The sequence below is a fragment of the Peromyscus maniculatus genome, chromosome 1, assembly GCF_049852395.1.
Source record: "Peromyscus maniculatus bairdii isolate BWxNUB_F1_BW_parent chromosome 1, HU_Pman_BW_mat_3.1, whole genome shotgun sequence".
NCBI lineage: Eukaryota > Metazoa > Chordata > Mammalia > Rodentia > Cricetidae > Peromyscus > Peromyscus maniculatus.
The window spans coordinates 179,186,241-179,258,329 of NC_134852.1; the positions used below are offsets into that span (position 1 = coordinate 179,186,241).

The following is a 72,089-nucleotide window of genomic DNA, read 5'->3' on the forward strand; positions in this document are numbered from 1 at the left end:
CAGTTCTGACCTGAGCCCATCTAGCCCGTTAGTTAGAAGTAAACATCTTTCTAACCAAGAGAAAGCCTGGAGCTAAGTTCTTGAGCCTCTCCACAACTCAAGCAGCTTGGAGAGTGTGGTTAAGGTTTCCTTGAATGATGCACCTGGGGATGCCACAGGCTAACTGGTTGAGGCCCTGAACCAATCATGTACTTGGAGGAGGAAGTCCCACAGGTGGGTTCAGGAGTGATTCTCAAATCACATTCCTTGACTAACAGCATCAGTACCCCTGGGAAACATGTTCAAGACTGCACATCTTCAGCAGCACCCTGAACCTGTGCAATCACGAGCTCTGGGGGTGGAGCCAGGCACCCTATTGAAAGCGGCCTTTCAAGTGACTCTGATAGAAGTCACATAAAAATGTGAAAAACATTAGTTTAAACCATCAGGCCCTGGCCATGGGGCCCTCAGAGAAGGCGAATCCTGTGGGTTTCACTAGCCTCTCACACAATTAAAAGGGGACAGAAGGGAGGCCTGGATGTAAGCATCTCAATACCTCAGAGAGGGTCAGTTCTTTTCCGACTTGCTGAGGCCTCAGCAATCAGCAGTACAAATTAGCCCACTGGTTGGAAGATGACTTCTGAGACCTGTATGTGTTCATCCTTAGAACAGGCTTTGAAGAAAGGAAGATGCCAGAAGAGCATGGACTCTGGTGTTTTCTGTGGGCCCTGCCCTGATGGAAGCCTCAGAGAAACTGGGCGAATAAATTTACATAGTTTTCACAGAAAAAAAAAAAAACCTGCTTCTCAAATAAAACCACATTGGAGTCATTCTCTAAAAACAGCTTCTTTCATACATTTTTATATTTTAAAGAATTGATTTGGGGGGAATTTTATAGATGTATACATTGAAATATGATCATCTCTGCCTCCCAAATCACAGGAATAGGATTACGCATACAGATTTTTGAGGCGCTGTTAAAGCAGGATGTCTGAGGAAGAGGCCCGGGAGTCTGCACTGAGAATAACAGTTCTTCCTCCCGTTCTTTAGTACACTCCATCACCCAGCATCTCGAGGTTTTCCTCCTCTGATGTTATTCTGCCCTATCTCACGCCACTGTAGAATCATCTTTCGAAAAGAAACTGGATGCCAAGCCCCTGATCACATCTACCTCAAGGCCTCCCTGGGCTTCATAGTAAAGTCCACAGCCCGAGGTGCCTCACCACGCCCTGCTAAAGCAGCCCCTGCCTCTTTCCTCAGCCCTGCTTCCCACCACTAGGCCCTTGGGCCCCAACCTTCGCCATTATGAATTCTCTTCACTACCTGTACTGCTCTTGTGCTCTTGTATACAAACTCTCCATAGATGAAGTCAACATAGATTGTTTCCTCACTCAATGCCAGTGGTTAGCAAGCCCTTTCCCTAACAGGACAAATGAGAAATAGTTTAGGCTTTGTGAGTAACATGGCCTATGATATGTGTGAGTCTATATCTCCAAGCCTTTAAAATGTATTGAAAATCCTTCTCATTTATAGATGTCGTCAAAGATGTGATACTCATGCAGTTGATCAGAAACCTGGGCAAAGCCATCTCTGGAATGCCTCCTGTCGCCAGGAAGACAGAAGGAAAGAGCCTCCCACAGGCAACTAAATGGGCCAGTCTGGAAGTGATGCCCCGTAACTTCCATCCATTAATTTAGTCAAAGTTAGTCTCTTAACCCAACCAACAGTAAAAAGGTGGAGGCAGGATGTGACTTACTGGGTGAAAAATGCTGAATATGTCAGCTCAAGGGCAAGCACCTGAGGAAGCCTTTTCTTATAGCCTCATCCTGCAACCAACCCAGTTAGTTTGTCCCTATCATCCCATTCGTACATCCATTCACTCATTCATTCATTCTTGCGATGCTTCAGATGGAATGTACAACCTTGTACGTGCTAGGCAGGCAATCCACCACTGAGCAATAGCTGCCTCATCTCTGTATTTCACAGCATCCCAAACTCCAGATTACAATGCTGTATGTAACATGCTGGAATTTTCAACATGTCTGTCTTACTTGACTAGCTCCCACGGCCTCTTCAGATAAGCATGTATCTATGGCAGTTGTCTTGTCTGTCATCACCCTCCCAGCACTGCTCAGTGTGTGTTGTTTGGACACACTAGTCCATGTGGTGGACTGTGGGAGTAAAGATGACTACTGGCACAAGGGCTCCTGAATCCCCGTTAATTTGCCCACGCTGTCTCCTCGTGATCAATTTATTCTTTTAGTTATTGGTTACTCTCTCTCTCTCTGAATCACACGCATGCTTCCTTGTAACTTCTGTCTGATAGTAATGGACGCCGAAGAGAGGTCACAGAAAATGTTGATTATCATGTGGCTTGTTGTTGTTTTCAGAACAGGTCAGAAGGCAGGCAGAGAAAAAGGAGTGAGTGGTTTGGGTTCTGTTGTTTGGAGTTGCACAGCCAATCGGAGGCAGAGTAAAAATGACCGAACAAAAAGCTACGGGATTGAGTACCAAGCCATAACTAAGCTTACCAACGGTTTATTTATGCTAGGAAGCATAACACATGTTTGTTGAAGATAAGTCTTATTGTACCATATCAATGTTTCCCTTGTAGTGTACATTTCTCTCTCAAGGAAAACATTAAAAACAAGCATGTGACGACTCATGCTTAATATTGAGCTTTTTAATGTCGACTTCACCTGTGTTCCCACACATTTCACTGACTGTAAAGTGACCATGAGCTTTTCAAGTCCCAGGGATGCTGAAGATTCTGAGGGCCTAAAGTGAGACCATCCCTTTCCACTTGGTCTGTGAGGTAAATAGTAGCTGTGAGCACCTGCACTGTGAATGGCATGAATTCTGTTTCCCATGCAACATGTGTGTGTGGCTGGTACAGTTTTTACCCATCTCCTACCCACCAATTACACAAAACAGCGTTCACATTGAGCTGCTTAGAACGACCCCAGCTGTATGTGGCCTTATCAACCACAGTGAGGATAAATTATAGGGACCAAGATGTCTCCTGGGCCCAGGAAATTCTCAAATATGCATCCCTCCTAGAAGGAAGCCTGCCACTGACCATTGCTCTCGGGAGAACGAAGGCGAGGAGATTATAAATCCGGAAGATAGCTAGCTAGGACGTGAAATCTGAAATCTGTCAACTTCTCTTCACTCAAGTTCCAGCAACTTATGAAGAGAAGAGCACGCACACTATATTAACAGGTGAAATAGCTCAGTGTACCCCTGTGCGCTGCTCAGGCCAGAGCAGAGAAGGCATCTCACCCAGGGGGGGTGTGTTCAAGAAAACTGATGGGCGGGAAGAGCAAGTCTTAGACTCAGGTCCTGTCTGGCAAAAAACCCATCCTTTCTAGGGCGGGTTGACTGCTTCCTTCTTTCCCTCCACAAGGCTTATAATTGAATGTTACAAAGTACACCAAGAATAAATCTACCCGGGCCCCCTTCCCCCAACCAAAAAAGGTTAAGCTTTTAATTACAGGCCCTCAAACTATCATTTTGTGCAATTAGCAATTAACTATAATCGTTGATGAGAGAATGCAGAGCTGGGCTGGCAATTTCCCTCCTCCCCATCCCAGACTCGGTTATTTTAGTCTTGTTCTATTACAGAGGAAAAGCCACAACCAAGGAGCTCTCTTGTTCTCTCTCTCTCTCTCTCTCTCTCTCTCTCTCTCTCTCTCTCTCTCTCTCTCTCTCTCTCTCTCTCTCTCTCTCTCTCTCTCTCTCTCACACACACACACACACACACACACACACACACACACACACACACACACAGAGAGACTCATACTTAAAGAGACATTTAATTTTAACAAAATGGCATCTCAGCTTGCCATTGAGACGGGACCCCAAACCCCACAGCAGAGCAGCGGAGCATTCACACCCCTCCTCTTCATCACTTCCAGGTTGGAAAGAAGAGTCCCCAGGAAGATGCTACCTACCTACCGACCTCACAATACCAGCCCTTCCTAGGGGCTCAGGAGAGGAAGGTAGAGAGTTCCTTGCCGCCCCCAGACCCCTCCACTGTCAGCCCCATCGTCCCGGAGGTGGTGGCAACAGCAGCAATAGTTGCATCAGCGCTCTCGGCCCCGGCGCCAGGAGGGTACAGTAGCGACTGTAGGGAGCTAGGGAGCGCACAGCTGCTGCGGCCGCAGGTTCCCTGGATCAGGAAATTAGGACAGGCACCCGGGATTGGAGGTGAGGACGGTGCGCGAGCCAACCAGAGGCCGCCCCGGGTCCCCCGTGAGCCCCGGGCCGACGCGCGAAGCAGCCGGGCCCCTGGAGCCGTCCGGATGGCGGCTGCAACAGCCCCAGCCACTGTCACTCACGCACGCACGCTGCCACTTGCCCCCGCACCCTCCGCACCGCACGCGGGAGAGCGGCGCGTGCAGGAGCTGCTGGGCTGAGCTCCCCCGCTGGGGTCCCCGCGCGGCAAGACCGCGCTCCTGCCGCCACCCGAGTGGGTGCCCCCGACCGTTCGCCTCGGCTGTTCCTGGCGAACCGGCTCCCCGCCCCCTCCTCCCGCGCCCTCCCCTCCCTTCTCCCTCCCCTCCCTCTGCAACGCCTGCATTATTTTCCGCCCGCAGGGTCCGCGCGCACACCGCGGCCTCGGCGGGGGAGGTGACCGGGTGGGTGGCTGGGTGGGTGGCTGGCTGGCTGGCGGGGAGTACAGCGTGCAAGTTGCAGGGAAGGGGTGCCCGCTCCTTCCGCGCTTTCCGTGCTCCCGGCTCCTCACTCCTTCCCCCCTCCTCCTCGCCTCCTCCCTCCCCGCCCCCACCTCCTTCCTCCTCTCCGAAGGGCTGGTAACTTGTTGTGCGGAGCGGACGGCGACAACGACGGCGGCGGCGGCGGCACCATCCGGGCGGGCAGCATGGGCACGTCCGCGCGCTGGGCGCTGTGGCTGCTGCTCGCGTTGTGCTGGGCGCCCCGGGACAGCGGCGCCTCTGCAAGCGGTGAGTGGGGACGCGCCCCTCCGCACTCGGCCCGTAACAAGCCGGGGCGCCCGCGATCGCTGCGTTTTGGGGGGCCTTGGGGCTCCTCTTGCCCACCCCCTCCTAGGAGGCGCCTCTCCGCGCTCCTCTCCTGCCTCCCCTCCCCGCCCGGGTGGCGCCTCTGAGCTGTCAGAGCCGAGGCTACTGGGAGCTGGGCCCGGGGGACCGTGGGGTTTAGGGTGTCCTAAAGCGTTCCTTGAACTTGTTGTCATTCCCCTGTGTCCCCTTTCTTCCCAGAACCTCTGTTTTACATGGTTTTCATCCCTCTTGACAAGGGCTTGGGGATGTGGGCTTTGGAGCCACTGAACAATGGTTCTGCCTCCTCTGCCAGGCGGGCTGTTAGGACCGTGGCAGAGCACCGGGCCTGGAAGCCCGGGTGCACCGCTCAGACTTGAGCAGGGTTGAGAGCGCACAGTGGGTGAAGGTGGGCGTCTCCGAGGACACCGGGCGCCAGGTGCCGGCCGGACAGGGAGTCCTCGCGCAGCCGTGAGCAGGCGCACGTTCGGTGGGCGGCAGCCTGGAGGCCGAGCCATGACAAGTGCGCAGGCTGCGCACCCGGACTGCGACTCCCCAGGCGCCCGGCCGCCTCTCCGGCCCCAAGTGTGGCTTTCAACCGGACTGTCCTCCGAGTGCTTTTCTCCCTTCCCCCGGGATTCCGCCGCTACTGCGGCGTTCGTATACCTCCGAGTCTCTGAGATAACTGAACGGGGGAGGGGAGTGGGACCCAGACTTAATCAGGTTACTTTGCTGAGCCTCGTTCTGGGTGACACTTCCCCCCAAAGAAACCGATGTAGTGACTGCAACTAGCCCTTTATTTCACACAATAGATCGAAGGTGTAGTGCTAGAGCTGGGGTGTGACTGTAGCTTGGGGAGGGCGGGGTTTACTGTCCTGAGTCCCCTAGGGTCAGCGCCCTGGCTTGGGATCCCTCTTGTGTTTTCAGTTCCCCTTCTTGGGTCGTACAACTTTCCAGAGCAGGCGATAAGACGCCTTCCTAACAAGGTCCGGTTTGATCCTTGGCAGGCCACTGAAGAGGTCTTAGAGGTCTTAAGAGGTGACACCAAAGAGCTTGCTTGCCAACCAGCTCTAGGTAATTAGGGCAGAATGCTGTCCCAGCTCTTAAGAGTCCACAATGCCCATCTCCTGTCGCCGGGTAGCTTAGAAGGCCTGCCTGCGTGCGGTCACGTGTGTCCTGGAGTGAGAGCGAACTTTCAAGTGTGTGGTCAAGCAGTCTGTCGACCTATGCTGGGGTGTTGAAGTCTCCCAGCGCCCCTGAGCCTTTGGTTCCGCTGTCCCGAGCGTGAGAAGCTGGGCAGGGCTTTTCTGCCCCATGCGATTGGCTGGTAACTGGATTGCGTTTAGGTTGGTCACGTGTTTTCGCGGACTTAATTGAGCTGCCCCAGCTGGGTTACCTTTAAGATCAGCCAGGCTCAGAGGGACTGTGCCTTCTGGTGCTTTCTCCTGCTGCACTCTGAAAAGTCCATGTGTAGTGACGCTAGAATACTGTGTGGGGCAAGCCTACGAGCCCAGAGAAGCCCTGCTTCACAGAAATTCTCAGACGCTGACATTAATCATTAATGGATGAGTAATGCTAACTTATTAAACCATCCCTCAGAGTGACTTGACTTGCGTTACATATTTTGTAATAGTTCAAAACACGAATGTGTATAAAATCCATTATTGACTGTGATCCAGGGAGGTGGGAGAAAAGAGTCCTAGCTGCAGGTCCTTTTGTATTCTGGGAATTTTTTTAACGTGCTAACTTTCCATTAGGTGCTGCTTTTTCATGGGGTGCTAAGAAAGCACCCAGACTGCTGCACTGAGCTAGTCCAAAGTCAGAAGCTGTTCAGTTGTGATCCATAAAGTGAGGATATCCTTTGCCCCTCCTTTACTGCAAGTGGAATATGATGGTGCTGGAAAAAGTGGAAGAGAGAACCTGGCACAAACCTAAATCATCAGAGTGGGGGGAGCCGTTCTTTCTGAACTGCCCAAACTTGGAATTGGTTGAAGCAGGTATTGACCCTAAGCCAACCCATTCTGTCCGTGCCTTAAGTTCAAAGTACCAAGACATGTGGACTGATTTTCTGGCCCTGGTCTTCTATACTCAGTCTTTCTGTCTAGCCCTTCCCCTTGTCCCCCAGTACACAGACACACTCGGAGGCTGCTCGGAATTACCTGATCAGAGCAGGCAGGTGTGCACCAACTTCCTGTAAGGAATTTAAGTGAGGCTAACAAGAGGTCTTACAAGGGCTGATGGCAAAATACGTGGGGTCTCTGGGACTCTTTCCTCCACGCCAGGTATAGATTAAGATGTGAGATGCTGTGTAGTCTTCAAAGCCAGAGTTCTGCGAGAGCTCTTCCACCTCTTCCAGTATGACCAATGACTCTTACTTTTCCTGCTCTGGGAGTGAATGATGTGTACCTGCAGGCAGGAATCTGGAAAACCAGGAGAACTGATTTCTGGCTTACTGAAGCACCAAGAGAAGGAAGAGACCAGAGCAATCTCATCTACATCCAAGAAAGGCTGCATAGACCAGACGAGGGCATTCTTTTTTAAAGAGGGTCACAATCCAAGCTTGAAGTCTGGAACAGTTTTTTTTTAATTTTTATTTATTTATTTTTATTCTATTTTATTTTATTGTATTTTCCTAGAATCATCATCTGAAGTCTGGAACAGTTTTTTTTTTAAATTTTTATTTGTTTATTTTTATTCTATTTTATTTTATTGTATTTTCCTAGAATCATCATCTGAAGTCTGGAACAGTTTTTTTTTTATTTTTATTTGTTTATTTTTATTCTATTTTATTTTATTGTATTTTCCTAGAATCATCATCTTACCAGCAAACTCTAGTGCTGGCCCTGTATCATTTCATCTCTTTGTGCTTGAGTCTCCAGAGACCTACAGCGTGCATATAAAGGCCAACTTCAGTAGAGCTGGCACATGTTAAGACTTCAGGTGGACAAACTGCATTAGCAAACTTGTAAAGGTGGCCATCTCTACCTTCCAAACAATTGCCAGCTGATCATTGTGTTTCTGCTTTCTTAAAAAATGAATAGCCATAGACAGGATTTCACTGCAGAACTTTTGTGATGCTTCTGGAGGAGCTAACACACTGTTAGGACCCCCTTCTGTTCCCTGAACAATGTCAAACCCATAACACAAAAGGCTCTAGAGCACAGCCTCAAGGTCAGGAGTGCAGAGAGGACCCCAGGCATGTGGCTTCAGGCTTAGATTCCCAAATCCTTCCACTTACCAAATAGCATAGAAAGAGAAAATGTATAGGAAATATTTCCTCTGCCCTCACAGAATATGAAGTTGTTCTCAGTAGAGGAAACAGGATGGAGATGGAGTAGTTTCCCTTTTTGGCCTCTGCTCTTGACCCTGATTGGCTTCACTTGACCTTGCTTTGGAAAGCCACTGGCATGTGCTAGCCTGTGAGACATATGCACATTACAGAGCCAAAATGGGCCTGAAATGGTGTTTGTCACATATACCTGGTGAGTCTTATGGCAGACTAAGGCAGCTGTCTTTCACATGTGAGGAGATAGATTCTTCTAACTTGAAGTAATCTCAAGAGATCACCCGACCACAGCACAGTAGACAGCTTTCTGGAAAAATAAAAGTCCTTCCTTGGAGGTTATGAGTAAAATGTACTTTTTGAACGGGAGTAATCTAAGGCCATTTTCCTCCTCACTGAGGAGGGGACAGTCTGAGGACTGGTAGCTTGTTCTGAGGTCCCCAAGGCATACTATAACCCAGTTCTTGGAGAACCTGATTTTGTAAGTGGAAACTTGCTCAATTTTACTCTCTGTAATTGTTTTCGCTACAAATCCGTATCTCCCTGCTAAGCTCCAGTGTTGGTTTACAGTCAAGGCCCTGAAACTGGTAAATTTCAACACGTTAGACATGCTAACTGCAGTTTAGCCAAGTGAGAAAGCAGGTGGCACCTTAAACGGGGCCCACTTGGCCTTCTTGTGGAGAACCCTGGATGCTTTGGGCCTGCTAGTCATTTTTAGGCTCTAAATTAAAAACGTAAGAGAGAATCTGCTATGTATAGTGAGAGTAGGCATAGAGATCTCCCAGAAGCATTTCATCGTTTGTGCAGAGGGCCCTTCGCCAGCTTTGTGAGGTAGAGATGCTAAGTTTCATATGGTAGAGCTGCCCTGTGGGGAGGGGAGAGAGTATGCCAGAGCCAGCATTTTAAAAGTACGTTTAGGGCAAGAAACTATACCTTGGAAAGGTCAGGCACTCACTAGAGTGGCCAATCTTGCCACTAACTTGGGGCATCTGGGTTGGCAAGGTGGCCAGTAGTCTTTGTGCGTCCAGAAATAGTATTGGCAGTGGAGGTGAGGGGGTAGGGGAATGTGCAGTTTGCCAGGGTTGATGACTGACATTTGAGAGTTCACACATTTCTAACTTCGCACTGCACAGACTATACTATAGTATAGTATATATATATACTATATATATACTATATATATACTATATATACTATATATATACTATATATATATATATACTATATAGTATATATATATACTATAGTATACTGTGTATACTCGTCTATTCTCTAGACCTGCCCCTGATCTTTACTTTTCCTAGCATGCTTTCCTAAGATCTAAGTTATTCTTTGGCAGGGAGATTAACCAGGCAGGGTATAAATTGAAGCCAGCCCCCCCCCCCCCCCCCCCCCCGTACATCTGCTCAAGACCACTTGATGGACAATACAGAAACCAGAAAGCTGGCCTCTTTGTGCCATTTCTTTGTAGGAAGTCAAACCAGGAAACTCAAGATTCAAAAAGAGCTGAGTATAGAAGCTGTGAATGGAGTGAGCAGAGCTGGTGTTTCTTAATCATGCAAGCCACAGACATCAGCTGAAGATGTCTTGAGAGTTCCCACATGCTGCTTTGATTATAGCTCATAATGCTTCCCTAAAATCACCAGCAACTTAGACTTTAATATGCCAATACCAGAAGGGATCTTATCTCTGCCAATGGTCCTGTGAAGGTGATGATTCAAACCCCAGTGGGCTATTGCCAGCCTTCCCAAAGAGCAATAGAATGTCAAAAGTGAAACTTGGGTCTGACATACCAACCTCCTCACCTTGCCAGATCTTCCATGTGTGTTAGAATCTCTCGCATGTGGAAATGTGGCTGACACACTAATTATGGCAAATAGATGTGCAAGCAAGATATGTTTTTGTTGTTGTTGTTTTGTTTTGTTTTAGTGATAACTTGCCACACAGATGAGATGAAAGTACTCTTATAGGCATAGGAAGCTGGTACCTCTTTATCTTTCAAAGGATTCTACTGGGCAAGACTTCATTTAGCAGGCCACGCTTCCTTTCAAGTTCAGAAAAGCTGGGAAAATATTTTGACAAAAGTCTATAATGCAGAACAGATTTATAGGTTAATTCATTAACCAACGAATACATTCATGACTCGTAGGACTTAGCAAATCTTTGGATGCTAGGTGACAAGGCCTCAGTGTACTGGGGCACGGGGGCAGGTTAGGAAAAGTTTTGGGAAAGAAGCCAGATCATACCTGGCTCTGGGGGCATATTTAAGGGTCCAGCGGGCCGCAGCAAGGAGATGCTATCTGAACCTGCTCCTGTGGGGAAGACACAGGAAGACAACAGGAACCATATGGGCAAGCAGAAACTACGCATTCGTGAGGATGGTCAAAGGCAGGGGAAGTCAGGGAAGCCCCTTAGAGCTGTTAGCTCAGCTGGGGCAGCTTGAGCAGATGGTGGGTGGTGGCTGAAAGGAAGAAGTCAGGGAAAGCTGGTAGGGAATTGAGACTCAATCCTGGAGTCAGTGGGAAGCCAGGAAATGATCCTATCCTTGGCCCTTCTGGATATCCTAAGGGGCTTAAATCACTGTCTTAATTTGGATAGAGACCGAGACAGCCTGGAGGCAAAGGGAAGGGTGACTTAAATTTAGATCAAGTGAGAGATGAGGGGTCAGACATGGCCATCAGGCCCAGTGTCAGGGGAGAAGAAGCTGGGCTCCCTCCCGGGCTACGGATTTAGGGAAGTCAACTGAGGCTGTGTAAGACACAAGAGAGGAGGGCAAGTATGGGCACCAACTGCTTTACTCTGCATGTCTGCTGAGGTATCCCGATGAATGTTACTTATACAATGCGCCCAAAAGCTGTGCTCAGGTTGTCACCAACATATATGTTATAAAACACTTCCACCTCTCTCCTGTCTCCCTACAGTGACAGTTCTGAGGTCTTAGGGGGGTTACCAGTATATTCAGTATTACAGCCTTGAAAACAAAGCCTCTCCCATGATTTGTTGCCTCTGTAACTTCTTGGTCTTCATGCTGGTGCCCCTTGGGCTATTCTCTATCCCCAGGCAGATAAGATAGAGATATGACTTGGTTAATGTACCCTAGTCAAGAAAGTCAGAAAAATTAGAAAAAGCCACTATGGGAATTCTAGCAGCTACGATGAGAACCGGAAATAGGGCCCTATCTCAACTACAAAGCTATGCTGTAGAGTGTCCTCTTGAGACAGGAAACCTCTTTATTCTTGATTGATTTAAGCAGAGTGCACTAGCTAAATTCCGAGTGGAATATTCTAGAGTTATGTAGTCCTGAGTTGGCTACTGTAATTGGTGTGCTTGGTAGTGTAAGATTTAGAGCCAGCAGACCTGGGTTCAAATCTTAGATCAGCCCAGGGCAACCTTGGGCAAATCACTGTATTTTTGCTCTTTTCCTAATCTACAAAGAGGGAAAGGGGAAAGGTCACGTAGAACTAATAAGTTAAGACATGAGAAGTCTTAGAGAAGCAAATAGGCCAACAATACAAAGTGGTTGCATCTATGAATGGAAGATGCTCTCAGTCAGGTGTCAATGGAACAGCCTGTGACAACAGTTCCTTACTGGGCATCTCAGGACCTCCTCCCGGCCACCCTGCTGCACTATTTGCCACTGACAGCCTCTCCTTCCTGTAGGAAAACTTCTTTTGCTGACTCAGAAGTCTGCCTGGCCTAAAAGGAGTTTTAGCCTATGAATAGAAGAATTGGCATTAAATTAGCAAGCAGTAGAGGTGAGGTAGACTAAAAATAAATGCCCTTGGTGGCCCTAGAAGTGCCAAAAGCAATGGACTGAAGATATTCCAGCAGACGATAACACCCTTCCATGTAGGCAAGCGAAGTGAAGGCTGGGCCTGGCAGAGTGTGGCAACACGAGACCCTCAATAGAATCAAGTTCTCCCTGAGCCTGATACTCTGAGCATCTCCTCACTATTCCAGGGTCCAACCAGAGGAATCCTGCCAAAAAGTTACTCAAAGCCTATGGGGAAATTCATGGCCCATCCTTCCTGCCAGCTAGGCTACTCACTGTAGGGCCAACACAGGGCTTTTTGGAAGCTCACATGCTGATGTTCCATGTTAACCCTTACAGAACCAATTAGGTAGTGGCAAACTGACATCCCTGTGCATTCAAACTGCCACGTCTCCTGAAGCCAGTGAACTGCTGATTGTGGGTAGCAATCAGTGTTAACTATTTAGGTGAGCAAAGCTGCTGGGACATGGACGCCTTCCAGTAAGCTTCAAGTCTGATGCCATACATACAAAGGACAATAAGAGCAGGACATTCTTTGACATTTTGGGACATCTATCACTCACTTTAATAGCCACATAAGTGGGTAGATACAAGTGACCTCAAATCTCCTGACCCAAAAGATGAAAAGTATTCTTGCTTAATATTAGAGCTGCAAGGAAACTTAGTTTGATCTCTTCATGGAAGAGGACTCTTTGCATATTCCTAAACTAACAGCAAGAGTCTTTATGGTTTGGCATGGAGGTAGAGCTCCAAGCTCCATACTGCGCTGCTCTATCTCCTTCCCCCAGCCCTTTAGCCCCAAGCTATTTTCTGTGAGCACTGCAGGTTTTAGGAGCCCAGTGAAAACTCCCACCTTTTCAGAGCAGACAGATGCAGGGGTATAGAGTCCCTAGCCTTCCCACTCCCAAGGTTATTTATGCCTTACCCTGGCTTTAGCTCGGCTTAACAATGAAAAGAAACTGGGTTGTGGATGATTTCATACCTGTTCTGTTCCCTCGATGAACTGTAATAGTGAATTTGAGATTTAACATTCATGGATGAAAATAGACTACAGGTCTACAATCCTATAATCCCCAAAGCTTTGAGACCCAAAAGCTTCTTAATTCATGTGGTGCTTTCAGTTCTGGACCTCTGAGCTGCAGTGGTCTCAGTGGAACACCCCGACAGAAAGATGGAGTCTCTTTGGAACCTGCAGGGGAAAACCCACAGTGTTCCAGGAGGGTGGCTGAGGTCTCTGCGCTCAACTTAGTGGCTGAGCTCTTCTGACTGTGCATGAGACAGAGAACTGGACAGAACCGGGGAGCACTTTCTGCCTAGTTGTAGCCTCTCAAAGTGCTTAGGAAGCTAAGAGTCTGAGAGGCATGGCTGGAAAGCTTACTTTGCTTCTCTTTAGAGGATCCTTTACCAATCTGGCTGGCTTCCCACCCATCCTTTTCTCCAGCATCTTTCAGACAAGCAGGGACATTTTGGTACCCACTGTCTTCCTTGTGTAAATTCTTCCTCTTTGTTAGGGGAAGGTCACGTCTGTCATGATGACATAGAACTTTCTGATAAGCAGGCAGAAGCCTGGGTGACATGAACACATGTAAGATATGAAAAGGTAGAAGCTAAACTCCTTTCTGCTTTAGGATATTGAAATGAGCATATGAAAATGCTTATGTCTGTTATAACCCATGTCCTGAGCCAAACCTCCAGGATTTTAACATAACTTATTACTTTTGATAGCTTGTGTATTACAACTAAATCCAGAGTCCAGAGCGACCATGAACTATATATTAGTCTTAGCATGTTATTTGCCAGGCTTTAGTCCCAAGACAGCTTAAATGTCTACAAAATCCATCACACTGGCCTCATTTTTGAGGAAGTTCTCTCCCACAGGCCTAATTCTGGAGTTTGTTTTTTATTTTGTTTATTTGGTTTTTTTTTTTCAATCTTCTTAATCTTTCTCCAAGTCTGATGGCATGCTCATCATCCTCACTATATAGAGTTCAAATGTAATGTTTTTGGCTCATTTTGACTTACCCTTCATAATGAAAGCCCTAAAAATGTCAGTCTTTTAGGCTTTACTGTATTATAACTGCAATGAACGATCCTTTCTAAGTATGTTTCATTCTGTATTCTCTGATTGTGAACTCCTTTTTCTAATAAAGTCCTCAAAGTGGATTCCTGCCATTCCCATCGTCCTCAGAGTCGCAAGGGTATAGAGCGGAAGCCAATGGCCCCTGGAACTTGGAGAATATGGAGAATATTCTGTGATCACAGTGGCAATGGGAGGGAGGGAGGGGGCTGCCAGGTACATCACTCTTGGCTTATTGGTCTTAAAAACAAACAACTGATGCTCACCTCTTATTCTCTTTGTAACTCCCTAGGATTTTTTATTCAATAAAATATTTATAGAATGAATAAGCATTATGAAATATTGGTAGGAAATATCAAGTTATATTGCTCTGTAGCTAAGTTCTAGCTTGCTAAGCGTTTAAGAGCTGAAAGGTTCATAGAGTTTTAAAAGCAATATATGTAGTACCTGAAGGTAACCACAGCTGTGTAGTAATCTTGACTTGAGCTAATTTTTAATCTCTTTGGGAATTAGCCACAAAGTGCAGAATTCTCCCCGACAGCAGGGCGCGGTTGACACTCGGGACCAACTAGAGCATTGTGTGTTTCACACAAGAGTTCCAGTCTGTGCTTGCCTCTGCCCTGTGCTTGCCTCTCCTATGCCAGCATGCCCCAGCTGCAAATGCTGAGAGGTAGCAGGAAATCTGAAGGCTTTCTGCTTGCAACCACCCTCCCCCAGCAAATCTGCATGCACCCCAGGCCTTGTGCTGGGTTTTATAAGTCTATGCAGTGTATTTGAGGGAGGCCTTTAAGGGACAAGAGCTGCACCTTTTATCACAAAGTAATCTGGTCCTGCAGAAGGATAGAAGTACTCATGATAGAAGCACCCAAACTGTCCTGGCTCTGGAGTGCCTCCATGAAAAGTCTTAGTTCACACCTCCGTAAATGGTATGTCCATAATGAGCCAAAGCAACTGAGTTCCAGAAAGCAGAATCAGGTCTGTGGCTCTAGATTGCTCTCCTTTGCCTCATCACTGAGTTAAGATTGGCACCCTGTTGCCTTCCAAGCTTTCATGGTGCTTTTGACCTGTCTTTGGAGATAGTTTGTAATCACGTGTTTTCCGAAGGAAACCTCAATTTTAAGATGAGGAACCATTATCAACACATCATTTCTGCCCCCTTTTTTGCCGCCCTCACAAGTCCTTTGCTCTTTCTTGTTTGTGATAGCAGTGTCACTCCTGAACAAAGCTGTGGATGTGGCCAGGAAATGCTATTAATGGATTAGGGTTGTCTGCATGTTGTTGGCAACACACACAGTTTATGCAAAGAAGAGTCCAGAGGTCTTGCGATGGCCCCTTGTGTTTCTGACCTGGCTAGTTTCATTACTCTTGGACTGATTCCATTGGCCCAAGATCATTATTGTAGCCACCATGTCCAATTTTTTAGACGTATGTAGTTATGTGTGTCTATGTATGCACATATGTGCCATAGCGTGCATAGGAGGTCAGAGGACAGACATAGGAATTAGTTCTTCCTACCCTATAGGTTCTAGGAATAAAACTTATGTCCCAAGGTTGGTAGCAAGTGCCATTTCCCGCTGAGCCATTTCAACTCTGGGTCCTGGAAGTAAAAAGGATGAAAGGGAAGGAGAATGAGTTCCCTATTCTTTTAGAGATATAGCCATGCATCACATGATGAGCGAGAGAAGTCCTAAGGACTTATTCATTGTTCCTTTACTTAAACACACAATGATGTTGTCTTAGTTACTGTCCTGGTACTGTGATGAGATACCATGACCAGACCAACTTATAAAAGACAGTACTTAACTGGGGGGGCTTGCTTAAGTGTGTGTGGGGGCTTGTCTATGACCATCATGGTAGCATGGCATCTGGCAGACAGGTGTGTGCTGTGGAATAATGCTTTTGTACACTGGTTTAATAAAACGCTGATTGGCCAGTAGCCAGGTAGGAAGTATAGGTGGGATAAGCAGACAAGGAGAATTCTGGGAAGAGAAAGGCTGAGCCAAGAAAAGCCAGCCTGCTGTCCAGGGAGCAGCATGTAATGACACACAGGTAAAGCCATGGAATATGTAGTGACATATAGATTAACAGAAATGGGCTGAGTTTAAATGTAAGAGTTAGTCAGTAGTAAGCCTGAGCTAATGGCTGAGCAGTTTTAATTAATAAAAGCCTCTGTGTGTTTACCTGGGTCCAAGTGGCTGTGGACCGAGTGGGACACAGGAAAACTTTCAGCTATAGGCATGGCACTGGGCCAGTAGCTGAGAGCTTCCATCCTGACCCATCTGCAGACATCAGGTAGAGAGAGGGTGGGGAAGACTGGCATTGGGCTTGGTGTGGGATTTTGAAGCTTCCTAATCCTTCCCACACAGTTCCACTAACTGGGGACCAAACGTGAAAATTTATGAGCTGATGGGGTTCATTCTCATTCAAACCACCATAGTGGTTTAGGGAACTTCATTCCTAGACTCTGTGGGCTAGCCTGTTGATTCTAGCCTCCTGTACACAGCATGGTACTTGCACTAAGTACTGTAGGCAGCTGTAGCACAGTGGCAAGTATGTGTGTGTCCAAATACATCTAAACGTGGAAAAGGTACAGAAAATATATCTATAAGATTAAAATGGTGCCTCCGTATAGGATGATTATCACAGATGGACTTGCAGGGCTGGAAGTTGCTCTGAGTGAGCCCGTGAGTGAATAGTAAGTGAAAGTCAAGGCCTAGGACATTGCCATTACTTTAGAAACACCGTATGCTTAGTGGGCCTTCAATTTAGAAAAAGTTTATAAAAATATTTCTGTCTCCAATGATGAATTATCCTTATTATTCTTTTTAAACATTAAAAATTTTTGTGTTCGTTTCCTTCCACCATGGGTTCCAGGGCTTGAACCCAGGTGGTCAGGCTTGGCAGCAAGCACCTTTAACCACTGAGCCAGCTCACTGGCCCATTTTTTAAAAATTTAAACTCTGATAACAGCTTAAAACACATGCTGTGCAGCTACACAAAAATATTTTCTTTATATGCTTACTCTATAAGCTTTTCTCGTGTGTGTGTGTGTGTGTGTGAAAGCTTTTCCTAAGAACTAACACATAAACCCACACCTTCTCCTAGGCCTAGAGAGGGTCGGGCCCGCCAGTATCTTACCCTATGGGCACTAATGTGCATGCAGCTCTTCCCTACAACAGAAAGGCCTTTTGGACTCTCTCCTGAAGGAGGGGACTAGAGCTCTCTCTGGGGCAGGTTCTTCCTTCCTTCACAAGTGACAGAAGTACGCCCATGGTGGCTTGGTTGCTCTGTATCTTCTTTTCAGTCAGACAATTCTCTATGAGCATCCCTGTCTGTCAGTGAGGACATCTTGGGGTTGGGTGTCCATGTTTTCCAATGCATTCCTGAGCTGCTTGAAGTCTGAAGTCTTCTCCTAACCCTTCCGCTGTCAGTTTCCTCAGAGGTGGTTCTTAGTCTTCTGTAGTTTTCTCTTGCTGGTTCTTCAGCTGTATGTTCTCTAGATGCTGGGAATTATTTTGCTCCATTACAATTTCATGGCCACTTTTGGAGAGGAGGTACATGTTGACATACTGACTAAAACATCATTGGCCACTATGTGCCCGGATTTCTTAGAAGCTGTATAATCCTTTTCTGTTTGCATTCCACTAGCTGGAGCCTGGTCTCTCAACTCTGCCTCTCCAGGAGAAAGGCTGGAAATCTAGTGTTCACTTTTAGTTTGTTGACCAGTGAAGGACTCTGCTACTGTTGTTCATGGCCCCCAAACTCATCCAAGGCTGGTCGCTACAATGTTACAGCTTGTTGAGTCTGTGGCTGTCCCCATCCATGGGCTTTGGGGAACGTGTATCTCTAACTTAGCTTCTATGCATGCATTGCTCAGTGTTCCTTCCTCATCCTAGGGAAAAAAGCCAAATGTGATACTTCCCAATTCCAGTGCACAAATGGCCGCTGCATTACTCTGCTGTGGAAATGTGATGGCGATGAAGACTGTGTTGATGGCAGTGATGAGAAGAACTGTGGTAAGTAAAGACTTTGGCATTCTTACTTGTTACCAAGCTTCAATTCTTGAGCGGACTTATGCATTCTATTAAAATGTGCAGATGTTCTTTTAGTTTCTACACATGTATTGAGATTCTGTAAATAAAATCCATTTTAAAGTACTGCTGTCAATCAGAGTCAAATGAATCTATACTGGTCGGGAGGCATATAATTGAATATTTGACATGAGGTAATCAACTTGAATATGGAATGTTGACCACCAAGTGGAATTTCCTTCACATGACAAGACCTGACTTATCTTACCTCAGACAAACATGTGCTATAGAAAGCTTAGAAAGGAAAGAAAAGAACAGATGTAGAAGAAGACAATAGATTGCTTAAAAGTAACTTTATACATTTACAAATGGGGGGATATGTGGAGTGATGTCTTAGTGGTTAAGATTGTGTACAGCTTTTCCAGAGGGCCTGAGTTCCACTTCTACCACCCATACTGGGTAGCTCTCAGCTACCTGTAATTCCAGCTCTAGAGGATCTGACACCCTTACCTGACATCCATGGGTATCCCCTGCGCGCGCGCGCACACACACACACACACACACACACACACACACACACACACACACAACGTACAATTATACAAACACACATGTATACACATAAACGAAATAAATAAATCTTTAAATTCACAAATGGCTCTGATCCAAGAAGATAGCAAGCTATGGACACTACAAAATCCCCTAAAGTTTCAGAAGCTAACTAACTCTGGCATAGAAATAACAAGCCATCTCATGTCCAAGATCAGATAAGGATTCTTCTAATTCTCCACTCACAATACTTGCTTATTCGAAAGCATTGGGCAGGGTAGAAGACATTCTCTTTCCAAATGAATGTGACTGCAACAGCATACCATTGATCAGAAACTATCAAAAGGTCATTGTGAGAAATGCCTGCAGGTATAGGCCCCATAACGTCATGTCACAGAGAATAGCTGAGAACTGCATGTCAAGATCACAAAGACCTGGAATTCTTGCTGACGTTTACTCTTTCATCCCTCTGTTCTGTGTTAGAAAAACCCTAAAGCAGTGGTGAGTGGGGAGATTAGTGTGGCCACTATCATTTGCCTTTTGAAAGATGGTACATGCAATGTGGAGTGCGGAGGTACAAGCATATCCCAGCATGTAGGAAGAGAAGAAAAGTAAAGGCCGTGGAGTTTTATAGACTGCCATGTTCATTATGCCATTACCTGTGTCTTTGTTTATCATCATTTAAATGCTGCAGATATCATCCTAGGGAGCAATACCCAAGGGACTGTGACAGCTCTGGAAGTCCGTTTTGAAAAAGTATACCCCCAGTCTCAAGACCAAGAATAGTCCTCCTGTGCTGTCCTTTTCCATTGTGTGTTTACAGTGGAAAGATTTCAGTCTGCTCCACAAAACACTGAGTTCCCTGCTATTTCTAGGTGGCCCAGAGAATACAGTTTTCTCAATACATATCCTCTAGGAGGACCTCTTTTCAGCTGTTCTCTAGTAGGAAGGGGCAAGGCTACTGAGAATTGGGGAAAAGCCATCCCCCACCAATTTTTATACTTCCTATTATAGACAGTTTTATCATCTAACTCAGCAGAGACACCTGGGACATTGTAGGAGCAGTGACTAGATTTTATTTAAGTCCCTTCTGCATCAATACTGTTTACCAGCCCCATGATAGAAGAATTTGGCCGAGGGAAAGAGGTAGAAGAACAGCATAGTAAATCAAGATCACTTGAGGTGGGATAGATTAAACACATCGATGGGCAGATTTGTTGCTGGATCCCAGGTATGGCAGTAAGCAGAGAAAGTGTGAGCATGCCCAAAGCAGCCTTAAATGTGTGTTTAAAATGGAAAAACTACATATTAAAACTTACAGCCGGGTGGTGGTGGCACATGCCTTTAATCCCAGCACTCGGGAGGCAGAGGCAGGCGGATCTCTATGAGTCTGAGGCCAGCCTGGTCTACAGAGCGAGATCCAGGAAAGGCGCAAAGCTACACAGAGAAACCCTGTCTCGAAAAACCAAAAACAAACAAACAAACAAATAAATAACTTACAAAACCTCCTTCCAACTTCCCCATCTAACCTTTGACCTGTACTTGGTTGTAATTTTTGGGAGTGCTCACTTTCAAGCTTACAGCTAATATAATCAGTTTGACTGTTGATTCCACATCACTTGCTTCTGTGGGTTTCCAAAGTATCTTATGGCTTTCCTCCCCTGTGGAACACTTTCTATCTTTCTGTCAGTGTGTGATTCAAACATCTTTTCTTTGCCCTTATAGTGTACACTCAGAACTGAGAAAGATGAACTCTATGAAGATGTGTCCTTATTTATCTTTGCTCAGACTCTCTGTTGCATTGCTGGTCTTTCATATCATCATGACATTTTCCACTTTGCAAAACCATCTGCTTTCTTTATGGCCATTCCCCTGTTCTCACTTTTGCAAGTTATAGAGGTGATCATGGGTTGAATTCCAGCAACAGGCCCAATAGCCTGGCCTCTGTTTCCATATGGGCCCAGGGGAACACCAGCCTTGGATAGCATTTGCTGTGTTAACACCATATAATGGTGATTTAGAAACAGGGGTGAATTATGAGCTGGCATGGCTTTCCTTGGTTCCTTAGCTATGTAGTTCAAGGATATGCATAATCCCTTAGGATCATAATTCATCAGCCCATGTTGAATGTTACAAACTGACTATCTCCCAAGTTTAAAGGCTGAACAAGAGTAGCCGAAGAGTAAGCCCTTGTCTCCAAGACCTCCACCTAGCTTAAACCCCCGTGCCAAGGGATCTCTGTTAAATTTGCAACATACTTCAGGCTTTTGCTGATTTACAAACACAGAATATTGATTAGACTGATGCTTTAAAATGGAAGTCTAAGCAGAAAGTATAGACATATAGGTATGGAAGAATCCAATCTAAAAAGACTATCACAGGGTGTGGGTGTCTTATCTGGCTGCTTTGGCAAGACTTCCAGATTCTGGGACTCTTTCATGGGTACAGTGACCAAGCTGCTTGATTTGTTTGTCTTTACTTTCCTGGTCTAATTAATGGATGGTATGTTGTATTGTAACTCTAAGTCCTGCCCTAGGAAGAATTAGTAGTAGAATTGATATTTTGCCTTAGGCTATTTGTATGGGAGCTGTGAATTATGGGACTCAGTGCTGGCAGCTTCAGTAACTTTCAGTTGGTTGATGTTAAACCAAACTTTGGCTGGAGGCCTGAAATCTCCTTGAATTCGAAGTTCTACCACTTGTTGTAAATGTTCTAATTGGCATTAAGTTTGTCTAGTGGATGAGTTCCTCTGCCCTGGTCGACCCATTGGAGTGGCAGGATTCAGTTCAGGAGCATCAGCATACCTCTACACTAAGTGCATGCTTTGTGAAGAATGTCCCTGAAATAGTCTTGGTTTACATTGCTTTGACAAAAATACCATAGGTAGGGCAACTTAAATGATGGAAATCTGATGTTAGGGTTCTGGGTATTAGGATGTCCCCAAATTAAGAGGTGGCATATCCGGTGTCTGATAAAAGCCCTCTTTCTGAATTTCGGGTGGCTGTTTTCTTTTCTTTTCTTTTTTTCTTTCTTTTTTTTCATTTTGGTTGTTTTGTTCTGTTTTTGGGTTTTTTTTGGGGGAGGGGGGTTGAGACAGGGTTTCTCTGTGTAACAGTCCTGGCTGTCTGTAGACCAGGCTGACCTCAAACTCACTGAGATCTGCCTGCCTGTGCCTCTGCCTCCCAATTGCTAGAATTAAAGGTGTGTGCCACCACCTCCTGGCAATGGCTATTTTCTTACTGTGTCCTCCCATGGTAGAGGAGAAGGAAGAAAGAGGGAGAGGGAGAGGGAGAGAGGGAGAGAGGGAGAGAGGGAGAGAGGGAGAGAGGGAGAGAGGGAGGGAGAGAGGGAGAGAGGGAGAGAGGGAGAGAGGGAGAGAGGGAGGGAGGGAGGGAGGGAGGGAGGGAGAGAGGGAGAGAGGGAGAGAGGGAGAGAGGGAGAGAGGGAGAGAGGGAGAGAGGGAGAGAGAGAGAGAGAGAGAGAGAGAGAGAGAGAGAGAGAGAGAGAGAGAGAGAGAGAGAGAGAGAAACAAGCACTAAGGTTTCTAACAAGGGCATCAATCCCATTTGTGAAGTCTCCATCCTCCTGACCTAATCGCCTCCCTCAAGTCCTCCCTTGTAGAAAGAACAGTGCTGTAGGGATTTCAGGATATGAAGTTTATGAAGGCACACATATTCACTCCACGGCGAACAGTTATCCTAAGGGCTAGTCAGAGGATGGAGTGTTTGATTGTTAAGACTTTTTCTATGGTTTGTCTCCTCTGGAGCTCATGCTGAAGCTTGATTTTTAATAGTATGGTGTTGAGAGGTGGCAGGGCATTTAAGAAGTGATTAGATCAGTGAGAGGGAATAAATCCTTTCTCCCTAGACCAGATTAATTACTAAGAGAGTGGGCTGAGAAGCAAGGCATGAGGTCCTCACCCAAAGCTAAGCAGGTGTTAGTGGTATGCTCTTAGGATTCCCATTTCAGAAGCTTGAGTTGAAATAAGTTTCTTTCCTTTATAAATTGCCTACTCTCAAGTGTTCCATTTTAGGGACAGAAAATGGACTTGGAGAAAAACACCTCTGAGTTTGTGAGTGAGTTGGAAGAAATCCATAGTGTTAACATTGTAAACAGACCAGTTCGTTTGAAACATCCCTGGGTCATAAGACAATGGACAGCCTTTGTCTTTCCTTCAGTTTATTGTCCTCAAAATCTCTCCAATGAATAACTCCCTCCTCTGAAACCTATGAGAAAAACGATGAGCTTTCTAAAGATGCCAACAGTTGAATATCAGTCAACAGATTCAGCATTACTTTTAAAGAAGACATACCAAAGTATAGTTTTTACCTTAATATGAAAATTGGGGTCTGGGATCATTGACTTCAATTCTAACTCTGAGAATAAACTCTTGTAGTAAAGAAGACATGTGCTGAGTCTGACTTCGTGTGCAAAAATGGCCAGTGTGTTCCTAACAGATGGCAGTGTGATGGGGACCCTGATTGTGAAGACGGTTCTGATGAAAGCCCCGAACAGTGCCGTGAGTGTGCCTTGACTTGCTTTGGACTTGATTTCTTTTGTGCTGTTCTGTCTCCATTCTAAGTGATGCTTTATCGATTGCTTGGCATTCATTTTTCTTTGCCTGCCTTGAACTTGAGGCCAACTGACTTGAAGGTCATTCAAGCTATTAACAGTTATTCCATCTCCTCTAAAGACTGCTCTCCCTAGTCTAACAAGACTGACATTCTCTTGGGTAGCTTCGCCTTTGAATACTTAAGACTGAAGCCAGCAGACTCAATTAAGAACTCCTTGACTAGGTGCATAGATTTCAACTGTTTGACAATAACTGAGTAAATGGTCCCCTGAACCTAGAATTTAAGTCAAGATATGAAGGTTTCCTAAGGGTCACACATAAGCTTTGAAATGCACAGATTTTCGTACTATGAAAACATGCTATTATTAAAACAGCAAGGTGGTTAGTAATAGGGTAGTTTGGGGATTTTAACAAATGTATAATAACCTAATGCAGAGGCCATAGAGTTTGTTATTGAATAAGAAAAACTTCATGAAGGTACAAATATATCTCTCTGCCCATAGGCTGATGTGCAGGGAGAGGTCCACAAACCACAGAGAAAGGTGTGTTGAGCTCAAATAAACTGGGATCATTTGGATGCTAGGATGCAGGAAAGTCTGAAGATTTCATCGCAGTAGAGCCCTGTTGACACAGAAGAAATAGGATTGGCATGAACCAAGTTTAGGTTAAGGATATGATTATGAAAATAACCACGGTGGTTATTTTCTACCAAGAAGTAGACAATTTTGTCAGCGAGTTAGAAACCTGAGGGTCCTAGACAGGATCTACACAGATTCAGCCCCATGTTTCAGGGGTTAATGACATGGTAAAATCAAGAATCAGGGTATATTCCTGCTTTGCATATATAAAGGAAGATGCGAATGGAGGCCTAGGAAGGCCACTATTCCATGGAAGGTCTCATAGGTATTAGCCCATCTGACCTTTAATTGAGTCAGGATTAGGTGACAATATCTGGTGTGCCCACTGATAGCCAAACATAAGTAATGGACTAGGAACAGGCCAACAAATCAACTTAATCGTGCCAAGTAAAACAAAAGCCAGAACTGAGCATGCCGCGGAACCTTGAAGGAGTGACCTGGTCAAGGTTCTCGGGTGTGCTGCCAGGTGGCCTTGCTTGGCACAGCTTCTAAGGACGGAGCTGGCGAAGGAGCTGCCTGGCTTCCACTAGTCAGTGTGCCCCGAGTACCTGACCACTGAGTCCCAGGTGTTGCACTTCCAGGCAGCACAGGAGCAGCGCCTTTGCAATGACCAGTTTGGAGGCTCTTTTGAGACTGTATGTCATCAACAGATATGAGAACATGCCGCATAAATGAAATCAGCTGTGGCGCCCGTTCTACTCAGTGTATCCCAGTGTCCTGGAGATGCGATGGTGAGAGTGATTGTGACAATGGCGAAGATGAAGAAAACTGTGGTAAGAAGACCAGTGTGAAGTGGCATACCCCAAAGACCCTTTTCCTAAAGAAAGGTGGGCGAGGGATGCTAACTTAAGCCCGAAGACACAGTGCCACTGAGTCACTTTTCAGTGGCTTTGCTGTCTGCTCAATGTTGGTCCTTCCTGGCCACCATAAAACTGTGAAAGGCCTATTCCTGGTAATTGGCCACTGCCTGGTGCATCTTCCAGGCAGATAGAAGCAAGCAAAGAAGTCATCTCGATGCTGACATTCAGCATAGTACATTTAGCGTAGCTTAGTAAGGCCGCAGCTATGTGGGCTTTTTTCTTTTATGACAGTAATTCAAGGGTCTTCCTTACATTTGGCTCAATAAAACTAAAAGGTGATGGGGCCAGCAGACACATTCAAAGATTTAGTTAGATCGGCTTCTTGGAACAAGTTACTTGAGTGTGATACAAGCATTTCTGCCAACTAGAATCTATTGGTACATTAGCATAGAAGCATGGCCTAGCATGTTGCCAGCAGATAGCTAAAGTCTACCCAACCTTTGTGTCCTATGATGATTCCTGTCTCTGAATGCTAGCACTATTTCCTATTCTTTCACGCTTATATTCTTGGGGTGTCTATAATGAAGTGTTCCATGTTAAAGGTGAGGCCCTGGAGAAAAACCTGTAGGTTGAAAAACATTGCTTTGAGTGTTGTTGCAACCTACCACTCCTTCATAGTGCTTCTAAACCTGAGTTTGTTGAGCCTAACTCTAGGCTGCTGTAATATCTAAGGGAGTTTAGGGTCCTTGCAAGTGAAAAAACTAGTCTGGAGCTCAGGGTCTTACAGGTGAAACACCACTAGTCTGGAGCTCAGGGTCTTTGCAGGTGAAACACTAGTCTGGAGCTCAGGGTCCTTGCAGGTGAGACACTAGTCTGGAGCTCAGGGTCTTTGCAGGTGAAACACTAGTCTGGAGCTCAGGGTCCTTAGAGGTGAAACACTAGTCTAGAGCTCAGGGTCCTTGCAGGTGAAACACTAGTCTGGAGCTCAGGGTCCTTGCAGGTGAAACACTTGTTTGGCATGTACAAGTCACTCTGTGGGGGCAATCCCACTGCACCTAGTCCAATGAGTTTCATGTTCAGTCATAGACTCGAGCTTCATCCATTGCTATGGCAAGCCCTGGAGCTGCCAAACATTTCCCTTGCAAATCTACACTTTGCTTCCCAAGAGAGTCGTGGTCTCCTTTCACCAATTACCACCAAATTGTGACCTTGGTATGTTTGGCAGGAATTTAAATCAAAACCTAAACTGGCTACTGTGACTACTTTGTCATGACTAGCATGCAGAGTTGCTAGGCTGTGATTCTGGTCCTAGCAGTGGAAAAAAAATCTGAAAATTATTAAGATGGTATTCCTAATGTTTATTTAAAGAACCCAAAAGAAAGGAACCATGTAGAATGTTCTTTGGTTTGTTTCTTTTTGGATAGTGCCTTAATATCCATTTTACATTGCCCATATATAGCTGATACATATTCTCAGCTAGTGATGTGGTTTGGGCTGACATATAATAGGTTGGTCTAGGTATAACTCTGCCTTCCAAAATGAAGTCCCTGAAACCAGCTTAAGATATTGATCACTGTCCCTTTAAGTGTCAGTTGTGGGTCTCATCTCAAATTAGTTTCTAGCCTTCTACTGTTTTCTCGGTCCTTTATTTCTGCTCTTATATATAGTATGGCTGCATCTTATTTTATACTGTGAAACTGTTTTGTTATATTTCAGAAACTTGTTCTCAATATAATAGCACTATAGCTTTTACGTTCGAAAGCTAAAGTTACTCATCAAAGATCAATACATTTGATTTGGTGATGAGAGTCTTGTATTAAAAGCAGATGCTGATGTACTTTCAACGGGACATCTTCCCTCCGACAGGCAACATAACATGTAGTGCTGATGAGTTCACTTGCTCCAGCGGCCGCTGTGTCTCCAGGAACTTTGTGTGTAATGGCCAGGACGACTGTGATGATGGCAGTGATGAGCTGGACTGTGCCCCACCGACCTGCGGGGCTCATGAGTTCCAGTGCAGCACCTCTTCCTGCATCCCCCTCAGCTGGGTGTGTGATGATGACGCAGATTGTTCTGACCAGTCGGACGAGTCTCTTGAACAGTGTGGCCGTCAGCCAGTGATACATACCAAATGTCCCGCCAGCGAGATCCAGTGTGGCTCTGGCGAGTGCATTCACAAAAAATGGCGATGCGATGGAGATCCTGACTGCAAGGATGGCAGTGATGAGGTCAACTGCCGTAAGTAACTTTCCAGTTCTCTTCCATGCATCAGCTGGGGACCCTTTGACTGGCTTCATCCCATTGTGTTACCTCCTTCCACAGCATCTCGAACCTGCAGACCTGACCAGTTTGAGTGTGAAGACGGTAGCTGTATCCATGGCAGCAGGCAGTGCAACGGCATCCGAGACTGTGTTGATGGCTCTGATGAAATCAACTGCAAAAACGGTGAGGTTCACTCCATCGTGTTCGGGGAGACCGTTGGTTGCACTGGTCGGACCAATAACGGGACTTCTCTCCTGTGTTTGGTGTTATAGTCAATCAGTGCTTGGGCCCTGGAAAGTTCAAGTGCAGAAGTGGAGAATGCATAGACATCAGCAAAGTGTGTGACCAGGAGCAGGACTGCAGAGACTGGAGTGATGAGCCCCTGAAGGAATGCAGTAAGTGAGGGGCTTGCTTGAGGCCAGAGCTGGGGGTTTCCCTTCAGTCCGTCGGAGCCAACGCCGTTTGGACCCTGCTTGATGCCCTGTTGAACTCAGAATGAACTAAAATTTAATATAAGCTTGACAATAAAGTCTTATGACATGGGGTTCCACCCAGTGGCAAACTTACCCTGAGTTTAGAAACTCCTTAAAATAACTAAAATTGATAGCAACATGAGTAAATCCTGCGTAACTAACTGGTTGCCTACCATCCAGCCTGAAACGTTTATCTACAGAACAAATAATCAGATCTTAGAAAGGCCAGCAGCAGCAGCCTGAGTCTGAATGTGAATAAGACAACTATCAATTAAGAATAAGATGTCGTACTAATTTGGACTCTGAGTTTTGAAACAGAAAAAAAAAATGAACAGTTGAAGTTGGGAGGGAAATGTGTGTGCAGCATCTTCAGAGAGTTGGATGGGGTATGGAACAGGAGATAAGATCAAAATCCATTGTATCTGTATATGGAAGTCTCAAAGAAGAAATCTAAAATATTATATTAAAAACCAAGACTAAGCTGCCAGCTGACTTTTGCTACCCTTTTATTCCAGATATCAATGAATGCTTGGTCAATAACGGTGGCTGTTCCCACATCTGCAAAGACCTAGTTATAGGCTATGAATGTGACTGCGCAGCTGGGTTTGAACTGATAGATAGGAAAACCTGTGGAGGTGAGTGGAAGCAAAGAGCCTGGCCCCTGGAGGACATGGGAAAGGACAACATGCATCTAGCAAGGCAGAGGAACAGCAAGACTAATTCTAATTTCCCTCCTAGATATTGATGAATGCCAAAATCCGGGGATCTGCAGTCAAATTTGTATCAACTTAAAAGGCGGTTACAAGTGTGAATGTAGTCGTGGCTATCAAATGGATCTTGCCACTGGCGTGTGCAAGGCAGTAGGTAAATGGACTTGGGCTGGTGTTGCTCTGGTACCTTTATGAGTTAGTGATTCTAAAAGGTACAGCTGGTGACTGCAGCAGTCAACCTACACATAAAGTCGTACCCCAGAGCAATGCTACTAAACTAGCGCAGCAGGATAACTTAAGGCAGATCACCTTCCCGTGCATCTGCCTTGGTCTTTCCTTTTGATTGGATACTATGAAGACTCTCCACATTCACTTCCTTTTTGCTTCTGGAACTGAGCACAATGCAAACAAATATCTTGTTTATCAGCCACCCTACTGTTGAATGCTGTAACCCCAGGACTGCCTTCCTAAATAGAGTAGAAGTACTCATGGGCCCAGGGGGCTTGAACTCCAGGCTGGGTACTACTGAGATGTTCAGCAGTATCTGTAGAAATGGTCCTCTGTGGCGAGGCAGTGACTTAGAAGATCTTGCTTTATAGCAAAACCAAATCAACCTGGCTTATGTCTTATAGGCAGAGAGCCAAGTCTGATCTTCACTAATCGAAGAGACATCAGGAAGATTGGCCTAGAGAGGAAGGAATACATCCAACTTGTAGAACAGCTAAGAAACACGGTGGCTCTCGATGCTGACATTGCAGCTCAGAAGCTATTTTGGGCTGATCTAAGCCAAAAGGCCATCTTCAGGTAACTTTCACTTGCATTCCTGACATCCGAACATATAAGTCACTGTCATTGGGCCTGTAGAAAAGATTGGGGTAGGGGATGGGGCTTCTGTTGTTTCTGGCTCCAGTCTACCATCTAGTCAGTTGGGAGTATTAAACCCAACACTGGTTTTCCAGCTAATAAGTTACTGTCAGCTGTTATTTAGGAATGAATCATTGTCCATGAAGGAAAAGGTGACAGTGCCTGCAGATGACACCTGAATTCCTCATATTTTCTCCTTCTATAGCTATGAACTGTCTTCTCCTGCTACAAACAAAAATGATGGTAGTAGCTTCTCCTCAGTGGAAGCTGTAGACCCGATGATGGCTGCTGAGTCAAATGCTTTTCTTGCATCTAGAATACATAACACAACTAGACAAGCTACAATATTGCTAGTTTTCCATCCCTAAGCAACATGGCTGAATAATTTTAGTGGAGAGCTGTGGGGTTCCTAGGGTCCTTTCTGAATAAAGTCCTTGACCATTTTATAAGCAGAAAGTCCATTCTCCGGGGTCCAATGGTGACAACTTTTAAATTTCTTGTGACCTATTCTGTTTCAGTGCCTCAATTGATGACAAGGTTGGTAGACATTTTAAAATGATCGACAATGTCTATAATCCTGCAGCCATTGCTGTTGATTGGGTGTACAAGACCATCTACTGGACTGATGCGGCTTCTAAGACTATTTCAGTAGCTACCCTAGACGGAGCCAAGAGGAAGTTCCTGTTTAATTCTGACTTGCGAGAGCCTGCCTCCATAGCTGTGGACCCGTTGTCTGGGTTTGTATTCTATGTTTTCCTTCACTTAGCCTTTTGAGTGCTAGCCACGTAGGTTGGGAGCTTATCTCATGCATCCTAAGAGTGCCCAGGAACAGAATTATCTGGTTCAAGACATCAATGACACTGTTCATTGTCCAGCTCATCCCACTTTTCCCTGTACACCTCCAGCCAACTCCCTTTCTTGCTTTATCTCATGTCTTCTCTCTCTCTCTCTCTCTCTCTCTCTCTCTCTCTCTCTCTCTCTCTCTCTCTCTCTCTCACACACACACACACACACACACACACACACACACACACACACAATTTATGTATCTTTATGAAATCTAGGAAAGATTTCATAGTAGGAAAAATAGATGTGATATTTGTTCTTGGAGTCTTACTATACCTAATATGATCACCTCCAGATTCCTCCATTTTCCTTAAAATGACATAATTTCCTTCCTCTTTATGGGTAAATGAAACTCCATTATGTACATGATAAACTTGAATGAAAAGATCTTCTTGAGACCAATCATGATGCATAATGAAGGTACACTAGTAAAAAGAAAAATGTTGTGAGTAACAAAATACAGAGCAGTCCTGGGGCAGCCCTTGTGTATGATGTCCCTCCCAATCTCACTCCTGACTGTCCAGGTGCATGACAGCATTAGTGAGGCTTTAAATTTCATGTATGACATACACCAAAAGTGATGTCTGAATCCTTTGTCCACCCAGATTCTATACAAATAATGTGTGTGTGTATGTGTGTGTGTGAGAGAGAGAGAGAGAGAGAGACAGAGACAGAGACACACACAGAGAGAGAGAGAGAGAGAGAGAGAGAGAGAGAGAGAGAGAGAGAGAGAGAGAGAACAATTTGCTGGGTTGGTTAGCTCTGGGTAGTCAAATCCAGGACTCAAAGAAAACACTGGTATTTGTATAACCCTGTCCCCTCAAGGCTTCCATCTAAAAATGCAAATTGTATGAAAGTTCAATTGAAAGGAACAGACTATTGTCAAAATGGTTCACTAAGGCAGGCAGCTTGGAAAAAGTCGACTATAGTCATCACAGTTGGTCCCTGTGAAATATTATCAGAACATAATCCCCAAGCTCCTTCTATAGAGCTTACAGAAAAGGCATCCTTCATAGATCTGAAAGAATATGCCTTCAGAAAGGAAATGCACAACCTTGGGACTTTGGGCTGATACTTACACATCAGACCAACACAGACTAACACAGCTATTACCTGGACATTATATTATTGTCTCCTGTAGTTCTGAGGAGTAGATCCAGAGCCTCATGCATGGCAAGCCAGGTGCTCTACCACCGAGCTGAGCCTCCAACCCCTGTCCATTCTCGCTGTTCAATTTCATGTACACAAAACATAGTTAGAGCCTTAAACATCAGCCTTTATCTTGAGAGCCTCAAGCACAAGAGTTTTCTGTGCCCCCATTAAGCTTTGGATTTAAGTCACAGCTTTCTTTCTTCTTAGCCACTAAGGCACGTTTCTGGTTTAACTCTTCCCAGCTTTGTTTACTGGTCAGACTGGGGCGAGCCAGCTAAAATAGAAAAAGCAGGGATGAATGGATTTGATAGACGTCCACTGGTGACTGAGGATATCCAATGGCCTAATGGAATTACACTTGGTATGTATGTCCTTCTCGCTCCTTCACTGGTAACTCCCTTCATTGTGTTCAAACGTATGCTCATTGTAAATTTGAGATGAGGCTCCTAGTTCCGTCTATAGCCAGAGAGAGGGGCTGAACAAACATGGTGGACTTAACAAATTACAGGTGCCAGGATGGCTGGCTTGTCAGCTAGTTGGTCTAATATACAATGGAAACTCAGTGAATCTTGGATCTCTGGGGTTTTCATATGGAACACCACAGGCATGGGTACCTTAGCCTTTCCTGGGAGGTAACTTGCAACTGTTTCCTTCTGAATTATCTGGGAAGAAGTGAAAAATACAAGCCTTTTAAAAACCACTTTCTATAAAGTAACATATCCCCAGTCAGTGACTTTGAGAGTCTTAGAAATCCCATTGCCACCACCCCACCCCACCCCGCCCCCTGCAGAGAGAATGCAGATACAGGTTCTATCACCGGCTTCACAAGTATTATGGTGTCCCCATTAAGAACTCTTGATAGAGGCCGGGCGTTGGTGGCGCACGCCTTTAATCCCAGCACTCGGGAGGCAGAGGCAGGCGGATCTCTGTGAGTTCGAGGCCAGCCTGGGCTACCAAGTGAGCTCCAGGAAAGGCGCAAAGCTACACAGAGAAACCCTGTCTCGAAAAACCAAAAAAAAAAAAAAAAAGAACTCTTGATAGAAAAGAAACCAGAATAGATTCTTTGGATATTTTTAAATAGAAGCCAGAGCATCCACAGCTCATATTGTGTCGATTATCTTCTTGCCTAGACCTCGTCAAAAGCCGTCTCTACTGGCTTGATTCCAAGTTGCACATGCTGTCTAGTGTGGACTTGGATGGCCAAGATCGCAGGATAGTACTCAAGTCTCTGGAGTTCCTAGCTCATCCACTTGCACTCACAATATTTGAGGTAAGACATGCACCTCACATCTAAGAGGACACTATTAGAACAGGTGCCTGGAAAGAGGAGGGAACAGCAGGCAACTGAAAAACTTTTACCTAAAGACTGGTACACGTTGGACACTAAGTCCTCAAAGAACTTCAAGAAACATGAACTTCGCCGGGCGGTGGTGGCGCACGCCTTTAATCCCAGCACTCGGGAGGCAGAGCCAGGCGGATCTCTGTGAGTTCGAGGCCAGCCTGGACTACCAAGTGAGCTCCAGGAAAGGCGCAAAGCTACGCAGAGAAACCCTGTCTTGAAAAACCAAAAAAAAAAAAAGAAAAAAGAAAAAAAAAAAAGAAACATGAACTTCTCTTATCCGTCATACTCAATGTCCCAGAGAACCATTCAATAACCTTACCCCATTACATGATGAATAAATCATGATATTAGATCTTGATTTGTGATAATCTTGGATGCGCATGCTAATTGTCAGGGTTCTGCTTTAGGATCGTGTCTACTGGATAGATGGAGAAAATGAAGCAGTGTATGGTGCCAATAAGTTCACTGGGTCAGAGCTGGCTACTCTAGTCAATAACCTCAACGATGCCCAAGACATCATTGTCTACCATGAACTCGTTCAGCCACCAGGTAACATGAGAAACCCACTCCTTAATGACCACGCTAAAGGAGTAGTGTGATCTAGCACCTACTACCTACTGGCTCCTTAGCTACTCAACCTCCTTTAAAATGTCTTCTTGCCCTCTTGAACTCTAGGCTAAATTCCACACCTGATGTCTGATATCTTATTCCAGCCATCTTGGAAAAATGACTTCTGAGTCAGCTCTTGGCTCTTTTCAACCCTTAGTGGCATAGTTTTCATCTCAATTCCTTCTAGATTGCCATTGCTAAGCCTACTGTATGAGCTTGCACAGTAGCCTTCAGGCCACAGATTCTCCTTATGATTTGTTTTCTAGGTTAGTTGTAACAAAGTACCACAAATCGGGTGCCTTAACAGAAATTTACTGTCTCACAATTCTGGAAACTGAAAATCCTAAGTCAAGGTGTTAGTAGATCGGTTCCTTTCAGGGACTTGAGGGAAGGTTCTATCCCAGACCTCTCTTTTTGGCTTGAAGATGGCTATTTCTCCCAGTGTGTAGTCACATTTTTTTTAATATATGCTGCTGCCCATATTTCATCTTCTGAGGATACTGAAAACTTGAGGTTAAGACCTACCCCAAAGACCTCATCTTAACATGATTACCTCTGTCAATACCCTATCTGCAAATAAGGTTGCATTCTAAGACATTGGCAGTTAGGACTTCAATGTGTGAATTTTATAGAGACACACAACTTAACCCGTAACACCTATTCTTCCCCATGGCACATCTTATACAGGATTTAACAAATCATCAAACGTATCTAGTCATGTTTTCTCCTGCCCAGCACACCGGCTTGCCTATCAAATGAGACCCTCACATCTCCCTGTGGCTGAGCTCCCTTTTACTTTGTAGGAGTTAATCAATATAATGCCAGGAAAATATGACTTGTCTCCTTCTTCTGACCCTTCACTCTAAGCTTTGAACAAACAATATGAGCCAGGCCTGGTCCCTCACCTCCCTCCACACCAACCCGTGGAAGACATAACTCTTACTCTACTTCCAAGAAACCTCTGACTCTGGTATCTTTAGAGCATGTTTCCAGTACATTGATTGATACCCATTCAACATCAGTGATGGACAGCCTGCAGGGATGTTAGTCTCACCTGAAAGATTGACAGAGTACACAAAGTTAAGCTCCATTGAGACTATAGATAGTTAACATTGCAATGCCTATTTTAAAGGACCTTTTTCTCCTGACTAGGTAAAAATTGGTGTGAAGAAGATATGGAGAATGGAGGATGTGAATACCTCTGCCTGCCAGCACCACAGATTAGTGACCACTCTCCGAAATATACCTGTTCCTGTCCCAATGGGTACAGTCTCGAGGAGAATGGACGAGCGTGTCAAAGTAAGGCTTTCTGCATCTCAGCAATAGGCAAGACACATAACAAGCACTGAAAGACACTGTCTATGACAACTTGCCTGGAGTCTAGAAATTCTGTTGTAGTTTTGAAATTGACTACAGAATATTAGGTGGTGATGTTGCACAACAGGCATTCGTATCAGTACGTTGGAGCTGACATGTGCCCCATTTCAACATCAGATGAGTTTATCAATGACCAAAGTGTCGATGTGTCACACACTGATTTGTACCCATCACTCTGTAACACCCCTGAGCTAGCCAATGTTCAGGTACTTCAAGTCCTCCACAAAAGGCAGAAATAAAAACACTGAAGACATTTGAGGAAGGAGGCCATGGTTGCAGGATACTTACAGACCTCAGTAGATTGACATAAATTGAAGCTCTCAGGTAGTCAGAACTTGAATTTTAATGTTTTGTTCTCAGCTTTTGATTAAGCAGTGGGCTGAACTTGCTTATTGTAAGTGAGGTGCTCACACAGTGATGTCTTAATTAGCATCATTCTACATCAGGATTTCCTGAGAAAATAGGTGCAGGACCACTTGATGTGCATAGCACACCAGAGCATTTTTAGAACATCTGTGGTCCTTCAGGAACCTGGGGTTTTGTTGAGAGGGAATCTGTGTGGCTGTGAATCTTTCTGCATTGTCAAATTCCACATGCTGACTGCCCTGCCCAAAGTTTTGTGTTTCTGGTTTTTGCTTGAAGCTGGCTAGTTCTCTCCATTCAGATACATCCATTTTACAACTTAGTTCTACAATGGGTTGTCACTTTTCCTGGAGTTGAAATGACCCTCCAACATGATTTCTCTGGACTATGCAGCCAGCCACACAGGAACCTTAGCCTTAACCAGGTTCTTGGTTTTTATAATCCAGGTACTTCAACTCCTGTGACTTACAGTGAGACAAAAGATATCAACACAACAGATATTCTACGTACTAGTGGACTGGTTCCTGGAGGTATTGGGTCCAGTACTGCAAACTGTTAATCTCAACTAACTGCCGCTTAAATAATTAATGCAGCCTTTAACTACTGGTTCTGCCCCAACTGGCTACTTGTGTCTGAAGTCCAAAGATTTCAGAACCTGTGTATCCTGGATTTCTCTGACTTATTTAAAACTGTTGGTGAAATGGCCATGTAACTCAAATAATTCTAATCCCAAGTTTTTCTGGTATGGAATTATAGTGGATACTAGAGATTAATATTAGGTACAAAGGTTTGAGGACATCTACCTGATGGGTAGATTTCTAAGTCTTAATTCAAATCATGATAGATGGATTCCTTGTATGTCCTTGTAGGGATCAATGTGACCACAGCAGTATCAGAGGTCAGTGTTCCCCCAAAAGGAACTTCAGCTGCCTGGGCCATCCTTCCTCTCTGTAAGTACATTCGCTTCTCATATAGACAGTTCTAGTTCATCAAAAGCCACCTTTCTGTGGTCTCTTATGCTATCATAACACATGAGACACTGAATTGCATTCACTCCCTCAACTGTCTGGTACCTACTCTTCAGTAGTGTGTTTCACATGACAGTGGACACCAGTGAACATTCACCAATTCCCTAAAAGGTCTTACTGCTTTCTGGGTTGAGCTTGTTAGCCTTGCTTATCTCTACATAGAGGAAGCTAGTTTAGCAAGAATTTTGTTCTAGTGCCATTTGTTGTATATAATGACCACAAAGAGGTCAACAAAGGTTCAAATGCTTTTTTGACAGAATTGTAAAATTCATAAAGAGTAAATTTTTGTGGGGGAAGGTTTTTTTTTTCCTTTTCGGCAAGAAGTTTCTTTGTATAGCCCTGGAACTAGCTCTATAGACCAGGTCTCGAACTCACAGAGACCCACCTGCCTCTGCCTCTGAATGTTGGGATTAAAGGTGTGCACCACCACTGCCTGGCCATAAAGGATAAATTTAAAGTAATTAAAGTTTTTTAAACTCAGGGGGAGGGGTCGTCTAAAGCTGCTTTCAGTCATGTGAAGTCTAAAGCACTTTGATTTAATGGCTCCTTTGACCTAGCTTACTGGTTTCTCTAATACACCAGGACCACTCGATTGGCACTCCAAAGGCTTCTGTGATTTTCATGAAGGTGGCCAGGGTTGTGACTCAGGACTCTGTACTTCACCCAGTGTGTAAAACCCCAGTATAAATATTCACACAACCACTGGGCTGAACTTACTTCAAAATTTTGTGTCATCTGTATTCCACCTTCCCTAAAATGTGGAACTTTCATTAACGTCAATTACCATAAATCCATGCCTATTAAACTTCACTGCTGATGTTTTTCAGTGCTCTTGGTAATGGCAGCAGTAGGTGGCTACTTGATGTGGCGGAACTGGCAACATAAAAACATGAAAAGCATGAACTTCGACAATCCTGTGTACTTAAAGACAACTGAAGAGGACCTCTCAATAGACATTGGTAGACACAGTGCTTCTGTGGGACACACATACCCAGCAGTAAGTCTTCTTTGTCTGTATTTACTGTGGCTTGGCATGAGTCTCTTCAAAGGAGACCAGAACCTCTAGCTATGGGTCCCTGGGCTGGGAAGGATCATGGAGTCCTGGACACTTTATCCACTGGCTGCATGTTAGATGCTAAATGTCTGGCCCAATAAAATAGTCAGCTGATCAGCATCTCACCCACAGAGGAAGGCAGGTAAGTCCTATTCCTCATTATTTTAGATTATAAAAATGACATGTAAATCGCAGTATGAACCAACTGGCTTGTTTTTAAACTTCAGTTCCTGCATCCTGGATAGCTAAAGGTAAATCAGGGTGGCCCTATGAGGAGCGTGTATAGAGGAGTTGGCTGAAAGTCAATAGCTTGAGTAAGATTCAATTAGCCTAAAGGACTAAATGCTTTCCTTCAAGAGGTGCTCCATCCCACCCAGGAGAGCCAGCTTTCCGCAGGAGCAGCAGCTGCAATCATTTGTTCCTCCCCTCAAGACCCAAGTACACATTCAGCCTCCACTTTAGGACCATGCTGAGTGAAACATGCTGAACAGGGGCACTGCCCTTGCCCATTCTCCAGGGGAACATGGAATAGTGTTCAGTCCATGTTAGGTGTCTTTCACATTTGTTTCCAAGATTTACACTTCTTAGAATCAGGCACACTGTTTTTGTTTGATTTTTTACTTCTAGCAAGCAGGTGTAGGTTAACTATCCCTTATTTGAAATACTTGGTGGTAGAAGTGTTCAGGGTTGGGGATTTTTTTTTTTTAAGGGAGTATGGATTTTGGAGTTTTTGCATACACAGAAAGTCTGAACAAAAAAAAAAAAAACCCCATTTGGTTCACGTATTCTTATACACATAGTCTAAGATATTTTACACAACATTTTAATGTGTGTTCATTTTGATCACAACCAATAACATAAGGTGAGGTGTGGAATTTTCTATTTATACTGTCATAGTGGCACTCAGAAAATTTCAGATTTCGGAGCTCTTTTGGGTTTCAGATTTTCAGGTTGGGAACAAATACAATTCATGTATCTGGCCTTCAATTCTTTGCATCTGTGAATGGCCAACCCAAGTCCACTTCATAGAGCTGATAACAGGGATTAACCACCAAGCTCACCTGAACCTTTTTCTTCTCTGCAGATATCAGTTGTAAGCACAGATGATGATCTGGCTTGACCTCTGAATAAGTCTTGACCTCTGAGGTCTAAGCCAACAACACTCCACTCCAGAATGGTAACCGAACCAGCGCTGAAGTCGCCTTTCTTCCTCCCATCTGGAAGAACATCAAGATATCTTTCCATGGATCAAGTTTGTGTACTTGACCATTTTTATATTACTTTTGTAAATATTCTTGGTCACATTCTACTTCAGCTTTGGATGTGGTTACCAAGTATCTGTAACCCTTGGATCTCTAGACAGTATTGCCATCTCTGGCCAAATATGCACTTTCCCTAGAAAGCCATAGTCCAGCAATGAACCTTGTGCTATAGTGAATCCCACCTGTACATACATTGTATAGGCCACCTGTACATATCCCAGAGAACAATCACTATTCTTAAGCACTTTGAAGATATTTCTATGTAAATTATTGTAAACTTTTTCAATGGTTGGGACAATGGCAATAGGATAAAACGGGTTACTAAGATGAAATTGCCAAAAAAAAAATTTGTAAACTAATTTTGTACGTATGAATGAAATCTTTGACCTCTGTGGAGGTTTGCAAAGACTGACTTCAAACTACTGTACATTTTTTTTCAAGTGCTAAAAAATTAAACCACACAGCTTAACCATGTTTTGATTATTCCTCTAAAATGAACACTGGGAACAGCCTGTGTATCACCAAATGTTCTAGACATTTGAGCTATAGCTCTTGGTGTTGTATACCTAGCCTATAATTGGACTAGCATCTTTTACAACCAAGTGCTAACTAAAGAAATAGCTACCATTTAATATTTGTTCCCCTGAATTTATCAACCTTCCTTCCTTCCTTCCTTCCTTCCTTCCTTCCTTCCTTCCTTCCTTCCTTCCTTCCTTCCTTCTTTCTTTCTTTGCTGGCCTCAGGCTTGCCGTGTTCCTGCCTCAGCTTCCTAACTTCAAGGATTACATGTCTCATGTCTGTACCACTACACCCAGCTGACGTATTTCTTATTTTATAAAAGACACTGTCTTCCCAGAATTCCTTTTGCTTGCAGAAGATTCCCATTCCTTCTCTTTTTTTCACAATGATCTAGAATCCATGCTAAGATTTCCACAAGTTCTCATGCTTTGTTGTTCATGTTCTGTCATGAATTGTAGGTCAAAGATAAGTGCCTTCCACGGCATAGGGAAGGGTTTACTCTAACAAGAGCCTGACTTGTCTTACCGTGAAGATGAGTAGGAAGGATACTAGGCAGCATTGTTGTTAAACAGCCTAAGTTGTGGTTCTCAGCATGCACCCAGGAACAGCAGTATCACTGCTAGGAACTTAACAGAAATGAAAATTCTTGGGCCTCACCCCAAACCTACTTAATCAGAAACCCCAGTAATGGGGACCAGGAAACTCTTCATATAGTTCTGATATAACCTAAAGTTTGATAAAAACTATTCTTATATGGCTTCATGGAGATTATAATTGTAATGTGTTCAACACATTGCCAGTCTATAGCATCAGACATGTAGACATGTTCTTTCTATGGAGAATTTGTGGACCTTTGTGTGGAGAACAGCTGGGGAGTTGGAGGTGGAAAAGGGGTATTGTATCAGGGGAGAGTTTTCCATCACATTGGCCATCACATCCTTACTCTGGCATCTCAAGACATCTAAAAGTGGAGAAAGATGGCTTAAAGCACAGACGAGATCCTCCAGTAACTCCACTGTGAGGTGGGCACAGTAGAAAGGGCACTGGTTCCTTGGGGATGAGATGGCTGAGCTAGCATCTAAAACAGACAAGGTCATCTCATTTTTAAGAACCTTGTCTCCTCTGCAGAAACCTAGCATTAGCTAGAACTAACTGTATTTTAAAAGGCACAAAGTCATTTAAAAAAATGAAGTGCTTAAATATTGATAGAGCGTTGATGAGTATTGCTAGAGAGGTTAGTTACCTGATGAGACTGCTAAGTGATTCAGTGGACAACAGTTCACAAGGGATGAGAACCCTGAACTTTATCACCCATACAAGAGCTTGAGGACTGTATGTGAGATGGGTTGACGTAAATTGGCTGTATCTCTAGAGTTTAATGTAGTGGATAACTGATTAAGAGGTAAACCATGAAACATCAAATTCTTAGAAAGGATATTTATAATTAAACCTGTCACATGAGGCCACAGTGAGTGGAACCTCAAGGCACTTGAGGAATACCTGCAAAGGACAGACAAATCAACAGATTTGTGGATCCTGGTAAAGAAATTCAGCCAAGTCTAGGAGTCCAAAATTTTAAGTGTTTGTTGCAAGCTACATGCTCCTTGGCAAGAAGCAGGCCCAGTAGATCACTGGTTCCCTTAGAATATTCTAACAGCTACTTCAAAGATTTGGCATCATTTCTGAGCCTTTGGATCTGGATAAATAGAGGGCAAAAATAATTCTTTGAGGCTTCAACTTGGGCACTTGCCTTGACTCCCTTTATTATTAGAAGGCAGACATCCCCTCTCAAAAATGAGCAGGCAGGTTTTAAATGGCACAGTTGCTGACCAGTTAAAGGAGTGCCGTTTCAGTTGGAAACATTGCAGAAATCTGAGACCCACCTAATGTCTAGCTTTTAACTTCACCCCCATCCAAAGATGCTGGTGGACTTCCCATGTATCGTGTAGTTAAACAAAATTGATTTCCTAGCATTCTTACCTAGTAAAATCTTGCCTACTGGAACAGTATGTTCCCTTAAATCCAAATAAATGGTCACACTTCTTTCTTTTACTTCTGGCAAAATAAATAAATAAATAAAGCAACCACAGACCCTTTTGCTTACTTAGGTTCAAGAACAAAACAAAATGCTACTCCTGATCCAGAACTTTGAGCCCTTCATTTCTGAAGCCAATGTTTTGCCCTCTTTGGAAAGACTGAGAATTTCGTCCCTATTGTAGCCATAGTCTAGACCCTAACACTGGGCTAATTCTAGAAATGTAAAAAAGTCCAAGAAGGTGTCTTGTTTTCAAGGAGAAAGAGGAAGATGAGACAGTCATGGTTCAGGTTTTGTTGTTTGTTTGTTTTTCTCACATCCAGCACAGAGGTTTCCAGCTCACAAGAACTTCATGGAAAGGACAATATCCACCATTTTTGTATGAATCTCATTCTCACCTACCTTCACCAATGAAAAGCTGAATGTTAGTTAATAGAGAGTCCGAAATTGAGGTTTGCGATCACATGTCCCATCTCTTTACAGCATCACTTCAATCTGTTTAGTGTTTCTGAACCTGGTTCTTCCAAGAAACAGGAATGAAGTGGGACCACAGACCCAGAGTCCATTTAAGTCCTCCTGTATGTGTCTGTGTGGACCCTGAGACAAGTGTGAGACAGGGAGTATGTGGGCGGGGTGGGCTCAGCAGGAACTCGGGGATATCTCAAGAATGGCTGCTTCTTGGCTGTGCTTGGTGGCCGAGTTAGATGGGCGGCTTGGTGGGTGTGTTTAGAGGTCTACACATTATGTCAATAGCATGTATTTCTCTGTCCTGGGTGTGCTAGCTCGGTCAAGTCACCAAGCATCTCTGTGGTATGGAGATGATAGGGATACACTGGGACAATGGGATGGAGGAGTCCAAGAGCTCAGCCCAGTGCCTGGCATTTGGTGTGTATGGGCAAACGTACTGACTATCACTGTCAGTATGTGTTCTCACACAGCCTGAGAACTGGTAAGTGACTACCAGTGAGCACGGCAGGCAGATTCACTCATTGAGTAACAAGAGCCTTTCCTCGCCCTGAATGGTTGTTCCCCATCACACTGAAGTCTGAAGTTCAGGATTTTTACCTCATACAGGTGAAAGGCCTTAAAGGATGATATGGTTTAAACCTTAGAATCACAGCTGGTATGTGTCTACCTCCAGCTTTGACTGCTTCTCCTAGGATGTGGAAACACATATTGGCACCTGCAGAGTCTTTAAATGGCTAAATGTTTGTAATGACCTTTCAGTTCTTACCATATGCTTAATGTCATGTTATATAAAGTCTTCTCCCATCATATCAGATCCTCACAGTAACCCTAATAGGAAAGCATCTTCATTCTGCATATGTGAAAGCTAAGGACATGAACCATGTAAGATCCCAAACTAAGTACGCTGCCATTGTCTCGGGAGAGGGTGCTGTCCTGTGCAAATGTTAAGGTGGATATCACATTGTATGTTTGCTGAGTCTCCTTTTCTACAGATGGTAGAGCACATCTGCAGTTTCTCAGTTGTTTTAGATTCCCCATCCAGCAAGATGGTGCCCAGAACTAGAAAGCTGGCATGGTACCATGAACATGGTACCAGAACAGCATGGTAGCACTCGGTTAAGTCTAGTATCTTGGCAGCCATCAAGGGATAGCTTTAAAGCAAAGGTTCCCTGCAGGAACTTAGAGACATCACATCAGTCCCTAGCAGAGCATGTTAGAAGAAGGCATGCTACCACACAGTAATTTTCAGTTTCCAAGGTAGCCAAGTGGACAATTCGCCAGAGGAGACAGGAAGGAACGTGGTTTGTTCACAGAGTGATGGTGCTGTGACTTCAAAACTGATCTCAACTGTTCTAGAATCTGCCCTAACACCTGGCTGTTTCTCAATTGACATGTACACTTGGAAAGAAAGGAATGTTTTGAACAAAATTACTTTCACAAAACTGTCTCGCCTCTTTTAAACATCACACTTGATACTAAGAATATGATTTAAGAGCATGTGATGCCTCAGAAGGCCCATGAACACACCCTGACCATTGCCTTAGGGTCGTCACTGTTGTAAGGGCACACGTTGGAAAACATTCAGTCCTTCTGACCTGTAGATAACTATTTTTCTCTAAATGAACTGTACATTTATCTTAAATAAAAATTTATTTTTGAGATAACCGTTGCAAGTCTATTTTCTTCTAGAGACCTTTTGGGAAAACATTTGCTCAAATCTTCCTTCTTTGCTCAGCTGAGTAAGTAAGGGTGGCTCAGTCGCCCTTTATAGAAAACACTACGAATCATCCAGACCTGAACTGGTCAGGTTAAGATGACTCCTCTCTTGCCACACTGAGAAGGCCTCCCTACAAGAGACAGTGTGTTAGTTACCTCCTCACACCCCCAATCTCTGTCCCTCCTTCTGTGAATGAAACAAAGCCAAAGCCGTTTTCCAGGAGACTGCTGGACCAGTTCTTCCTCCCCAGAATGGCTAGATCAGGCTGCACTTGGCTCCTGAAGGGATGATGCTCCAGGATGGCAGCTCAAACAGGCACAGACAAACAGGGAAAGCCATTCCTCCATTTTCTGCCTCATCGGCTCTTCCAAGGTCCGTTGAAAGAGATTCATGATCAGGATAAATCGTCATGTACCTTAGAATTATTTCACATGAACCTTTTCTACCAAATAGGTCTCCAGAGTTTGAATTATATTGGCTGCAAAATCTTGAAATTGACTCTGGGAGGAGATAAGTAAATTGGAAGATAGAAAAATTCAAAAAAGGAAGACAGGAAAAGGGGAAGAAAGGGATGGAGGGAGAGCAGCAGGAAGAGGGGAGGGAAGGAATCTTGGAAAAGTTGGAGGTCACTCACTCTAGTGAGTCCTTAATGAATGGAAAGAGGCACAACAGGTGGGACTGGCCACCCAGCACTTGACTCTGTGGTCACAGACCTGCCTGCCATCTACACTCTTCCGACAACTGCCACGCCCACCTTCATAGGTGTCTCAGAAAGAAAGAGGCAGCACGTACCGACTAGATCCTTCAGACGACAGCTACTGTCCTTCTTGCACCATCCCTACATCGCCCCTATGATTCTTGTTCCACAGAGATTTTATTAAATTTTATTTTATGTGCATTGGTGTAAGGGTATCAGATCTCCTGGAACTGGAGTTACAGATAGTTGTGAGCGGCCATGTGGGTGCTGGGAATTGAACTTGGATCCTTTGGAAGAGCAGCCGGTGCTCTTAACTGCTGAGTAACCTCTTCAGCCTGTCACTATTATTTTTTTAGTAAAGTTCAAATCTTTTACTCGTGTTCACTTAGGGATCTGGTTTCTCATCTACCCTTTTTGTATCACTCTCCCATGTACGAGTGTTCCTTCTTAATCCTCTCCTTGAAACACTGGCATTGGTGACCTTTTCTGCATTCCTAAAACACAAGAAGATTAATTGTCCTGTACTTATTGGCTTTGCAGAAAGCCTCACATGTGACTTTCTGATGATTAAAGAATGCAAGTGGTTGTCTGGGGTTCACCAGTTACACAATGAGGTCCTTTTAATCAGGGGTGGGGGGTGGCAGGTTCCACATCCCACCACTCAGTAAGGCGAGGCCAACACACCCTCCAGATTGATTGTGCTCAGTAGACAGGGCTGGCCTAGAATCTAAGAAATAGATCAGGTCTGAATAAGTAGCTAAGGGTGGAATGTTTAATTTTGGGGCAGAATTGTTTCAAGCCTTTAGTCATTATATGTGTTTTCTTTCATTAAAAAGATGATGATTTTTAATTATATGTAGGGGTGTGTGTGTGTGTGTGTGTGTGTGTGTGTGTGTGTGTGTGTGTGTGTCTTGTGCAGGTACATCCAGGTGAGTACAGGTGCCCATCAAAGCCAGTGATGTTGGAGTCCACTGGAGCTGGAGTTACAGGCAGTTGGAAGCCACCCAACATGGGTCATGGGAACCAAACTCAGGTCCTCCACAATAGCAGCTTAATGGCTATTAAAGAATTTAAGAGCTATTAAATAAAAAAATAGTATTGTTTTCATCCATTCATATGTGACATTTTCTGAGGATTAGTTCCTTAATATTGAAAGGAAATCTACCTCTTAGCCTAGTCCCAAATGAATAGGACTATGGTTTTTTGAGAGACATTTTCTCAGTGGAGGACAGTGTAAGGTAGACAGCATAGTGTTGTTCCCTTTGGCCTTGGAGAAACAGTGGAAACAGTCTCTTAGAAGTTCTAGGACAGCTTCAAGATGGGCAGATTCTAGATGGAACATCAATTAGGGCAAAATGCAAAGCTCTTTTAATGAAATTAAGCTGGGATGTATGGACCTACCCTTCATGAGTTACTCCTTCTCACGTACACACACACACACACACACACACACACACACACACACACACACACACATCACATCACATCATATCACATCACAAGTGTTATCCTTATTTTGTTTCTTTAGTATGCCCTATGGGCCAGGCACTGTTCTTGGTGCTGGAAAGCCAGTAAGACCATGACAGATAAAGCCACACCCTTCAAGATGCTCATTCTAGCTGGGAGCCGGGAACTGAACAGACATTAAGCCAGGTGGAGACAAGAGCTATAAGGGAAAAGAAAACAGACCATGGAATACAGAATGACAGTTATAGTTTAGATAACATGTCAAGGACACCCTCCGGGAAGGTGACTGGAGCAGAAAACCCAAATGAAGTAAGGGGCAAGCCCATCATCAGGGGAGGAGCAAGGTTCTGAATGAAAAGCAAGCATGACTCATCATAGACAAAGCAAGGTGGCTTTGTCGCTACAGGTGGCAAAGCAGAGTGGGATAAAGGAAGGCAGCAAGGACCAAACGTGGCCAACTTCAAGAATCATGGTTAGAACACAGGAATGTCTAAGTGATAGGATGACATTAGAGGAGGATGAGATAAAGGTTTGCACGGGATGCTTTGCTTGGAGTAGATTGCAGAGACGCAAACACAAAATCAGGGTGTAAGCTAGAGGATTATGACAGTAGTTCTGGAAGATGTCCATGGCTTGGGTGGGGCTGGCAGAAAGCTACACTTCACATTCATTACCTGAGGAAGGTATGTATACAGGATGCCTCCCTGAGTGGATAACAGGGTGTGACACATATCCCTTCATCCAGGCTCCTGTCTTAGCTGTGTTCTCTGCCTGAAGATACCGACGAGATGGCCCCTGACTGACAAAGGACGATAGGCACAAGCCACATAGATGGAAAAACCTAACACTGCTGTGTGCAATCTGAAAAGAAAGTTAATGGTGCTGATTGTGGTGGTATTGTGTTCCCCAAAATATTGTGCACCCTAATAAACTTATCTGGGGTCAGAGACAGAACAGCCACTAGACACAAAGGCTAGAAAATGGTAGCACCCACATCTTTAATCCTAACATTCCAGAGGTAGAAATCCCTCTGAATCTCTGTAAGTTCAAGGCCACATTGGAAACAGCCAGGCATGGTGACACATGCCTTTAATCCCAAGAAGTGAGCCTTTAATCCCAGGGAATGATGGCAGATAGCAGAAAGGTATATAAGGTGTGAAGACCAGGAACTAAAAGCATTTGGCTGGTTAAGCTTTTAGGTTTTGAGCAGCACAGTTCAGCTGAGAGCCATTCGGATATGAGGACACAGAGGCTTCCAGTCTGAGGAAACAAGACCAGCTGAGAAGTTGGCCAGGTGAGGTTAGCTGTGGCTTGTTCTGTCTCTCTGATCTACCAGTGTTCACCCCAATACCTGGCTCAGGTTTGATTTTATTAATAAGAACTTTTAAGATTCATGCCACAGCTGATCCCAAGCCAAAGGAGTTAGAATCTAGAAGACTCTAGTAGCACCTAGAGCACTGGAGCTTCAACATGTCAGTTCTTTTCTATCTTGCAGTTGAAGTCCTTCTAGGGACACATTTGGATGGGGTCTCGAACACCTGCCTCTGGAGGCATGCTTTCTATGGGTGCTATTTTCTCTTTTATAACGCAGCAGCTTTAGACAGTGTTTTCTGCCCACCCAGCTGCTTCTTGTGTCTCTGCTAGCTGTTGGGCTCTTAAGAACTTCAGAGAGCCATCCAAACTGCTTTCTCAGAGAGCCATCCAAACTGCTTTCTCAGAGAGCATCCAAAATGCTGGGATCCTGGCATTTCTGAGTTAAGGGAGATTCTAAGGCATATCCTGAGCCTGCTATTCAATGGAGGAAGACGTGACAGCCCTGGTGGAGCAAAGAACCCATTCATAAGATTGGCCTCAAGGTGCCCACAGTGTAACAACAATTCTTATCATAAGCCACAAATTCCCTGACAGCTCATGCCCTTCTGATTTAAAAAAAAAAAAAAAGAGGAAAGAAAAAAAAAAGGGGGGATAATTGTCTAGGAAAATAAGGTCTCCCTAGGATCAAAATTTTGAAGGATTTTATTTAAATGTGCTAAGACATGAACTGAGTTTCCAAATTGCCACCTGCCTGCCACAGATAGCATATGAAAACAGAGAGCCACTTCCCACACATCAGGCCCAGTACCCGTTTCTGCTCAGAGAAGCAAGCCTGCCTCATGATATCTGCGGATCTGGTAACCTCCAGGAAGGACAGCGCTGAGAATAGAGACTACGTGCCGTTCGCCTCGCAGCCCTTCCCAGCTGCAGACACAACGTTCCCAACACTCTATGAACTGTCTCCATTAGGAAACAGATAAAGGTTTCAATGGACCTAATTAATAGCATCAATTCACCAGAAGTGGCAGACTAGTTTGCCTGCAATCTCAGGCTCTCAGAAACCCAGTGAAATTGAGGTGGAACGGGATCTGCTTTTGCCTTGGCAGAAGGCCTGGGAACATAATGTCCCTGGAAAAGGCGATTTCTATATTGCTGTAGGAATGGGAAATCTTTATATTTACTGGAGAAGGGCTCTGAGCCGAGACTGGGGAGTGGGCTTATCCACAGATCCAGATTCTATAAAGAATCAAATAAGGCAGGAAAGAGAGTGGAGCCAAAGTTTAGGGAGTGGAACTTTGCACCCTAAGTAAACAGACAATGGCAAAGTGAAATACACAATTTTGCATTACTGTGTGTGTGTGTGTGTGTGTGTGTGTGTGTGTGTGTGTGTGTGTGTGTGTGTGTTAAATGAATCCTTCCACCTCCATGGTCCTACAGTGAAATTTATTTACTTGAATGGCTTTTGATGAAAATCATAAGAAGGCAGTAATCCTAGACCTGGGTGGACATGTCAACAGAACCGTGAGGGGATTTACCAGGCAACCCATTTACTGAATAAATTCAGTCACTAGAGAAGCATAGAGCCCAAGAGACTGAGCACTCCAGGGAGTTTTGTTCATTTACGGTTGAAGTGCCCTTATACATGTGGCTTGAAGGTGATCTTGAATATAAAGAGTTTGATCATTTTGCATATGAAACAAGGTTCATGGTGTGAAGTTTTCTTCTTCTGGAATCATGTTAGAGCTCAGAAAGTTTCTATTTGGTGTCTAGGGGTCATGGATGCATAACCTGTAATCTTGATGTGATTTAAAGGACATGGGAGGATGGGTATAGGTTGTATGCAAGTACTACCATTTAAGGAAACATAAGAAACTCTTCCATCCATGAAATTTGGTATTGACAGGGGTCCTGGAACATATCCCTGGTAGATACCAAGGGATAACTGAGACATAAATTCTCACCTTTAATGTCAGTGACCCAGGATCTCCTGCTGCCTACCTATGAAGTTTAAAGATGTGTACAACTCAGGCTAGAATTCTCCAATTCATGCATGTCAATAACTCCAAGTTTTCTCTTACTGTTTCCTTATTCCTAAGACCCAATATTTAAGTCCTGAGATGCCACCAAAATGAACAGAGCCACCCACAGAATTAGTATCTTATGGGAAAGCCAAATATAGGTGTCCTTTATACAATTGTAACAACTCAAAATTCCACAAAACACCCAGTTCTGTACGGTAGACAACATGCTTTAGTTAGAGGACACAGAGAAATCAAGCTGGAGCTGAGCTGTAGGCCTCCTGCCTGATGGTCACTGTACATAGGACCAGAAGGTGCTATGCAGGGCTGCTGGGGAAGAATTGTCACCAACGGTCTCACCCAGCTTCGACCCACGTGTGCTACAACATGGACCTACCAGGCAAGATATACCTCCTTGTGCAATGGTACGATGGCTGTTCTGTGGGTGGGGGTTGGGAGAGAGGTAACCAACAGCTTTCCTGTTGGATTCAAAGCCCACTCCACAGGGGGGAATTAATTCCTGCTATAGTAAACGCAGCCAAAAGCCTATGGCTGGTGAAAGAAATTTAATAACCCAACTCCAGGAGTGTAATGTTGACTTTAGCTGTGGCTTGGGGATGGGGGTGTGTTTTAATCTTTCAAACTGAACGCTTAACTGTAATATCTGTGTTTTTCGCTCTGGAGAAAGTCCCACAATGGTAAAACCATGAGAGCCCAGGTTGGAAGCTGTGGGTTCTAATCTTAGTTGTTTCCTTCTAATCCTGGCAAATTCCCTTCTGTCACCAAGTCTCCGTTTCTCCACCTTACAACAAGCCAATGATAAACTCTGACTCAGTCACTGCACACAGTTGTTGCGAGGACCAGATGGGAAAACAGATGCGCACCATTCAAATGGGAGCTCTCTGCCCCCAGAGCTGTTTGAATAAAAGACATTTACCGTGTGCACATTTGGCAGGCTCACATTCCAGATAGAGACTGTACTGGAATTTGACACCACAGACTTGGGGTTTACAGAAAGAATCACTGAGCAGGGTGTTCTCTGGTTAAAATAATGACAAAACCAAGTCATTCACACAGAAGCCAGTGAGCCCTATTCCCTAATCCATTAAATCTTCAGAGACATTGACTGTGACTTCCCCCTGATAACAGTGACATTAGCAAGGTATATGCACTTTACTAATACTCAGGTTTTGTTGGACTTAAAAAGCAGAAGGAAATCCCAAAGGATACTCTCAGAAAACTTGTGTCTTAGGAAATATTTTCATGAGCTGCAACTGATTTACAAGATCCAGTGGTTTTGACCTTCAAATAAGCTTATGTTACTATTCTTACAGTTGAACTTACTAAGCTTTATTTGGCCCTGTCCTATCCTGGGAGCTGATGCAATGCAGGGCAACTCAGTTTGAGCGGCCTCGGCAATCCGATCACATTGCAATGTTGTTCTCTTAAACACAATGAACAGTATAGAAGGAAATAGCCCGGACACCATGTCCAGAATAGAAGACCAAGTCCAGATTGTACTTGTTCATCTGACAAATCCTCAGAGTTGTGGGCAGCCAGCAACTTTATAGAGTGCTGTTATGAATAGTTCCTTTGGGTTTCTGTTTCTTTTATGACTGTTTAAACATACAAAGAAAAGGAAATCCAAAATAGTCTTTGAAAACCTTGGTCACTTAAAAACATTCTGGTCTAATTTCATTCCTGGCACTTCATAAAGTATGTGTGAAGCCAGGCTGGATTTGTTTAGCTAAATGAGAAGCTCCAGGCAAGAGGCATCACTCTTCAGTGACCGTGGTTACAGCCTTCTTCTAGCCTTTCCATGAAGAAAACCTTTCTTGCAGTTTTCACCAGAAATATCCTAATTGTCATCAGAGAACCTTCATCCAGATGCAGAGATCTATAGCCAAGCACTGGGCCAATGTGGTGATATACTGTATCCCCAATATATTGTGTACCCTAATAAAGCTTATCTGGAGATCAGAGGGAAAAACCAGCCATTATATTAAACATAGAAGTCAGGCAGTGGTAGCACATACCTTTAATCCTAGCATTTGGAAGGCAGAGATCCATCCAGATCTCTGTGAGTTCAAGGCCACATTGAGAACAGAGTCAGGCATAGTGGCACATGCCTTTAATCCCAGCACTAAGAGGTCTGGAAGTCTGTTCAGACATCAGGAAGTGATGTAGCTGAGTGGAGAGAGGAAGTGAGATGGCAGAACAGAAAGGCATATAGGTGTGGATATACAGGAAGTGGGTCTCTCTGGAGGCTGAGGATTGGTAAAGTGGGGTTGACTGTGGCTTGTCCTATTCTCTGATCTCTCAGTTTTAACCCTAATATCTGACTCCATGTTTTTTATTAATAAGACCATTTAGTAATTCGTCTTACAGGCCAAGATCCTGGAGTTTAGTTGAAGAGAGGGAGGAGGGATTATATGAGCAAGGGAGATCTAAGCCTTCTCCCTACCTACAACTGCCAGATTCAGTTTCTCAAGCAAACTGTATAGACATCATCTTTTTATACCATGGGTATGCTCATGAATCTGGTGTTCAAAGCCCTCCCCATCAAGTATTAAAGAAAATCATAGCACTGTGTTTATCTAATATCTTCTGGAAACTGATAGCCAAAAGAATATTTCTCAAGATACAAATGTTATTTTGATACAAAACCAGATGAACTATTATAAAAAAAAATCAGGTCAATGTACCCCATGATCAAAGACACAAAAATTCTTCAGGTATACATGTCTACTGATCTCATACATTAATAAGAAACAAACATTAAAATCTCTTATTATAAACATAGATTATCTACTGCATTTTACTTATAGTGAAAATAATCCTGCCCTGTCCCTTACACTGATAGATTGCATGCATGCATACACAATCACATTCACATGAATCTATACATGCCTACTAACCTACAGATTGTTATCACTTATGAAGTCAAATGAAGACAAAATCCCTAAGAAAATGCTAGCAAATCAAATTTGAAGGTATTGTAAAGTACAAAATCTGCCACAATCAAATCATAATTTTCAAGCTAAACTAGAAATATTAAATATTAATCAACCTAATGAATGACATATCAATGAATCAAATGCCTTTATAGAAGGCATTCTGTAAAATTCAACTGACAAGTTAAATAAAGGTCCTTTGAAATCCAAGACTGTAAGGAAACTTCATTAAGATGGTAAAGAGAGAGGGAAGCAGAGGGAACACACCATCTCAAGAATCAACGGGCCACTTTCAAACTTATTGGAATGTAATTAACATTTTTTCTAAGACTCTCAATCACATGAAAACGCAATGTTTACCAAGAATGCTTGAAGCTTTCTACTCTCTCTCCTCATCCTATCTGCATCCTGGTCCCAGGGCCCTTGAGTTTCTCCAGCTTTACCACAGGTAGTAGCTGTGGGCTGTTGGGTCACTGGGTGCCAGAGAGCTTATACTGTATTTCACCTCCTATTTTGGCCAAAGAGTCAAGTCAAAAATATCTGTGAGTTACACAGATGATGAGAGGTAGAAAAAAGCCAGAGCATATAATCTTCTTATACATCGTCAAAGAAGAAAGCTTTTTGAAAAGACAACTCTTTAGTTTTATAGTTAAAGAGCCATATTACCTCATTGATCTTGTTCATACAGCTTTTGCCTTATTACTCAAAATATTTAATCATGACAACAATTTCACAGTTAATATTTTTTAATACATTACCAGGTAGTGGTGGCATATGCTTTTAATCCCATCACTCAGGAGACAGAGACAGGTGGATTTTTGTGAATTCAAGGCCAGCCTGGTCTACAGAGAGAGTTCCAGGGTGGTTACACAGGGTCAATGTATATACATATTTTATCACATGAACTTTTGGTTATGAACATTTTCCTATGTATCAGGTTTGTCTAATAATTATTTTATTATCCAAATACCAGGGCAAGGTTGCATCATAATCTACTTGATTTTGTCCCTATTGTTGGCACTGCATTTTATCTCTAATTTTCCTAAATATTGCATTTTAAATTTTAATACATCAACCTTCTCTCATCAACACAGCAAATTAAAAACCCCTTAGATGTCTTTCATAACACAGCTCATCCCCTAATCTCAAGGGGAATATTTAGCTCTATATTCTTAAAGAGACAAAACAGAGACTTCCTATAGAAAGTAGGATGGTCAAACTGAGAATCAACACTGTGCATCAATTTTGTTTTCAAAGATTTATTTGTATGTGTTTGGTATGTGTGCTTGTATATGTGTGCACATGAATTGTGTGTGTACGTGCGCACGCGCACACTCGCACACCAAGAGTTTGTAAGTCCCTGTGGAGGTAAGAAGAAGGTGTCACAGCTCCTGGAACTAGATTTGCAGGCAACTGTGCATCCCCCACGTGGGTGCTGGGTATTCAGCCCAGGTCCTCTGTAAGAGCAGCACGTGCTCACAACTGTTGAGTCACCTCTCCAGCTCCCAGAATGTCAATCTTAACCAGAATGTTTCAGCCTAAAGTTGTAATCCTAACCACTCCCCCAATACAAGTGTACATCACAGAGGACCAGAAATTTTGATACACTAAGAAAATAAACCTATAGTCATGAGTTCATGAAAGTTTCTCTAAAATGGCCAGGCCCTGAACTAACCATAGATAAGGAATACTTCCAGTCCACAGCTCAGCTCATTCTAACCATTATTTTAGTCCCTCACTCCTAAATATGAACAGCAGAAGACCAAACATTTCAAATATTCTGAAATGAATATTAGAGTGAGTTGAATAAAGAAAACTTCAGAAGAAATTGTATAAGTGGAAGGAAGAGAGAAAAACAAAAACAGAACAAAGCACTGTATGTAATTCTTTCCTTCAAGATATAAGATATTGCCTATGTTTAAAAAATAACAGGAGACTGTGAAAAAGGAACTTTCAAAGAGCAAGAAAACTCTTGAAAGTTAAAAATACTAAATCAAGTGTAAATATAAAAAATACTAAACTAAAATAAACATGTCAGAAAAGAATCAAGGACGCTTTTTAATTCTAAAAAAAAAAATACATAGAAGAAATGGAAAGGAAGGGGAAAAAAGGAAAGAAAATACATATCAACCAGAAGGCTGGTCTAGGAGACCTCCAGAAAGAGTTAAAGAGCATCATCAAAGGGATGATGTGAGTTTACTAGAGTAAGAGACACAAGTTCCAGATAGCCAGGGACTACTGACTACCCCGCACAGTGACAGGGCTGGTCATCTCAACACTCAGAAAAACAAACCGAGTCAGAACAAATAATAGACAAAGTAACAGGATGCCATTAGACTTCTCAAACATACCACCAGAAACTGAACAACAACAACAATGGCCCTAAGATTTAGTACTCATAAATCTCTAAGAATTCTATGCCCTGTCAAAGTATCAATCAAATGGAACACATTTTCAGATATAATATCTTAGAAAAGATTTATAAAAAAATTCAGCTAGAAGATTATAAAGGACATTAAAAGTGATTATGCAAAAATTAAAACATGCATGATTCAGTTGAGAACAAGACTTACAATGTTATAAAAATGTAAATATCAGCTATTAATATAACCCAATGTTGCTTAATAAAAGGATGTAAAGAGAGACAATGTGGGCTAGAGAGCTGGGAGAAATTTTAAGTGAGAAAATTCTCATATTTAATTGTAACAAGTCAATTGATAATATCTAACTCAATAAAAATAAGGCACAACAGTAAAATTACATAATTTGCAAAATGGAGTATGATAAATATTAACAGTAAAAGCAATAAGAGTTGATAATACTTGTCTCTGCATAGCTAGATTTAGGAGGAGAGATGAGTAAGAAATAAAAGTCTGTGTTTCTTTATAATTGCTATAGAACCTTTTGACTTTTAAAACTGTCTGCTTTAAAAATAGTAACTTTAAAAAAGAAAGCCACGAACACACAGGAGAGAGGAGGTTCCTTTGTGCTTTAGTACAAGGAAAGTAAAATTGACACTCTAAGAAATTGACTGGCTCTAACTCTCCAATGATGGAGGAATGTGTGGGCCGCACCAGCAATACCAAAGACACAAAGAAAGGACTCTGAGCTCCAGATTAAACATCTGCACAGCTTTCCCAACACACACCTGATTCACAGACTGTTAGCTCCATAGTAGCTGCTCCCTGAGCCAGCCAGCACTCACATCTATCACTGAAGTCTTCGATCAGGGGACCAAATGTTTGCAAGGCAGAAACAGCAGGTTTTGAAATTGTGCCTTACCTTTTTTTTTAAACTATGGCCGAACACACATCACAGAAATTTTAACCATTTCTAAGAAAGCAATTCAGAGGGACTGTTTTAGTTAGGTTTCTATTGCTATGATAAAACACCATGACTAAAAGCAACTTGGGGAGAAAAGGGTTTATTTTGCAGCTTATAGTCCATCATGAAAAGAAGTCAGGGCAGGAATTTAAGCAGTGCAGAAACCTATAGAGGCAGGCACTCAAGACAGGAACCTGGAGTCAGCAACTGAGGCAGAGACTATGGAGGCAGGACCACCTGCTCAGGAGTAGCCCCACCCACAGTGGACTGGTTCCGTCTCACATGAATCACTAATCAAGAAAATGTCCTACAGACTTGCCTATAGGCCAGTCTGACAGAAGCAATTCCTCAACTGATGTTCTCTTTTCTTAGATTACTCAGGTTTGTGCCAAGTTGACACGAAAAAAAATTACCAACAGGGGAGCCAAGTGCATTCACAGTGCTGTAACTGTCACGACTGTCCATTTCCAGAACTTTGTCAGCATCTCACATAGAATCCCATACCTGTTAAACAGTAACTTCCCAGATCCTGAAAACTCCTATGCTTTCTACCTCTATGAATTTATCTGTTATATTTTCCTAATATAACTAGAACCATGGAGTATATGTCTACTTGTGTCTGACTTACTAAGCATTATGTGTTCAAGGTTCAACCACATCATAGCACACACCCAAATTTAATTCCTTTAAAAGACTGAATAATGTTCCGTAGGAGCTACATAACACATTCATTTTATCCATTAACCTGTTAGACATTTGATGTTGCTTCCATAATTTGGCTGCTATCAATTATAAAGTGATGTGAACTTTAGTGTACATGTAAATGGCCAATGTTTGCTTTTAATTCTTTAGACTATTTTTATATACATTTAAGCTTCTCCTTGAATGCAATACTGTAAACATCACAAAGTTTCTCCAACTCCCTCCCTAACTCATTACTTCAGCCACACTGCATAATTCAAACATCTTTGGGTTGTTATTGCTGCTTCATTTGTTTGTTTGTGATAGGGTAGAGTCTACATAGCTCAGTCTAGACTTGAACTCTGGCTCTTCCTGCCTCAGTCATCCAAGTGCTACCATTATAGAGGTTCACCACACACTGAACTCATACTTCCCACCTCTTCAATCCATCAGAGAAGAATAGAAAGAAGAACCATTGTTTCCAGGTAGCTCCTTACATACTATGGACCTTTTTAATGAATGACAAACACATTAGGATCTTCATTCATTCATTCATTATTTTACTTAAATATTTTGAGGACATTTTTAATGTCTGATAGTGTTTGGGATATATAATTTGACAAAATAAATTTATTTGTATACAAAAGAAATTTATGTGTATACAAGAGAAATTTGTTTATAGCCTACTTCATTGTTCTACCCACCTTTCTCAGAACCTTCCCAAGGCCCAGAAATATTTTCTGTAGAACATGACAAGCTAAATAATATTGGTCATTCCAGAATGCAACTTGTATGTCTGAAGAAATGGGCAGGGATATGGCCCTTCTGGGATGATTTAGAGCCTTCAGAAGGATGTGTGTGATAATTTGATCCTTTCTTCCCCAGTAAGGAAAAAACAAACAAGGTGGGCAGCAGATGGGGGAAGAGACAAGAGGAAGAAGCAAGGCAGTGCTCACTTTGGGCAGTCCCCTTTCCAAAGCAAGCTCTGGGGGTGTCTGTAACCTCTCACCACGCCCTTGGGAAGGCAGAGTCCGTCCCCTGTGTTTCACCCAACAGGGCTAGGTGGCAAGCCCATCGAAGATTCCCAGCTGAAGCTGGAAAGGATGACTGCTTCACATAAAGGGTTAGCCTGCTACATTCTTTAATTTAAAAAGGACCCCAAACTTTCTGGCTACTCTCTAAGGTATACTGCTGCATCTGCAAATGTTTCAGAAACAACTCTGACTTTCCCGGCTTCAAAAACACTTTAGAAACATAAACACCCTTGAAAACTGGAGCAGCAGGCTTTTCTAAAAGATGTAGATTTGGGTTCTGTAACTTGGTCCACTTAAAGTCTTAGCTGGGTCAGCTTAAAGTCTTAGCCCCAGCTGGCCCATGAAGAGCACAGTACTGGTTTGCTTGAACTGTTCAAAGCACCAGCTAGAACTGAGTGAGAACCAAAGAGGTATGCTTTTGTTGTAGTCAAAAGATTTCAAGATTATCAAGATTACAATTTGGTATTGCCAATCCATCTTAAAGAAGTGTGTTTCTCTAGTTTGGGCAAGAGGGGCCAGAGGAGCAAAGAGCTGGTTACATTTTGTGACACATACCAGCATTAGTCCCTCTACCAAAACCAGCTAGGCTGCCAGAGTGAGTACTAGCACTGTACTCTAAAGCCCCACCAACTTGACCAGAAAGCAAATACAGCAGAGCAAACAGAAATAGACTTGTCAATACAACACTGCCCACGATGAAACCCAGGAACAGCTAGGATGAGACTTTCATGGTTCCCATTTCTCGTGTGTGTGTGTGTGTGTGTGTGTGTGTGTGTGTGTGTGTGTGTGTGTGTGTGTTCCCTTCATCTATCTAACTCACCTACATACAAATTCTATCTAGCCTGATTTTTTTTTTCTAGGACAGTAATGTTCTTTAGGATGGTTAAGTGAGATGTCCTCAGGCAAGTGAGTTTCCATAAATGACTACTCAAATTAATTTTAAAGCCTAGACAATCCTCAGGAGAATGCTTTTAATGTAAATGTTCAAATGGCACTTTCTACTGGGAGGGACCAAAGAAGGGACGATGATCCCTAAGATCTGCAAGGGAGACAATAGAAAGACCACTCAACTGGCATGAAGGCATCCTACAGAAGAGGTGATCTCAGTTGCACAGAACGGTCCCAATTACAGCATGCTCCCTGTGTCAGCTTTGTGCTTTTAACAAAGATAGGCTGTGGTGGTTTGAATGAGAATGGCCCCCATAGGCTCAGACATTTGACTGCTTGGTCCCAGTTGGTGGCTGCATGGAAAGGATTAGTGGGTGCAGGCCCTGCTGGAGGAGGTGAGCCCCTGGGTGGTTATGCCCGGGGTTTCACAAGTCTCTTGCTATCTCCAGCAGATGGCCTTCCTCCTGCTTGCGTTTGAGTTGTGTGCTCTCTGCTTTTCCTGCCACCATGCCTTGGTTCCACCATCACAGACTCTAATAGCCCCGAACTGGAAGCGCAGTGAAATGTTTTCATTTATTAGCTGCCTTGGTCATGATGTTTTAATCACAGCCACGGAGCAGTAAGACTGTCACCGGTGCATGCATACCTCCTTAGCCAGCACTAAGTAACAACCAGGAACAGCACTTGCAGGCACTAGTGAGGAAGAGGGTACTGCGTTGTCCCCGTCCCCGTCCCCATCCCGTCTCTCCCTGCAATCCTTATTCCCAGCTTCCTATCCTGCTCCTGAGTTGATCTGTTGCCTGACTCTCTGGCACCCTTCCTGCTTTCCTGGTCCTCACTCACATTGGATGGGTTCATACCTTCCCTTGTTTGAATGGGGGAGTGGAACCTAATTTTGGGCTCTTTGCTTTCGAACTCAAAGACTAGCTATAGGTTAAGCATCCCTAACCTGAAAATATGTGATCTGAAATGCTCTCAAACCGAAAACTTTTAGAATACTGGCATGCCACCATAAGTGAAATATTCCATACAAGGGGCCACAGTCAGAATACAGATGCACTAAAAATATTAGATAAAATTACTTCCAGACTACTTGTATGTACATATAAAACACAAATGAATTTAGAGTCAGATCCCAATTTCATTATATAAGCATATAAACATATATTTATGTGTATATATGTATATATATGCAAATATCCCCTGAATCTGAAAATCAGAAATCAGAAAAAATGCAATCTCAAGCATATTGGAAAAGGGATATGCAATCTGCATTGCCCAAGTAAGCCATTGATTCCTCCAGTCAGCAGCCTCAGTGTGTCTGCCTCTAACTCTCCATCTTAATAGGAGACATAGATTTACTTTCCACATTCTTTTTTTTAAATTGATTCTTTGGGAATTTCACATCATGCACCCCAATCCCACTCATCTCCAGTCCTTCCATATCTGCCCTCTATCCTTGTAGACTCCCCTAGCCCTAAAAGAAAAGGGAAAAAAAGGAAAAACATTTTGCTCCTCCATCTTGCCCACCTCTCTATCATATATTCTTCTGCTGAGCAGCCTTGGGAGCTACGATGTGTTATGCGGTATACACTTTTGCCCAAATTGCTTTCCTTACAAATGTTCATTGCAATGAATTGCTGGTCTGGTTTAAGGCTTCTGGCCTCTAGTACATCATCAGTACTGGATCTTCACTGAAACTTCTCCTGGATACCCTACTGTTGCCTGTGGTCATGGAGATCCTGCCCTATGGTTCTTCAGTACCGGTCCCTTCAGGCTGGGCCTCCACTGGGACCTCCTCACCCAGGCAAGGGTCAGAACCAGCTCTCCTGAGCACATGCTGGGGGAGGACACTAGCTCTCCTTCATGTGGGGCCAGTCTGCAAGGGAGAGGCAGTTCTCCTAGTGCAATCAAAGGTTGTGGCCAGCTCTCCTGTGCCCACGCCACTCAGGCCAGTTGAGGGAAGGAGGGGAGCAGTTCTCTTGCTGAGGTGGCTGACAAGGGGCAGTGCCCAGGCCACTGAGATCAGCTCTCCCATGGCCTCCAGTGGTATCACAGGCCACGGTATCAACACAGACCCCAGCTGAAGTAGGACCATGGCCCTGGGTGGCTGCACAGGCCACTCAGATTGGTATGGCCCCAGTGACAGTTTGGCCCTCAGATACCAACATGTCTTCAAGTGACGACCCAGACCCTGGACATCTACATGGCTTTCAGTGGTAACATGGGCCATGGACATCATCACAGACCACAGACTCTGGCTATGGTAGTGCCATGGACCCAGATATGGCCTTTGACCACAGCTTTCACATTCTATAATCCAAACTACACCATTAAGAGTAACCCCAGCAGCACTGAGGTTGAGGGTCACTGTTATATTCACTGTTCTATATAGAATGAGATAATGACAATGTAGTATATCCTGGCCTTGGTCTTAATTAAATAACTTGTGTTTCACCATAGATCTATCTATCACCTATAGCCCATGTGACCAAGTGACTTATATACATTCAAACTACATCTTGATACACAGGGCTCTTAATTAGGAAATTCCTGAAAAAATTCTGTTTCCATCTCCATTACTTCTACCATTCAACTCAGCAGCATGGCCTCTGAGGTCACCACCCATACCATAGTAAAACTCAGTGACATTTGTGTGTATCTCTCTTCAGTATGAATTGAGCTTGTCCTACATTCCCTTTGCTCTAATTTTTTGAACACATCGATGGGAACATCACTATTAAGAAAGCTACTCTGTCCTCTGGCATTAGGCCACCATTATCTCCAGCTCCCATTGTGCTTCTCATCCAGGGTCATTAATTACTCCCACAAATTCTTTCCTTAGGGTAAGCTCCTCAGGACCAGGTCATAGTCGACTTTTAATTGTCTGTCCTACCATCTCCCTAGAACAGAGAAATACTCAATAGATGTTTGTAGAATGAATGAATGTCACCCCACTTCCTATGTCTTCTCTCAGTTCTCACAAGGTCTTACTCCCCTTAAGTACATAAAGAAATTAAGGCTTATTTGTAGCTGGAGATTTCTCCAGTCCTGCCTGGCCCACAGTCAGGACAAATCTCTCTTACCCACCAGTCCCACAGCTGCTTAGACCCAACCAAGTAAACACACAGAGACTTATATTGCTTACAAACTGTATGGCCACAGCAGGCTTCTTGTTATCTAGTTCTTATATCTTAAATTAACCCATTTCTATTAATCTATAAGTCGCCATGTGGCTCATGGCTTACCGGTATCTTAACATCTTTTCATGGCAGCAGCTGGCAGCATCTCCTCTCCCCAGCCTTCCTGTTCCCAGACTTCTCCTCTCTGTTAGTCCCACCTATACTTCCTGCCTGGCTACTGGCCAATCAGTGTTTTATTTATCAATCAATCATCCACAGCACTTATTATTTTTTATTGGCTAGTTATCTTGCTTGTAAAGTGTGATTACTAAATGGCAGAAATTCTTGGTGAACTCAGGTTGCCTTGAGCGTGAACTCCATTCTCTTTGCATCACACCAGCCTTCTACTACATGGGTTCAAACTCAACAATGGATATGAAACATGCAATTAACCCCATGAGACTCAACCTCCCTCAAAGTGATTCTGGGCCTTGAAAATGGAGTATGCCACATGTGTTATATCTAACCAGTGCCTTTACAATTGACACAGATCTTGTTGTTACAGAAGACTGAAAGTTCACTTTTGTACTCATAATACAGAATGTCCACCTGTCATAACTATAAGACATAGCTGGAGCACCAATGGGCGGAGAGGAGGTGATAGGGAGAAAAAAAGATAAGATCAAATAGATAATAATAGTTATGAATAAAAATCCCTAAGACAGCTTGTGACTGAGAACATCAAGAGCCCATAATTCAGTGGAAAGGCTCTTTTGCTACAAATGGTGGCACCTGTCAATCAGGTGTCAGAGAGTTTACATTTGAGCACAGTCACTCACTTGCTCTATTTTTCTGTTGCAACCTCCTTCATAAGTCTTTGGGAGTTCTTTGTAGAGTTCTATGATAACTTATAAAAACAAAGATTGTCCTGGAATTAGAGCATCTAAGTAGGTTTGCATACACCTATCACCAGAACTGTACAAAAACTCAGTGTACCTGAAAACTAACTTTGTCTTTTAAACAAGTGCTTACCTAAGTGCTAAGTGTGTGCACACATGCATGCATACATGCACATGTGTGTTGTATATTGTATTTCTGGTCTTGAGAGGGATTCTGGACTGAAACAGAGAAAGGCTGTAAGAAACAGCATTATCCAGCACTTAATGAATATCGGCAGGTCTAATAATAGTTCATCCTCAGTTAATCCTGTAATTTGTTCCCATAATGCGATGACTAATCATGTAGGGTTCTCTAGCAAGAACCTCTAGCAAGCATCCCTTAGCACCTAGCTTCCTGTTGAAGTGGATACTGAGTAAATACTAAACCAACAGAGCTCTACTAGAAAGATTTCAACACAGAAGTATGTGCTTTATCTGTATTTTATTCACTCATTTATTGACAGAATTTTGATCTTGCTATGGCATTTTTTTCATACAATTGGAACACATTTTTGTTTGTTTGTTTTGCTAATGGCAAGAAAAAATCATATTTAAGTGTACATAGAAAATTTCAGTTACTGTATTTTAAAGTAGAAATATTCTACCATATCCACTTTCATAATTTTTTTAGAACTGCCCAGATGGGTGATATCTCAATATGGTTAATAAAATTTGAAACAGGCATGCCCCCCCCAAAAAAGAGCAATACTACATTCTTTCCTATCTTAGTAACTTTTGATTCTTAAAAATTATTCATAGCAGAAAAAAGAGCATAGAAAATACATCTTTGTTAATGTTACTGATCCATGAGCATGGTAGGTCTTTTCAGCTTCCGATATCTTCTTCAATTTATTTCTTCAAAAACTTGAAGTTCTTGTCATGTAGTTACTTCTTTGGTTAGAGTTATTCCACAATATTCTATATTATTTGAGACTATTGTGACGGCTGTTGCTTCCCTGAGTTCTTTCTCAGCCTGTTTATCAATTGTATATATGAGAGCTATTGACTTTTTTGAGTTAATCTTATATCCAGCCACTTGACTAAAAGTGTTTATCAGCTGTAGAAGTTCTCTGGTAGAGCTCTGGGCTCACTTATGTATACTATCATATCTTCTACAAATAATGATACAATGACTTCATATGGAAAAATTAAAAAAACCCAGGATAGCTAAAACAATCCTGTACAATAAAAGAACTTCTGGAGGTATCACCAACCCTGATCTCCAGCTCTACTACAGAGCTATGGTAGTAAAAACCACATGGTATTAGCATAAAAACAGGTGAATCAGTGGAATCAAATTAAAGACATAGATGTACATTCACACGCCTATGGACACCTGATTTTCAACAAAGAAGCCAAAATTATACATTGGAAAAAGAAAGCATCTTCAATAAATGGTACTGGTCTAACTGGGTGTTGGCATGTAGAAGAATGCAAAGAGATCCATATCTATCACCCTGCACAAAACTCAAGTCCAGGTGGATCAAAGACCTCAACATAAATCCAGATACACTGAACCTGATAGAAGATAAAAGAGACTAGAAAATAATCCCAACCACATCAACATAGAATACAACTTCTGAACAGAACACCAATAGCACAGGCACTAAGATCAACAATTAATAAATGGGACCTCATGAAATGGAAAGTTTGTGTAAGGCAAAGGACGCCATCAATAAGACAAAAGGCAGCCTACAGAATGGGAAAAGATCTTCACCAACCCCACATCTGACAGAGGGCTGACTTCCAAAATATATAAAAAACTCAAGAAACCAGACATCAACAAACCAAATAGTCCAACTTAAAAAGGGTACAGATCTAAACAGAGAATTCTCAACAGAATAATCACAAATGGTCAAGAAACACTTAAGATGTTCAACATCCTTAGACATCAGGGAAATGTAAATCAAAATGACCCCGAGATTCCATATTACACCTGTCAGAATGAATAAGATAAAAAACACAAGCTACAGCTCATGCTGGAGAGGATGTGGAGCAAGAGGAACACTCCTCCACTGCTGGTAGGAATGCAAACTTGTACAGCCACTGTGGAAGTCAGTGTGGGTGTTTCTCAGAAAACTGGGAATCAACCTACCTCAAGACCCAGCTATACCCCTCTTAGGCATATACCCAAAGGATGCTCAATCATACCACAAAGGACATTTGCTCAACTATGTTCATAGCAACTTTATTTGTACTAGCTAAAACTTGGAAAAAAAACCTAGATGCCCTTCCACTGAGGAATGGATTAAAAACAATGTGGTACATTTACACAATGGAGTATTTATTACTCAACTGTTAAAACAAGGACAACAGGAAATTTGAAGGTAAATGGTTGTATTTAGAAAAAAACCATCTTGAGTGAAATAACCCAGACTGAGAAAGACAAACATGGTATGTACTCACTCAAAGTGGATATTAGCTATAAAATAAAGGATAACCATGCTACAACCCACAGCCCCAGAGAGGTTAGAAAACAAGGAGGGTTCATGGGGGGACATCTAGATCTCCCTGGGAAGGGGAAATAGAAGAAATTTTGTGAGTGGACAGAGGGCAGGTGGGGAAGGGAACATGAGCAATTAGGTTGGGGTGGGGGCAGGTGGGGTGAGCATTGAAAGAGACTACTGGAAAGAAGGGTCATGTCAGAATCAGGTAAAAACCTGGCACAAGGGAATCTCCCAGGAATCTACAATGAAGATCACAGCTTAGACTCCTAGCAATAGCAGATACGTAACCTGAACTGGCCATCTCCTGTGACCAGAGTGGTGTCTAACCCAATTGTCATCAGAGATGTATCATCCATCAACTGATGGAAACAGATGCACACCCGCAGTCAAACATTAGCCAGAGTTAGGAGAATCCTGCAGAAGAGAAGGAGAAAGGATTGTAGGATCAGAGAAATCAAGGATACCATAAGAAAACTCACAGAATCAACTATCCTGGGCTCATAGGGACTCACAGAGACTGAACCAACAACCAGGGAGCCTTCATGGGATTGATCTAGGCAGTCTGCATATATGTTACAGTTGTATAGTTTGGTCCTCTTGTGGGACTCCTAATAGTAGGGGTGGGGTCTGTCTCTGACTTTTTGACAGACTTTTGGGACCCTATTCTTCATATTGGGTCACCTTGCTCAGTCTTAATACATGAGGGGGTGCTTAGTCTTACTGAAACTTGATATGCCATGTTTTGTTGATACTCATGGGAGAGCTGTGTTGTTGTTGTTGTTGTTGCTGCTGTTTTTCAACTCTGTGGCTATTTTGAGGGACCTGCCACCCAGTTCCCAAATAAATCACACATGGAAGCTTATTCTTAATTATAAATGCCTGGCCTTAGCTTGGCTTATTTCTAGCCAGCTTTTTTAAACTTAAAATTATCTTGTCTATCTTTTGCCTCTGGGCTTTCCCTTTTCTATTCCTGTATACCTTTCTTTGTTTCTTACTCCATAACTTGCTGTATAGCTGGATGGCTGGTCCCTAAAGTCCTCCTCCTTCTCTGCCTACTTCTTATTTTCCACTTAGATTTCTCCTCCTATATATTCTCTCTGCCTGCCAGACGCGCATATCCTTTCTCCTACCTTCTTATTGGCTGTTCAGTTCTTTATTAAACTAGCAGGTGTTTTAGACAGGTACAATAGTAACACAGCTTCACAAAGTTAAACAAATGCAGCATAAACAAAAGTAACACACCTTAAAATAATATTCTACAACAAAGCTGTCCTTTCCTAAACAGAAACAGAGAAGGGGCGGATTGGGGGGTGGGAACAGAGGAGAGATGGGGAAGGTACTGGGAGGAGAGAAGGAAGGGGAAACTGCTGAAGCCAGGATGTTAAATAAATAAATGAATAGATGAATAGATAGATAGATAGATAGATAGATAGATAGATAGATAGATAGATAGATAGATAGATAGATGATAGATAGATAAACGAATGAATGAATAAATGAATAAGTCTGTTTAATAAAAGAAATACATCTTTATTTTCTGGCTATTAAGCCAATGGAGACTCTTTAGTTTGTATCATTCATCTGCACAATAACTATAAAGGAAATGCATTAGGATTCTTTTGGCTGCAAGTAACAAAAAAATGAAAAACCAACTGCCAAAACTATAAAGAGCTCATCATTTCACTTTATAAAAGTCTAGAAATAGATCTCGCAAATTCTCCAGTCATCATGGCCTCAGATTTGTACCATAGTTTCTGCTTTATGACATTGGCCTTCTCAGTTGTCCTCACTTGGGCATGGCTACCTAGCTTTAGGAATACAGTGGATATAATAATGGGGGCTGCTATCTTCAAGTGATTCTATTAACCTAGAGGAAACTCTTCTACAGCTCCAGCACCAATATCCCTCTGATTAGTCAAAATTATATCATATAACCACAGTAAGTCCAATTGTAAGTAAGAGTTGTAAATTACTGTGATTGGCCAGTCTCATCTTCTACCACTAGCACCAAAGATCATGACCTCCTAGCATGGGATTGTGGAAGAAAGTAAACACTTTATTAACAGACCTATGTTACAAAAAAGAAGAAATAACTATTGAGAATTAAAAAGTTTCTATAATGTGGTCACTGTACACATTGATTTCTCATGTGCTAATAAAGGTTTCCCGTCTATGTTTTATGTGATGTTCATTATTCATGCCACAGGAGAACACCACAGTTAGGAAAAATAGACCATCTGTATTAGTTACTTTCCTATTGCTGTGATAAAACACCATGACCATTAGCATCAAATGAAAAAGTTTATTTTGGCTTATCATTTCAGAGGGATAAGAGTCCATCATGAAGGGAGGGAGTGCGCATTATAGCAAGTAACAGACACAGTGGCAGGGGCAGAAAGCTAGGCGGTCACATTATCACAAGCATAATATGTACAGGAAGATTCCAGTATCGCTTCATTCTTGAATCCTCCATGACTCCAAAGCCAGCATCCTGTGGACAACAGTGCCAAGTTGAGCTCCTGTCTTCTGGGGGACTTTGTTCCTCTTGGATCACATTAGCAGCAGTACTTGTATTTAGTTGCTCTCGCAGAGCAGAAAACACCTTCAGCTCTTTTTCACAAGCTGGATAAGGTCTTGCCCCAAGGGCACATTTCCCTTCATTCCATTGCAAAGCAGGCCTCTTCTTAATAACATTTATCTTCTTAACAATTATACCCTCTCTTTTAGCACATGCCTTGGATGTAACACTGATCTTCCTAGCGCTTTTTTTCTCTCCAAAATGTAGATCTTTTTTCTTTCTTTCTGCCTCACTTGTTCCTTTTCACTGTAGGCCTGCATAAGAGAAACCAATAACAGCTAAGCCGCAGATTCCACATTATGTTGTCTTGAATTTCCTCCACCATAGAAGTCAGTCCATTGCTTTTTAAATTTAGCCTTGATCAAGCATTTAGGATGAGGGTAGAAGGTAGCGGAGTCTTTGTCAAAATACCACGAGTAGCTTCTCTCCCAGTTGCTAATACTTGATCCCCTCTGAAACCTCTTGAGCTGGGCCTCCACCACCTGCGCTCCTCTCAGCCCTTCTGTCTGCCAGGCTCTTCCTAGAACACACAGTGCTTCCACCATTAGTCTACTTTTCTAGTCCAAATTGCCAAAGTCTTCCATATTCTCCCCAAACCAACATGGTCAGGTTCTTCAATGCAGTGACCCCATTCTGTATTAATAACTTGTCTTAGTTCCTCTCTGTTGTTGTGATAAAATTCCATGACCAAAGTGACTTAGGAAGAAGGTGTTGATTTGGCTTGCAGTTTCTGAGAAATTAGAGTCCATGATGGTGTGGGAAGGCATATCTCCAAGAGGTAGGCATGGGTGCAGGAGCAGAAAGCTGCGCGATCACATCTTTACCCTCAAGCATGGAGCAGAGAGAGCACACCAAAAATCTCAAAGCCCACCCCCAGTGATATACTTCCTCTAACAAGGCTGCATTTCCCTGTAATCCATCCAAACAGCACAAGCAATTGAGGCCCAAGTACTCAATGCTTGATCATATGGGGAGGACATTTCTTATTCAAACCACCACACCATCTCTACCCGCGTGACAGGGAACATTTGATTGTTGACATTTTGCATAGTTCTAAAGCTAGGAGGAGCCTTAGATATCAAATACCATAACATCCTCATTTTACAGAGGAGGCAGAAGCCTGGAATATAAAGTCATTTGCTAGACAGAGGATATGCCTGAGAGTTGTTTTTTTTTTTATTGCCTGTCATTTGCATTTTTGTGGCACCAATTTTTCTAGGTGCAAAATATTTGGGGGCATATCACAGAATTTGCCTTACACCAATCTAAGACACGTCTGATATTTTTAGAGAGAACGATTACAGAATGATTTTCTACAGGATTCACTTAAATGGCATTAAGATAAGAATCTCTCTAAAATTTGTCCATAATCTCTTTTAGAGTGGATCACTTGTAAATCATGAAAATTCAAGAGTCTTGCTCCTATACCCCATCCGGGACCCTGTCACCCCCAGTCAGCTCTTTGGGTGGTTAGGGAGCCTCAGTCTGTACGGCAGTGGGGCCGCAAGACTCTTCAGTGTTAGAAACCCTCTGCTGGGCAGTGAAGTCATTAAGTGTGGTTTTATGCCAACTTCACATGAGCCAGAGTCATTTGGGAAGAGGGAACCTCAGCTGGGAAAATGCCCCTCCAGACTGGCCTGTAGACAAGCTGTGGTGCATTTTCTTAATAAGTGATTGATGTGGGAGGGTCCACATTGCAGGTGGCACTACTCCTGAACAGGTGGTCCTGGACGAGGGGGAGGGACATAAGAAAGCAGGCTAAGCTAGCCTTGGGGAACAACCCGGTAATCAGCACCTCTCCATGGCGTCTGCCTCAGTTGCTGCCCACAGGTTCCTGCCGAGAGCTCCTGTCCTAACTTCCTTCGATGGGGACTGTGGTCTGCCAGCTGTAAAGTGGAATAAACCCCCGCCTCCCCAGTTGCTTTTGTTCTTCCTCCTTTACCACAGCAACAGAAGCCCTAACTAAGACACTAAGAAATGCCTGTTTGTACAGGTTTTGTCTGCTGACTCTGGGATCTCTGTTCATGGATGATTTCTGGAAAGATCAGAACCACCTAGTACTTCCATGTAGTCTAGACAAGAAAAATGTGGCTATAGTCTAATGTGTTGTCAGAAAGTTCACCCTCTTGTGCCAATTTGATCACTCTTTCATGATTTTTTTCTACAGACATTCACAGAAGTACATAAAGAAAAACATGCAGTTTTCTGTGAGCTGTGTTCCTTATTAAAAACAGATTTCTACTTTTTAGACAGTTCTTAGTGATGACTATATCACAGCATGTTCCTAAATATCACAGGAACAACAGAAAGAGAGGATTCTATGAATAGAAACCTTAACATAAATATCCCAGTACAGAACAATATGACAGAGAGCTGTGTGTAAAGAAAACAGAAGGAAGGGCCGGAGTGATGGCTCAGAAGTTCAGAGTGTCTGGTGCTCTGCCACAGGACCAGAGTTCAGTTCCCAGGACCTACATCAGGAGGCTCATAACTGCCTGAAACTCCAGATGCAGGGGACCTGACACCCCCTTCTGACCTCTGTGGGTACCCACACACAAGTGCCACATTCATACAGACACATTGTCGTAGTTAGGGTTTCTATTGCTGTGAAGAGACACCATGACCACGGCAACTCTTAGAAAGGAAAACATTTCATTGGGATGGCTCGCTTACAGTTTGAGAGGCTCAGTCCACTACCATCATGGCAGGAAATGGCAGCATCCAGGCAGATATGGTGCTAGCTACATCTTGATCAGAAGGCAACAGGAAATGGTCCAGACGCTGGGCAAAGCTTAAGCAAAAGAGATCTCAAAGCCTGCCCCCACAGTGACACACTTCCTTCAACAAGGCCACACCTACCTCAACATGGCCACTCCCTATGAGCTTATGAGGGCCAATTACGTTCAAACTACCCCACACATACAAACACATTATAAAAAATAAAAAACTACCAGGCATGGTGGTACATGCCTTTAATCCCAGTACTATGGAGGCAGAGGCAGGCAGATCTCTATGAGTTCAAGGCCAATCTCGTCTACATAGTGAGCTTCAGAACAATCAAGAATACATCAAGAAACTGTCTTTAAAAGCCAAAATAAAATAAACCTTTAAAAAAAGAAATAGAAGGAATATACATTGAAATATGATTGTATATGCAAAGTTCTTTTGCTATGGTAAGCAAACTACAGCCTAAGGGTCAAATGCAGCCTAGCACCTGTTTTTGTATACTATGAGTTGTGTGTGTGTGTGTATATGTATATATATATATATATATATATATATATATATATATATATATATATAGTCACCTACCCATCTACAAATACATATAGATAGATAGGTAGATAACCAGATTATATATGTATGCACATGTATGAGTGTATGCATAATATATAGATATTACTTATAGTAGTATCTATATATTTGTGAATATTAAAACACATGTGTCTATGTTAACTGCTTTTATTTTGAAGTTAGCAATTGTACTGCTAACTACATAACATGTTTAGCACATTTCCTCTGTATTTTTTAAAGTCTTACGTTTTTAGCTGACAAACCATCATATATATGTATGAGGCAAAATATGCTGTTTTGATAAATATATACATTGTAGAAGGACCAAATCAGGGCAATTAATGTGTCTACCATCTCAAATATTTATCATTTCCTCAGGGATTTATCATCTGAAGTGTTTTACATTTCTTCATTCTTAGCTATTGAGAAACATACAGGACACTCTCAGGTATGGTCACATGATATGCTTTGTGGCCCATCTATTTCTACCATTATATATCATCCAGTGGTTGGGAAAAAATCAATAGAACAAGCTCAAAAGAATAACACAATTTCACAAAAGCTCATGGGATTCCAATTTCATTGTCTATAAGTTTTCTCAGAACACAGTCACACTCTATATTGTTTAGTTGCTTCCACGCATCTCTGGTAGAGGTGAGGGGTTGTGATATAGACAGCAGTCTATAGACAGTAACCTATCTATCATCTGGCTCTCTACAACACAAGGTCGCTGATCACAGCTAGAGGAGCTCATAGAGCAGTGAATAACTGCAGTTTCCTTGAGGGAGAGCGCAGGAAGATAAGACAGGAAGACTTGTGTCTTACCTTCTAGCCTGTGGTGCATTTCTGGACTTTGTATAATGGGCAAACATTGCCTAATTTAAGAACATGAATAATTTATTCATTAATAGTTTTCTTAAATTGTTTAATTAACAGTGCAATAAACCTCTGACTGTCTGCTCAGGATAAGAATTAATGTGTTCTAGCCCGGCGTTGGTGGCGCATGCCTTTAATCCCAGCACTCGGGAGGCAGAGCAAGGTGGATCTCTGTGAGTTTGAATCCAGCCTGGTCTACAAAGTGAGATCCAGGATAGGCTCCAAAACTACACAGAGAAACCCTGTCTCAAAAAAAAAAGAAAAAAGAAAAAAGAAAGAAAGAATTAATGTGTCCTGATGTGGTATTGTTCTGTTACTGGCACCCATTTCCCAACACCATCCTGGAGAGTGTCAAGAGTCAGGGAGCTGGACAAACATGTGCCTGGGATTCTTGATATTTTATAACCAACTTTGAAACAATCACCTATGTCTTGAGAATACAAAAAAAAAATAGAATTCTGAATGTCATTCTTCCTTCTAGTAGAGAAATACAAATATGTAACAAGTTCTTGTTCTACACCATAACTCAGGACTAAATGGTCCTGAAGGGGAGATCTTCGTGTGGTTGTTTGGCCAAGGCTGCACTGGTATCCTCAGATCCAGGTTTAGGAACCTTCTTTTTAAGGGAACATCTTGAAATTTTGCTTTAGAACAACTAGGAAGGGTAAGGCCTCCCATGGGGAGTCAGCAAAGCCTGGTGCATTCAGTTGAGGCTGGACCAAGCCCCTCTCCCACATCCAAGGCGTCCAACCATAGGTAATGGGCTCCAGAAAGCCAGCTCATGCACCAGGGATAGATCCTGATTCCACTGGTAAAAATATGGAAGACTTCATGAATTTGCATGTGGGGAGGGCTGAGGGGAGGCTGGGGGAGAGCAGGCAAAGGGATGACAGGGGGATCTGTGATTGGTATGTAAAATGAATTAAAAAATGTTTAAATAAAAAATGATATGAATTGGACAAGTATGTAATTGGATGTTAATAATTTTATTTAGCTCATTAGTTTAATGAGAAAATATTAAGTCTATTTGCAAAAAAACATGAATTGATAATTAGTAAAGATGAATTTGTTAACAGAAGCAAACTAACTAATACCCTGTAAAAAAAGAAAATACAATATTTTAGGTAATTCCTTTTAGAATAAAAAAATCAATTATATTACTACAAAAAAAAGAGTAACTAGAAAGAAGTCATGGGACAAAAGAAGGACTACCGTTCATGATCATGACTGTCCATCAGTAGACAGTCTCAGAGAGGAACATGGGGCCTTAAAGCAGTGGTTCCCAACCTTCCTAATGCTGCGACCCTCTAACACACACAGGTCCTCATGTTGTGGTGGCCCCCAGCCATGAAATTATTTTCATTGATACTTCATAGCTATAATTTTGCTACTCTTATGAATCGTAATATAAATATATGATATGCAGAATATCTGATAGATAATCTCCATGAAAGGGGTCATGACTCACAGGTTGAGAAATCATTGTTTTAAAGAAAACAATGTAACTTTAAGTCCTGAGTGAACACGGAACACTGTATCTACAACTGAGTGTCTGAAGGCTGCCAGCTTACCGTCCCTACCTCACCCCATCACGCCCCGAATTCTCACGGAATTTCTTTTAATTTGATTTTCACGTTGTAGGAATGAGTACCT

At 43.2% G+C, this 72,089-nt stretch overlaps 1 protein-coding gene across 8 annotated transcripts; it reads left to right on the forward strand.

Annotated features, from left to right (window-relative positions):
• The first annotated feature begins 4,245 nt into the window (after positions 1–4,245).
• Vldlr (very low density lipoprotein receptor) lies at positions 4,246–38,534 on the forward strand. Of its 8 annotated transcripts, none has more exons than XM_076561720.1 (19): positions 4,246–4,946; positions 18,029–18,148; positions 23,109–23,231; positions 24,574–24,696; positions 26,590–26,961; positions 27,046–27,168; positions 27,258–27,380; positions 27,974–28,093; positions 28,197–28,322; positions 28,801–28,972; positions 29,551–29,769; positions 31,273–31,391; positions 32,161–32,300; positions 32,780–32,921; positions 34,134–34,280; positions 35,168–35,251; positions 35,591–35,671; positions 36,577–36,746; positions 37,888–38,534. In XM_076561720.1, exons 1-19 carry the CDS (start codon positions 4,865–4,867, stop codon positions 37,921–37,923), a joined length of 2,622 nt encoding a protein of 873 aa, XP_076417835.1. In that variant the 5' UTR covers positions 4,246–4,864; the 3' UTR covers positions 37,924–38,534. The 8 variants fall into 8 exon arrangements, with proteins under 8 accessions (XP_076417835.1, XP_076417840.1, XP_076417850.1 ...); XM_076561716.1 differs by lacking the exon at positions 4,246–4,946 and adding an exon at positions 6,787–6,997; XM_076561725.1 differs by lacking the exon at positions 35,168–35,251 and having other exon boundaries at positions 4,358–4,946.
• The last annotated feature ends 33,555 nt before the right edge of the window (positions 38,535–72,089 follow it).

Coding starts and splice junctions, on each gene's coding strand:
- Vldlr (XM_076561716.1), top strand. CDS start 6,889: ATGATGGTGCTGGAAAAAGTGGAAGAGAGAACCTGGCACAAACCTAAA. Junction 34,281..35,167: donor GAATGGACGAGCGTGTCAAA/GTAAGGCTTTCT, acceptor TTTATAATCCAG/GTACTTCAACTCCTGTGACT. Junction 35,672..36,576: donor CTGGGCCATCCTTCCTCTCT/GTAAGTACATTC, acceptor GATGTTTTTCAG/TGCTCTTGGTAATGGCAGCA.